At 38.8% G+C, this 72,089-nt stretch overlaps 1 protein-coding gene across 1 annotated transcript; it reads right to left on the bottom strand.

The window, feature by feature from the left end:
• Positions 1–13,196: 13,196 nt before the first annotated feature.
• Positions 13,197–63,358, bottom strand: LOC145988284 (uncharacterized). The gene is made up of 3 exons (XM_083123146.1): positions 63,281–63,358; positions 22,371–22,426; positions 13,197–16,702 (listed from the first exon to the last, which is right to left on the bottom strand). The coding sequence occupies exons 1-3, from the start codon at positions 63,293–63,295 to the stop codon at positions 14,731–14,733; spliced, it is 2,043 nt and encodes a 680-aa protein (XP_082979272.1). The 5' UTR covers positions 63,296–63,358; the 3' UTR covers positions 13,197–14,730.
• Between the last annotated feature and the right edge of the window lie 8,731 nt (positions 63,359–72,089).

The raw sequence follows: 72,089 nt of genomic DNA, 5'->3' as shown, positions 1-72,089 counted from the left end.
TAGGTTCCTTCATATGCAACATTAGATTTTAGCCTACGTGAATGTCTAGGCTTCGTTTCTTTACTTTTATCTGCCATGACTGCACAGAATAATAACAGTCGTGAGTACAATTTATGGTCGCCAATTTTGTCTTCACAACATGTTCAACAAATTGCAAATCCAAGACAAAATAAAATTTAAAAGTATCGAACTACCATTGCGCAAACTTCTCACCACGCATCAGAAGATTGTCCTTTTTTTTCAATCCTGGCTGTAGGCGCCAAATTATTGAAGCAAGCCTTTTACTTGAACTTCAACGAAGGATAATAGTATTCACTTTACGAAATAGCAATTAGGATTTTGATAAATTCAATGAAACTCGGACGTCACTATTTTAAAATGTCCATATATTTTATCACTTATTGATCTACTGTCTTTTGTTTTTCGTTGCTATGCTCAAAATATGTATAGAAATTTATACATCGTAATTTCACATTATCAATAATTAATTTATACATCTTATTAATTCAACAACGTTTTGGAACATAACAAAATAGTAATTGATAACAACATAAATATCATAATGCATTTTAAACACAAAATTAAACAATAAAAATGAAATAAATGAACATCTTGGGGTCAGTCACATCGTGTCTAGAAAATTCCTATAGGCTGCCTGATTCAATAACTATCTGTAGAGCGATAAAATGTTGTGTCATCGATCACTAAATTGTATATTAAATCAACAAATTGAAGAGAACTGTCCACAGGCTTGTTGAAATAGTATTTTGTGTCGTTACAACCACCCAGTTTCTCTCAAATTACATTACGATAATTTATTTCATTTTCCTGCGACATGCAGAGCCATCTTTCGTTAAGAAATTATATCACTTTAGATTTTTTCTCTGATCCTATGTAGTTTAGACCTTTCAAAAAACTAATAAGAACATTGTTCAACGCCTCTCAATTCTTATTTTTGTTTTGTTTTGAGAGCTTACTTTCAATGCCAACTGATCCCTTAGTGCGGGAGGGACCAGCATGTCAGAAACCCCCACATCGAGACCGATAAATCAGTAGCTTGTACAAGGAAGGAGTTGGTGAGGTAATTTCCCCTACACTAACACTTTTTGTTTCCCAAATGGAATATGTCAAATGCAGGAAATAATGTCAAAATATAAAACTGTTAAGAAAAGAGAGCTACGTTTATTCTCCCTCTATGAAATTCCTGGGAATGTACGCTCACTGATATTTCCATGTGTGTGTCTGTTCTTCATTAATGTCAATATAGTGTCCCATAAAATATCAGTAATGGAATTACGCTGTCACAGGTACGCTGATGGCTATAGGCGTAACTTGGCGGGGTCAAGGGGGGTCACTCCCCCCCAAAAGATCAGGTTTCTTAAAATTTACAATTTAGGGGAACTGTGGAGCAAAGTAATAAAGAGTAATATGTGTTATTTCGCCAACGATATTTAGAAAATAATTGTGGCAGCTGTTTTTATGGGATGATAAATTTTTCTAGTTTCTTGCCTAAAAGTTCAATGTTTGATTGATTCTACCTACTCAAAATTAGGTCCCAAGTTATGCTCATGCTGATGGCCATTAGAACAACGAACTTGCCATCTACGTACTCTTTGGCTGGAAACTATGTTATCAAACTGACAATGGATGGTTCTATACTATGTATAGACTATGTAGTAGATCTGTTTCTCTCACGTTGTTCTGTCATTAGTCAGACGAACGGAACCAGCTGTTCCTCCCAGAACCACCATCGAGAGTGCATTGCTCCTACGAAGAAAGGGTGTCCATCTGGGCGAAAGTAGTTTGTTTTTTATACAGACTACTTTTTCGCCGCTGTATTCTCCATGTGCTGCCTCTTTCTCTCGAATGTGGCTGTGACCAGTTTATCTGGGTGTGGTAATGGTGTTCAAAGATCGAAATGTACCACATGTAAACGCCGGGATGAGTGGGACCCATTTTTTTAACATATCGGATCCTACTGAATTCAATTATTGACGATTCAGATGATGAAACCAGGACTCGGGAATCAAATTCCTTACCTAGGATCCGAAATTCGGACAACAGATTCAGAATTTCAGATCAGGACATCGGATCTAGGATTCCAGAATCGACGTTGAGTCCAGTTTTCATGTTCGAAAATCGCATCCAGGATTCCATATTTGGACATCGGATCCAGGGTTCCAGATTCGAACATTAGGACTATAGGTTCCTTATTCGGACATAGGCTCCAGTATTCTTTATTCGGGGTTCCGAGTTCGAATCTCGGCCTGGTCAAGGTTTTCTTTTGTGAGAATTCCTTCATCATTCTATCATATCACTCACTCATCCTCATCGTCGCGGTTAGCAAAAAGTGGAAGAAAAGTGACATAGGAAAGAAATATAGAGTGAGAAAGACAGATATAAAATAGAAAGAGAAGAAGATAGAGAATCTTTTATACGTGACGATAGATCTGGAGTCCACCTAAAATAAATCTCTGGAGAAGTCAATGCTACATATTGCTCAGTTCTAAAACTTTGTGTGTGTGTGTGTGTGTGTGTGTGTGTATGTGCTTGTTTGATAGGCTATATAATATTGTATGAATTTCGCAAATAACTTTTCGTAACTAGCTACTTCGTGACCCAGGTCCGTATCCAGAATTCTTTCGAGGGAGGGGCCAGGTCCGAAAATGGGTTTCATGCCCCTCTCAAAGTGAAAATTATATTAAATTGGAAATAAAAAGTAGGCTTAATTCAGGAAATGCATGTTACTTCTCTCTTCATAAACTTTTGTCTTCTCGTTTAATATCTAAGAAACTAAAAGTTAAAATATACAAACTGTAATTTTGCCTGTAGTATTATATGGGTGTGAAACTTGGTCCCTTACATTGAAAGAGGAACATAAATTGAGAGTATTTGAAAATAAGATCCTTAGGATAATATTTGGACCTAAAAGGGATGAGGAGACAGGTGAGTGGAGAAGGTTACATAATTTAGAACTACATAATTTGTATTCATGTCCAGATATTATTAGAATGATTAAATCAAGAAGACTTAGGTGGGCAGGCCATGTGGCACGAATGGGAGAGGAAAGAGGAGTTTACAGGATTGTTGTTGGGAAACCTGATGGTAAGAGACCTGTAGGAAGGCCAAGACGAAGATGGAGGGACAACGTTGAGATGGACCTAAGGGAAATCGGTAGGGATGGAAAAGAGTATATAGAACTTGCTCCAGATAGGGAAAGATGGAAGGCCTGTGTTGCTGCAGCCATGAACCTTCGGGTTTAAGAAGGCTAGAGAGTTAGTTAGTTAGTTAGTTAGTTATATATATATATAATAAATTCAACTCACCTCATCCCAACAATCAGCCTTACAGCTGTCATTGTGCAGGGGCAAAAGTAAAAAAAGTGAGGGGGATAACTGCCCCTTCCTCCCCCCAAGTCTCCCTAATCACCGCCACTGCTGGCAGCCTTGCATCAATGGTTATAGAACTACAACTACACAATATTGCAGACTGCAAACTTCTGGAGTCTGCCTCTGTACACCACAAACACATTAATTTATGCAAGAACAAAATTGAAATTTTACAAATTTGAAAATTCGATGATATTTTCAGAGCATTTCACAAGTTAACGTTTAAATATTTCATAGTTCGAGGGGGGACCATGGGCCCCGCGGCCCCTCCCCTGTGTACGGGCCTGTCGTGACCTTCTCGAACATAAATACCTTGTCATATTGTTGTACACGATTGAGAACTTTACAAGAACCTAAAATTTCTGAAACGATGCTATTTGTTGAAATAGGAAATCGAATCTTCACCAATTTGTATTTTAACACAATAAAATTTGATTTATTCCCATTCTACAGGAAATGTAATTTTCCGTATAGAGTGCGAGACAAAACGCCTATAGTTCGGAAACATTAAGATACGATGAGGGGTGTCAACCTTGACCTCAATTAACCTGTTTCTTGTCCTCCGGGTATCGGACAGCAAAGACTCGACTGACACCGTTCTCTGAAATGTGTGTAACCTGGTAAGGTAAAAAAAAAAAAAGGGAGGACATTATTACCGAAGACGTGTGATTATTGGAGGACTGCGTAATAGTCTGAAGCCGCCAAATGATGCAGTTTCATGTTCAGGAGATGGAATGAACGTTCTTCAGACGCAGAAGTTTTTCATTTCGTGTCATTCTACAGAATGATGGGGATCAAAACCTGCCACTCCCACAATAAATCAATGGGTGATGTAACTTATTCATCATTCATCCTCAATGATGAGAGCACTCGTCATTGACATGACAAGTCAAACGCTTGGCAGTGCGAAAGGCACAACTAAAACTAAAGAGCTTAACAATTAGAAAAGACAATGGTCCCTCATTGGGTTTTACGAACCTTCGAACCTGAATCATGGCTGGGTTAGGATAATTACCTGTCTATCTGAAGAGTGATGGTAATTTCCAAGAATAAAACAAACTAAGACTTCTCTAGGCTTCTTTGCTCGTTCACCAGGACTCGCCTCACTTTCCCTCAACTCCTTTCTCCAAGCTCCTCTCTCTCCTCAATCCAAAACCAAAGTCAGTCCCTTTTCAGTCTGTCTCACCTCTATATCACCCAGGCCATGGAGACCTTCCTCCAAGCCGAATCGTGATTATTACTACCTCTACTGCAAACAGCTGACTCCATAAACCTGATGGAACTTCCTATATCCTGAATACAACAGGAAGTTTGCATAGCACAACACTGTGCATTATTCACATACCACAGAGGTTGAGACAACTGGAGTAAACAAATGAATGCCCTGGTCAACATGAAGCATCCAGAGAGAGTTTAAACAAAATATCTTATAGATTAATACGTTCTGCCGCCGTGGAAAAAAAATTCCATTTTGAAAATTTAAAATTTAAGTCGCATTGTTGAGTTACAGATCATAGTAAAGATAAATATCCCGTTGCTTCTAGATTGGTTTACTGCAGTCCCCGCCCCCTTCTGCACTGGAATATTTTTGGAATATCACACTGTATATGTGTCTGTGAGTGTGCGTAAGTGACATATCTTTATACTATTTATGATGATTACTACAGGTAATTTTCCCTGTAGTAATATATGGATGTGAAATTTGATCCATTACATTAAAAGAGGAACATTAAATAAGAGTATTTGAAAATAAAATTCGTAGAAAAATATTTGGACCTAAATCGGATGAGGAGACAGGTGAGTGGAGAAGGTTACATAATTTAGAACTGAATAATTTGTATTATTGTCGGGATATTATTAGAATGATTAAATCTAGAAGACTTACGGGCAGGCCATGTGACACGAATAGGAGAGGAAAGAAGAGTTTACAGGATTCTTGTTGGGAAACCTGATGGTAAGAGACCTGTAGGAAGGCCAAGACGAAGATAGAGGGATAACTTGAGGACCTGAAGGAAATCGGCAAGGATGGAAAATATTGGCTTCATCTTGCATATGATAGGGACAGATGAAAGGCTTGTGTTGCTTCACCCATAAACCTTCGGGTGTGATCCTGCTTCGTGCATCATTATTTCCAATCGAGTACCGGGTTCGACGTTCTTTGTGAGTGTCCATCCATCAGTTTCATCATATCATCACTCATCCTCATCGTCGCGATAACCCAAAAGTGGCAGAAAAGCGACGCTAAATAAACAAAATATATATATATATATTTCGCATCATAAAATGATGGCGCATAAAAATTAACTAACACATAATTACCAATTAGAAGATATTACGGGAAGCTTAACCCAACCACCCACCCGCCCAGAACCACTCTTTCGGAACACCCTCGAGAATAGTAAATGCAGAAGTTGTGCATTACAAATGCATACATTCAAACAATTGTGTTTATACTTGCTGAATTCTTTGCATGGCTGATCGAAATTTTGTTCTCATATATGTGCGCAAGCACACACACACGAAGCACCAGGTAAGAAGGGCATGCACCTTCATAACTGCTGACTTGACATGAGACAGGATGTTGGGTCTCCACACAGTTACAATCTCAGCCGTTGTGGAAGTACTGTGACCGACCGTCATCAGCCCAGGTGCCCCATTTCATCAGAGGCTGGGTGAACCTCGGAGTCACTTCATGCAAGGGCATGTTTCGAATAATTTCCACCAGAGGTCACCTACCCCTGGAATCGAACCCGGGTCCCTCGCGCGACAATCGGACGACCGGACCATCGCAATTCGTATTGTTACCACTATTACCACTAATAACAATAATCCGTACACACCTAAGTCCAGTAATTGTTCCATCCTCCCAGAGCAAAAACTGTAATTCACAGACTGTAGAAATACGCACGTCGCTTGTTACGTTTTGTGTTGTAATGAAAGCATTGGTGCAAAAGAGGGTGTCCAAATTTTTTTGTAGGACCAACGTACTACTTAAAGCAACTTGTCGCGGGCCATATTACACTACTAAACATAATGCCTCAAAATTAAAATACAGGTTTTATTCAAACTGAGACGATTTACATAAAAAACTTTGGCAGGCCGGATGTGGCCCGCGGGTTGTATATTGGACGCCCCTGGTGTAGTCCGCTCAACGAGCTAGAAACCAGATCGGGAGAAGAGGAGCTTAGAAGGTTTGACAGTGTTGCCACATTGAGGGAAATTAGGACCGAAGTTTAAGCAAATAGGGAAATTCGATAATAATGTCAAAATTTCAGGGAAATATACAGACATCAGATTCGATATCTGTACAGAGTTCTAATTTAAGTTTGGAGTTGTTTTTTGTTATGCGACCACTTTATGCACAGATAAGGTAATCGGACTGGACCTACAGTTTAAGGTAGGATCCGAACCACTATGTGCCTTCATCGGATATCGAACCCGGGACCACTTGATTACAGTGCGACGACGTTACCACTACGCCACCAGGGAGGCCCAGTGTATATTAATTTTTTTGTCCGTACAAGTGATTTCCACTACTTTGGGTATAAGCCTGTATTTCTAATTAGGTCTATGTATTTCCAATTTATTTATTTCACGTCTCTTTGGTGAAAAGTCACGACGATGATAAATGATGAACTTATGAAATGTACGATGAAACATACACAACTGTGCAATCGCCTTGTGATCAATGGGTCCCAGGTTCATTACCCGGTTAGCCGATTGGCTCCAACCCCACTTTAAATTGCAGGTTCATTCCCGATCAGCCTATCGGAGCATAAAATAAACTTTCATATTATTTCACAATTGCACATTCTGTCATGCCAGAACCAAAGGGACGTGACTCCAATTTGTCAGTCCGCCTTACTGCTAAGGATTAGAAATGGAGATATGTCGATATAACTCCTTCAGAGGAGTTTATTGAAATAAAACTGAATTCTGCATTCTTTGAGTTCGTTTCTCTGGTTCTCACGACGATGCGTACCTGTCCAGGGGTAGAACCTGGGATATCTGTCCGAGTAGCAAGGAGGCTGGCCATAACCATCTATGTTATTAATTTATTTAACATATTTAATTTTTACGGCCATTAGCATGGACGTCCACGGGATATTTTCAGTGAGGGCCAAGCAACGTATTTTCTTTGAGGGAGCCATAAGAGGCACATTTCCCCCCCCTAATAGTATTGTCCCCTAGAAGAACATTGCTTCAGTTTGAAGTTATCATGTTTCTACAACACCCTTGCAATAATTAACATATTAGGGAAGGGATTTTAAGGTGCGGCACCTTTCCAAAAATATAGCAGTTTTCACACCGACCGTTTGAGATATGTATTTTAGGACATGAAATCAAGTAAAACGAACACACTTTGTTGCACCTTTTCGTGAGATTAGCACATTTTATCCCCTTCTTACCCACCTCTTTGATGCTTCTGCCTTTTCCCTTCCTTTCCTTTCATGTTTTGTTAAAAGAAAATTGGACAGAAAAATAAATGATTTTCACTCTTCTTGAGCAGCTATATAAAATCCTATAGTCTCATTTTTTAGAGCAGAACGAAAGCTATAAAATGATATAATATAAATTATACCATGTTTACCTTAAATTATATTATTTGCTATGCTACAGCGTTGAATAATGAATGTTAATGTAACTGGTTAAGACCTGTATAAAGGCATTTTATCAGCACCTTTTTGAAAACATTTTCAGACCCCTTTTTTTCCTTAAAATGCGTTCCCTAAATATTACTCTGAATTATGTGTGAAATATGTAAAATTGTGGTTGACTTTCATTTTCCAGAGGAGGGCCATGGCTCCCCTTGCCCCCCTTCCAAACGTACATGGCCATTACATTACTGCTACTACTAATACTTATTATTATTATTGTTGCTGTACGATTTCTTTACAGAGAGGGAAAAATTAGGCGAAAAAGGGATATTTTTTGTCCCTTACAAAGATAATGTGGCAACACTGAGTCTAGAACCTCGTGAAAGAGATTAACGCGGCCATCAAGAGGTTGCAAGTTGCTGTAGTAAAAGATCCAAATGGTGCCACTCGCTGGTGTGTTACATAAATGACAATTGTCCCTCACGCAGGCTGGCTTCTGGGCAGGAAAACTGGTCCGAGGGTTTAACAGGTGCCTTTCGGAGTCTCACGTCTTCACGACGAATGTAGGAGGTTAGTGAGGTTCCCCGAAGCAGGAGTTACAGGTTTTCATGCAGACTGCTCCGAATACGTCATTTGGTTTGTGATAGCACGCTTCCAAAGTTTTTTTTCTGGTTAGCAATGCGGAAGTGTCCCTAGGACTGCATCTCGAGACTCCAAGTTCCTGGGTTCGAAACCTTACCATTGCATGGGTGCAGGCCCGTAGCTAGAACTGATCTCCAGGGGAGGCTCACGTGTTTTCAGGGAAAACTTTATAAACCAAGTCCATTTTCAAATTTTTCACAGTGTTATATGAAGATAAATTGTGTGTGTCTGGCGGACGAGTGTTCATTAAGTTAGTATAGCACACAGAGAATCTAGAAATAAAGTTCAAATACATAGTTTATTTTCATTGGCGTCGCCAGAAATTTTCCTAGGGGGTCGAATCGAAGATATTCAAAAATATTCTGATACAGACCAGTGGCATATGCAAAAGTTTGTCAAAGAGGGGTTCATTTTTAAAATTATTGCATTATCGGTATTTTAAATTTTGTTGTTATTATTATTATTACTACTACTAGTAGTAGTAGCACTAGGAGTTTTAGTTTAGTTATTAGTTTATTTTAGCATTCAATAAGTTTATTATATGTATCGGGTGGCCAGAATTAAAGTTACCCAACTCAGAGCCCTCTGTAGCCTGTTTGAGGCATCGTAGAACTCTGAAATTTGGTGAATCCACTATGCAGACCGTGGGGAAGAGGATGGCGATAAAAAAAGGTTTAATTTTCCGCCACCAGGTTGAAATGTGGCGCTGTACTTCCATGATGAGTTGTAATAATGACGTAAACTGCACCAATTGGTTATGATTTGCATTTACCTTGCAATCTTGCTTTAAACGAGACATTGTTTTTTCGCAACTTCCAGCCACTAACAAACGTCTTTCTAATTAATAACTCGGCTAAATCACTTAACGTGACTTATGTTTTTCAATATTCATTATTACAGCGCCACATTTCAACCTGGTGGCGTAAAATTGAACTATATTTTTATCGACATCTTCTTTCCCATTGTCTGCATAGTGGATTCACCAGATTTAAGAGTTCTACGATGCCTCAAACAGGCTACAGAGGGTTCTGAGTTGAGTAACTTTTATTCTGGCCACCCGGTACTTGTTACAACCAAGATTACATAATAGTTACTTCTAACATTATTAGCGGTAGGAGCGGCAGCAGCAAACGCAGTAGTATCAGAAGCTTCAAAACGTGTGCAAGTTACAAATTAACCGAGTTTAAGTGTTGCAAATTATGAAAGTTTCGTTCCAAATTTGATATCCCAAGACCATTTTTAAACAATGACGCAAATGAGGTGAAATAAAGTGCTTCGTTTATAAATTGCCATAAATTGAAAAAAAAAAAGTCGATGGAAACTTCCAGGGGGGGTCGACCGACCGGTTCGACCCCCCCCCTGCCGAGGCCCATGTTTATTCTCAATATCTTGCACACACACCCCTTTTACCTGAGGCCGAGAGGAAATATTCTCATTACTTCATGCTACTTTGCTCGTAAGAAAACGTTATGTTGTACGTTCTTTGTATTTTGTGAATTTAACCTTTATCAAGTTTTGAGCAAAATAATATCTGTTGTCTACATTTTCAGTCTTCACTGCAAACAAATTTTATAAATTAGTTTTACCAAACTTCAGAGGGTAGGCTGACGGTAATGTCAGAGCGTTATAGTACGCCCGTACGCCCGGCGTTTCCAGATTTAAAATTTCAAAAATGATAAAATGCTGTGATTATAAAGAAAAACGTGACTAATTTCAAATATGTTTGACCTTCATGGCATTATAATAGCTATTTTTCGCGATCCGCTTGCAACGCTCCACTCTCAACACTTGTTCTAGCATCTCTTTTCAATGCCTTTCCCGGCCGGACGCCGAGCAGGTTCGGCGTACAGGACTACTATATTCCTTGCTGCCTTTATGGAGGGAAAGCTTCCATTTCTACAGCACGCGCGTAAATGGGCTCTCTTACGCCAGCGTACGAGAGGTCTGCCGTGATTGGTTCATGTGACCCTTCCTGCCTTCTGAAGCAGACGACAGCGGCAGAATTCCTACCCGGTTCTTCGCTCTTCGCGCTCATGCAACTCGTGATATATGATGCTACAATACGCAATATTGACTGACGTAACTTTACCAATCTCAAATATACTGCTTCTTAATGGCCACTGCATTGTATGATTTATCGCACGAACAGCGATGTGCATTTGAAATTTAAAGATCAACACAGTTTTTGTGAAGTAAGTTGGTGAAGTCCTCGTGGTAGAAATTCAGCCTGTTGCTGCTCTACCACTTAACCCGCAAAACTATTAAATTTTTTATTGTATTTTTTCGTTATTATCTAACTGCTTAATATTGTGTCAATGGAAATGTTTAGCATTCATTTGAAAACTCTTAACATCGAATGGTCTCTGGACAAAATTATTTTAAAATGTTTATCAGCATTCTCAAGATGTAATAAACAGTGGTCTGAATTACTAATCGGCACTGTTACGTCAGTAGAGTGTACGATATTTGGATCATCCACTCTGCTTTGCACAGTGCGCCAAGACGACAGAGTCCCTGGTTCGAATCCCAGCGTGAGCACGGGTGTTCTTTGTCAGTGTCCCTTCATCAATATCATCACTCATATTCATATTCGCGATTAACCAAAAGTGGTAGAAAAGCGAAGTAAAATAAACCAAATCAATGAGTAGTTGGATCAACCACAACAATGACGTCTGCTATTGTTCAAAGGCGCTTGTGATTCAGGTAGGTTTTCTAATGACTTGCGTCATGCAGAAAGGTATAAAACACCAGAGTTCAAAACATTTGTGGCATAGTGAGGCATCTAATTGTCTAGCTAAAACATGCATGGATGATGTTTTATTGAAAACCCAGCTGACTTCAGGCAAATAAACAATACCTGTGGCGACTAATACCATAAATAAGTTATTAAGCAAGAAAGGGCCGAGCCTTACTTCGGACTTGGCGTTCCCACCCGAAATGTCCATGCTACGCCACTGCATCGTACCAAACTCAAACACCTTCTTGGTCAAGCGCATTATTTCGTCGAGATTTAAACCCAACAACCTAACAAGCCTAATCTAACCACGAAAGCACTATACGCAGTGATGTGCGTTTACGTGTAAACAACGATAGTCTACATTCTACACGTAGACTATTTTATACACGTAGATGACGTAATCTATGTAAACAACATGGCGAAAGGTGATACTTAGCAAAGGGTGCCGTGGAAGTAAAACAAAATTATACTGCGTATCAGTTGCTGATGTGTGAGGAGAACTTTTCATACACTTCCTTCCAAATTCGAACAAATTCTCACCTAGAAAAAAAACTATCATAGGAAATATTCTAGTGTTTCATGGGAAGAAAACTAATTTTGCCTCACAACTGCCATCTGTTGTTTTTTTGCATACTATTTATCTTCTTCCATAGTTGATGATAGAAGAGAAGATACATTTTGTTGTAAATAGGATTCTTTTCAGTTCCTTAGGAACCAGTATAGTTGAAAATGTCACTTTCCTTTCGTGAAAGCCTTGAAAATTAATTTTGATGTACTTTACATTGTCTACGTAGTCTATGTAAACTACAACCCAATGTAATCTACGCGTAGATTACGTGTAGACAACGCATGTAGACGTAAACTTATAGTGTACGGTACATCACTGACTATAAGTCAGAAGATGAAATCCAGCGTTTGACCTAGAAGGTGTTTCAGTTTGATGCGATGAGTAATACATTATACGTGAAGCAGTGAAGACTATGCAAACAACATGGCAACGAAAGTGAGCTTATCCACATACCTTGGGCTTGTAGAAGTAGAATTATCCTCCTTTTCAGTTATCGAAGAAGTGTGATAAGTACCTTGTACTATTCTTTACAATTGTAGACAGTGGCGAATACTAGATGTACATACACAGGGATAATCCTAGCGATTAGCCAAATATAGTAGAAGGGAAGCGACCCTAAATAACAAAAAACAAATCAAATCTTTTCCACATTATTGTTTGAGAATAATAACATTTTCTTTATATTTTTCTATCTTTGTAGGATACTCAGTCTTATTTGGTGCATGTTCGTTGAATTGCCCTGATTCATCAAATACCGTAAGTACTGAATCAATTTTCTACAGTAGATCCTTTGTTGTAGATTAAATATGTTCGTCCGATACTTTTACTTGTATTTTTTTTACTTATTTTCAGTTTGACACATTGGATTGGTTTGTATTATCTATGGAAGTTACTTTGAATACTTTTCAATTAGGCTCTGAAACCATAACATCACAGATATATTACTCCCAGAACTTTTACTAACCGAAACTCAAGATGGCGTTAAGGACGATAGAATTATTTACAAGAATGAAATCAAGTTCCAGTTCCTTAAGCAAAAGCCTTAACTTTTGAAACAAGATTAAACAGGAATTTCACCCTTATCAACTACACATATTTTTGGCATGATCGATGTATTACTGACAAGCTTTAAAACTACTACTTCTTAATATGCTAACCAAATGAAAAGAGATTCTACAGTATATTGTTGTTTTGCTTATATTTTGAGGTTATGAAGAGTTAAGCACACATCATTTAAAATGAATTACTTTTATTAACAACCATAATTTACAACAATGAAAGATGAATATGAAAAATATACAAGCGATGAACATGAATAACTGTATAACAATATATGATAAGAAAATATAACAACAAAAGATAAACCTTTGAGAGACAGACTAGATTCACGAAATATAGTCTTTTTGATTGATTACTATCATTTTGAAGTATGTTACTAGTTAGTAAACTGTAATAAAATTATCAACAATAACCTTTTACCAGATGCTTCTTACATAACGTTTACACTAAAAAGCTTTAAAGTTACAAAATATTTAAATATACAAAGGTAACAATACATCTCTGCATTATAACAAGTTTTCAAGTCTGGTCTGTCTCGTTCTTTACGTTAAAAAATACTGTTTGGGTTTGTAGTAACTTTAGTTTACTGCAAGGTCTTTGTAAGTAGGAGATTTGATTGGTTTAGCAAGTTAGCAATGTCACTTCATTGGCGTGCAAGAGGTAGTTGGCTACCAAGACTAGGAATATGATGAAATAACGATTAGTTTGATTTTAAAGTGTAGTAGTCAATGTTGAAACCTTAAAACCAAGATTAAAGTAGTTGTATTGATATCCGCTTTAGTGTAGAGTAATCGTTTCAACATTATTATAAAGAACTTTCAAATAAGATTTGGTGGTTTAAGGAATGGTAAGGTTTTATTTTCTGTCTGCCATCTCCAACAATGTTTATGAAGTTTTACAAAGGTATCATGTTTTATATTGTCGTGTCCAATGAGTGATTTCACGTTTTGTGAATAAATAGAATTGTGCAAAACAGCATCAAGAGCACAAGAACAGAATATGTGAATATGCAAGCAATACAGCAGTTTCAGATATCTAGTTTGGTTCCAAATGTTTATATCTTATAAACTATTCTACGTAACTGACTTGGCTACTCTGCGCTAGACCGGATGAGGTCAGTCATAGTTCTTGTTATTTGTACAACAATTGTCGTAAATAATATTAAATATAGCACATATAAATTGAAGACTGTATACCCGTATGCTTCTATATGCAACCATCTTTGAAAGTATCGCCATGTTAATGTGCGCGGATTATTGTAATATGTGATTTTTTTGCCGTACAAGTATACAGTTGGTCCCAATGATATATTTTATGTCGTACTGGATAGTGGAGTAATATTGCTCGGAACGTAAAGTTATTAAATTATCCATTTTGTACGGCAAAAAGGCCATGATAATATCTTGCACATCATATAACTTCGCATATGTTAGAAACACTTCGGTTTATTTTTCATTAAATATATGTTGTAAATAATTTCTCGATTTTAATTCTTATGCTCTCTCTGCCGAACACAATGTCAATATCCGGTCTTGTTGCAGAGTGGCCGAATCGGTTACCTAGTACAGTATATATCATTGGTTGGTAAGATGATATTTTGTTAAGTTCTCGAGTTGCAACACCACGCCATACTACGTTACTGCTTGTAGTGACACGGAGCTTTCGAACAATACTTCTCTCTCTCTGAGAGAAAGATTCAGTACAATACAATGATAATTACATAACTACTGACGAAGGTTACGCGTAGGTCAGGGAGAATCCATACTTTCCTCTCGGTGTCGTGAGTTCGATGTTCCCGTTCCCTACAAGGCTCGAGTAGCCGTACCCATTAATTTGGCGAGAGCCTGAGTAACCATGATTGCCGGGGTTGTCCTCGGGCCCTTCGTTTGGCCTGTATTCCGTGCTGTGATTCGGGGGTATCAGTAGCTCGGTTGCACGTGATTTTGAGTTCTCGATTTCTTTGCGATGTGGAGGACTGACGTGGATCTCGGCAATGTTGGATTCTTGTCCCCCATACCCATTCGCATATGCGTTGTCATACCCCCAGTAGTTCTGCCATGAGTCCACTGGTTGACTTATGGTACTGTACGTGTAGTAGTTGTTAGGTACGTATGTGCTTGGCTGGGTTGGAGCGTATGTGTTCTCGTTCCCGTACCCCGTACCGTAGTTGTCTCCGTATATCCCGGGTCCTAACGTGAACCGGTAGTCCGGTGCCGGAGTGTTGGTGTAGGTTGGATTGTAGTTGACGTTTAGTAGTGGTCGCTGCGTTTGGGGTGCATCGTGCTGGCTCCCTGCGTTCCATGTGTTTTGTCTGTAATCGTAATTTTGAGCGTAGTTGTTGTTTGCGATGGGTTGTGTTTGGGGTATGTTACCGTGGGGTTGTTGGTACTGTCCGCGGACGTCTTGAGGTCTCTTGGCGTCCTCGATCCTGAAGAACTGGACGTTCGGGTGTCTAGTCGGGTACTGCTGGTAGCCGTGAGGATTGCTGACTTGCCCTCCTACATGTTCGTTCTTGATTATGGTGATCTTCACGTTCTCAGCTAGGATTTCGTTCGGTTTCCTCTCCGCTGTTGGGTAGTTGTTGGGGAAGTTTGCAAAACCTCTGTAGAATCTGTTGTCCTGAGCTGGAGTGACGATTCGGATCGGTTGGAGCTGGGTTATGTCCACGAAATCATCCACGATCTTTCTGGGTTCCTCGTACTCCTCCTTCTTGTATGTCTTCCCTTGCTGTCTTCCTTCGTTCTCTCTGTGTTTGGTGTCGTGCTTTATCTCTCGCCTGTAATTCTCGCTTTTCCTTCCCCTCGTATTGGACCTTGAGTTCTCGTACTCGCGGCTCGAATCGCTGTCGTCGTCCACCTCCCTGGAACTACCCCTTTGCTTCGAGTGTCCTCGAGATTTGCCAGACGACGGCCTGTAGCTGTCTCCAAAATCCTCTTCGCTCTCGTCAAGGCTAGGACGCCCTCTGTAAGTATTCCTGAACGTGTTCTTGCCTCTTCCGTCATTCTGGTTGCGCGTCCTTCCGTCCTGCTGCCTCACATTCCCCTTCCACGTGTCTACCTCCTCTTCGTAATCATAGTCGTCGTCGTAGTCTTCGAATTTATGGTTCTGAGGTTGTCTCTCGTCGTTGTCTGGCCTTCTCCTTGATTCCTCTTGTTGTCGCCCTCTGTTGCTCTTGAACGTGTTCTCCAGAGGCCTTCCATTACCGCGGTGGTTCCTGAGAGGTACTCTCCGACTCTTGTACGGTCCTCTGGGCAAGTTGCGGTGTCCTGGTTGATCGGTATTCCACCTTCCTCCTCTTCCAAACGACGGTCTCTTTCGCGGTGGTTCCTCTTCCTCCTTGTATCTCGGCTTGTACTCCACATACCCACCGTAGTTAGAGGCGTACGACGACATCCCGTAGCTCTGCTTCCGTCTCCTGCTCACATCATTGAAAACATGTCCTCCATCTCCTCCGCCTTGGTTCTTCAGGTCGTCTTCGTACAGATGGATCACCTCCAGGACCTTTGGGGACTTTGGTTCCTCCTCTGGCTCGAATTCCTTGTGGTTCTTCAGACCCTTGTTGTGCAGAAACGGAGCCAGCAGTGTACCTTTCAGTTTGTGAGGTGCTACGTGGAATTTCCCTCCGTATCCATACTTGGGTGCGTAGTTACCGTAGTGCGTTTTGTGTATGATGTGGACATGGTAGGGAACGATGATGCGCACTCGCTTCCTGCAAGTAGAAGAGCGGAATGATGAAATATGAAGGAAAGATTGTTACAATTTTTACAGGTTATCTACAGAAATGTTCTAAATACTATTTGGTAAAGACTCTGCCTCTGTGTAGCTTTCTTTTTCCAACTTCTGCCTTTTTGTACCTCGCTTAATTTTTTCACCCTTCTTCACTTATTAATTTTCTCTATAGCTTTCACCCAATCCCAGTCACCCCTTATCCTCTATCTATCTCTCTCTCTCTCTCTCTCTCTCTCTCTCTTTCTCTCTCTGTGTGTATATGTGTGGTGTGTGTGTTAGTTGCTTCAGCTTCACCACTCAATACTTCTCCAACACACTCATTAATTCATTTTTTCTCATTTACTCTCTCTCTCTCTCACACATGCATAATGCTTTTCTTTCACTCAATCAGAGTCCCATTCTCTCTCCCTTCCTCCTTCTCTTTCTCACCAACTTCTACCTGCTCCTCCGTCTCACTCATTATTTCACTCAGCCTCACTCACTCATTCCTTCTCATTCATTGTGCTATCTTTCACTCAATCACTCTCTATCTGCCCCCTCTATCTCATTTTTCTCCAACTTCCACTACTTAATTGTCCTCACTCATTAATTCACTCTATCCCACTTATCCTCTCTCTCTCTCTCTCTCTCTCTCTCTCTCTCTCTGTTATCTATAATTCACTCTCTCAATCGCATGATTCTCTATTATGCAATTTATATTCTATCATTCATCAACTCTCTCTTTGTCAACCACTCCATGTTCCCCCTTCGCTCTCTCTCTCCTCTCTCATACATTAATTCGTTCGGTCATTCACTCCATCTAATCCAGTTCCTCTTATAAGTGCTCTATCACCCAGTAGAGATTAGAAAGTCAGTTCCATAGTGAAATCGAGAGCAATTCGTTCTGTGTTTGGAGTTTCCATGCGTTTAACAGTCGGGTAATGCGTTACGTAGCCAAAGATCTCAGGTTCGACCGTTGAATGTTGATTGAGACATGGGATGTGCCATGGTGCCTGTCTCATCATTCACCCTTACAGTCGCGATTAAGAGTGTGGGTGACGGAGCGGCTAAGTTGTCGACTTATGTCAATGTATTCAGGCCAGAGCATTATGCTTTCAAAGTGTAGGAAGAGTTGAATGACTAACCGTGACGGATGGAATACAACTTCTGCGTTTGCAAAAAGTGTTTCCAACTCACTTTTCCCCATAAATGTTCGGTTACAACTTTGATGTCTTGTAGTACAATTGGCGTTCAGTAACACTGAATGTGGAAGTCCGCTACGTTCTGATTACTTGTAGCACTGCACCGTTTGCTGTGAGTAATAAGTTGGTGCCATTTTAGATGCTTGCAAAAATTTGGCAAATGCTTCCTCTAAGCCAAATGTATGCACCGGTAGGTCAATCAGGAAGTATATGAGTCACAGAAATGTTCACCGAACAGAACTGAACCCGTAAACCCTTGGTTACAAGACAACATTATATACTGTACCGATTTCCGTGACAGAGTGGTCAGCGCAGCGCAGCGCACTACGACACCAAGGGACCCGAGTTGGAATCCCGGCTTGGGAATCGGTGTTCTTTGTGAGTGTCCCTTCATCAATTTCATCATATCGCCACCTCATTCTCATCTTCGCCATTAACTAGGCATCTCCGATAGCGCGGTGCTATCGTCGCCGCCTTGTAATCAAGGGGTCCAAGGTTCGATGCCCGGTGGAGACACATAGTGGTTCGGATCCCACTCTAAACTGTAGGTACAGTCCAGATTAGCCTTACTGTGCATAAAGTAGACTTAAAACACCAACTCAAACAAATCAATCGCGATTAACCGAAAGTAGCAGAAAACCAAATCAATGAATCAATACGTATTACGTTAAAATAGAATCTGCCATTAGGGTCATTAGTATTTTATTAGATTATTTTGTATTTACAGAGTGTTTTCTCTTGTATTTAGTTGCAAGTCAAGTAAATGGGTCAGAATGTAAGCACGAAAAGGACACTTCCGTTTTAGAACCGGAGTGTTTTTGCCAAATATAACATCAAGGTTGCTAGGTGCAACTTGTTTTCCGGACACCCTCTGGTGTCATTGTTTCTTGAAGAGCCCAATTATAAGTGGTGCCCAGAGGATGAATCACGCCCTCTTTAAATGAGCCAAATTCTTATAATTTCGAGCACAATCTACCTCAACGAACAAGTTTTTTTTCACCCCCTTCCTTTCGCGAACGTGCCAGTGCGTGGAGTCATATACGAAATTTCGGTCTTCCAAAACCAGTTAGTCCTCTTTTCTGCGTCCGGGCACTTCCATGTTTACCAAATGACCACAGACTCCCAGATTAAGTGCCTGCAGACTCGTGGACTCATAAATGTCGGTTGTGGTTTCCCAGCGTTTCGTCGAGGAAGATGGATTACGCCGAAACGCGCTTCTGTGGAGGTTACGGTGGGTGATCATGGGAAAATGCCTTCCGAGTTTCATCTTCCGCTGGAGCATGCACTCCCAAACGTTCTCCATCACAGCGAGCCGGGTGCAACGGAATTTTTATTCATGGCACCCTTAGCAACCCCGGTTATTATTAAATCAAACTTAGTGCACAGAAACATTGTTAGGACTAGGAAGTCGATGGCAAATCTGGGCTTTGAAGACAATGCTGAACCTTATAGTGGTCCGTTTCATTTTAGTTAGAACCAGAGAACAATGTTTTCATTTTGCATGTTTTTGCATTTTCCTGCATTTTTTTTTCTTTTTAGGTCACACTTCAGTTTTTGCCGTTTTTATTGCATTTTTATCATTTTTTTAAGTTTATTTCTTTCTTCTTTCCAGTTGTTTCATGAATTTTAAATTTATTTGCTAGCATAACTTACATATTTAAATTCCCTAACATGGTAGTTTTAGCAAGTATGGTCAATGCAAAAGCACAGTATTATTTTTAACTTAAATCTTTGGCAATGGATTTTGTGGAATTAATTGTGGTAAATTTAATTTTCTTCTGACTGACTGGCTGAATACTGGGTGTGCAAGGCACATTCTGAAAGGAGATGAATGATTTATACAGAAAAACCTTGCGGAGTAAACAGATTTTATGAAATGATTGAACTAGACTCTTGTAATTTATGAAAAAATGAAACTTTTATTTTAAGGGAGGAATTATTTTAGGCTATTTTATAAGAAAATAGGTCATTTTAAAATAATTTTACGATCATTCCATAGGTATTTCTTTTTTTAGGTCATCAACTTCAAAGCCCTAGCACACTTAGTGCATTAGGACATTTTCACTGCACATTAAACATCGTAGTATTTTTCACTTCACTCTTAGTACATCAGAGTATTTTCACGGCACTCTTATAATGCATGAAAAGCATTTTCACGAAATATTGGTGCTTCAGCGTTTTCTTCGCCGCAAATTTAGTGCGTTTGGAAATTCTTTATAGCACTGCATTAGGACATTTCACGACATATTTAGTGCATCAGAGTATTTTTAGCACGTTCAATGTATCAATATATTCTTCATGATGCACTTAATGCATTAGGACATGTTCACGTTACATTTAGTGCAGTTGTCTTCAACCCGCGGCCATTGACTGTAATTGAGTGGCCCGCTAAAGCCCGTAATGAGTACATGAAAAAAAATGCAAACCAGTGACCTCAAAATACATGACAGTAAGAATTTCCTGTTCTGTACAACCATGCCCTCCATTCGGTATCACTTATGCCAACGAACAGCTCTTTTCCAAAATGAAAAATGTGGAATCAAAGTTGTTAAAGAGTATCTTGCGACGACTGTACTGCAGGAGGCCTTAAAAAGAGCGCTTCGCGGGCTAACCGCAGACGTCGCTCGCACACTGTTGCCAGTACTCTCGTGTCGCCTGCTCCTCAGCCGAACAAACAGGCCGAGGTAGCAAGAGGCAGAGGTCACTCACCCTTCCAGAAGGGTGCAGCGCGCTAGCTGTGGCAACCGCGCTAGCTTATTCGCGGACCTGATTGGTTCTCGCAGACACACCCCCATATTGTCGTCTGCTGCAATCCCACGAAGCGATCTTTTTAAGGCCTCATGGAGTATAGTGTCCTTGTGTACCAGAGCTGAAGTTCGCTTCTGTAGGATCCCTGGTCACGTGGGCATCAAGGGGAAAGAAGCAGCCGATGCTGCGGCCAAGTTTACTTCATGCAGATGGCGACGTTCTCTTCTACCTCCTGCCAGCTAGGGACCTTCAGAATGTTTTTCGTTCTTCAATTCTTAACACGTGGCAGGCCGAGTGAGATGAAAGGGGGAACAAGCTTCGAGCTGCATGGCATCTATGACAGTATTTCATGTTCCAAGTGTCGAAAGTAATGTTAATGGGCAATATATCGATAATGAACAGTATTCTTTTTTATCTTTATTTCTGGATACTTTCCTTTTGTTATTAACTAGGACTGAGCCGATACCGATGTATCGGTATCGGAAAGTATTGGTTTAAATTCATCTACCTATACAAGCCGATACTTTTCCGGGGTCCGCAAAAAAACCGCGCGTCTTTTTCGCAGAGTCCAACTATCCTGGAAATTATGCAAAAATTCAAACTTGATTTTTACTTTGCACAAATTTTGTTCGAAAAACTGTATTTTGTGATTACATAACTTCTATCTTAATATTCTGATGAAATTCTTGAAGATTCTAAAGCAAATTTATTGTAAATTGATGCATATAATTGGAGAAGAATATTTACACGCCAATATTGATAAATATTTTGAACAAATTTTAATTATTGCAATTTCAAAGTATTGGTATCGGTGGGTATCGGTGAAAGTATCGGCATCGGTTCAAAGAGGTATCGGCATCGGTTCAAAGAGTTATCGGTATCGGTTCAAAGAAGTATCGGCATCGGTTCAAAGAGGTATCGGCATCGGTTCAAAGAGATATCGGCATCGGTTCAAAGAAGTATTAGCTCAGCTCTATTATTGATTAAATCTATTGCACGAGCCGGGAGGAAAACAATATTATTTTCAAGATAATTTCACTTGACAAGAAACTAGAGTTGACGAGCTGTATCTTTACTGGTGGCCTTGGCTACTCGGCTCAGGGCGCTCAGTGGCTAAGGCAGCCTGTAACTCCTCCCCTAGCTACTGCGCAGCCACGCTTTGTCGGGGTTCACCTGCAGAGATAGATACACCTCGTCATCTTTAATGAAAATGTGTGCTACAGTTTATCATCTACACGGCTTTACATTTTCCATTTCTTTGATAAGATAGTGGGGATCAGAAATATTCGAAATTGTTAGTGCAGTTAACATTTGTAGCACAACTAATAACAATAATAATACTAGTAGAAACTGTACACATTTCACACATGTTTTTCTAAAACAGGAAGAAATATAGTGCAGAGAATGTAAGGAACACTGTAAAAGAACGATCAAAAATATATTCGAATAACATTTTCATATTTTATTCGATAAGGTAGGTCCCAAACAGAAATAAGTTAAAGTTTTTATTTTCAAAATACTTTTTTGACAATTTGTAAATGAAATCTCTCAACTCACCCATGATCACTCTACTAAATATATTCATTTTGCAAAAATTGAACAGCAGATGTTGAGAAAAGAAGACAAATATAAAGTTGCTAGAATTTTTGATAGATATATCCTAAATAATTTTATGTTGCGCTGATATTTTAACATTAATAAAGTAAAGGACACAATTACCTGTGGACTCCAGCTTCAGTAAGCGTTGCTGTCGCCAGGATCAGAAGCAGTGGCACCTGCAGTGGAAAAAGGAACATATTAACAATGTTGCCAACTTGTTGAGATTGACTAAAATCCATTACATACCAAACTCAGTGTATTTTTTTTTAACAAATGGTGAATTCTCTGCAAAATTATTACATTAATTCTAGATTTTGTTTAGACCGAGAAAAATACTATTGCCTTTAAAATAACTGTACCATACACCAGCTGAAGCATTTGTAGGTTAAAAGTCCACCATTTTCAAACGCTTAACCTATTTCACTAAAATTCGATACGAGATCAATCACTGAACCCATTCAGTTGCTGTATGAATTTTAGCTTAAATCCTCTCACCATGGTGCAATTATGGTGTTCACCAAGTTGGTGACGTGCCCCAATTTCGACCCGTCTTTTCCCCCCATACATACAGGGTGATTCAAAAAGACCTTGACACTTTTAACCACCATAGTTCTTTAACGAATTGCAGTATAGTAACGTACTATACATAAATATAAGAAAGGAATATCCTCAAAGGTTCATTTCGTCTCAGCTTAAATGGCGGCTCGGATAGAAAATGCGTTTTATGCGACAGAGTTCTGCAGCACAAACTTCGTCACCGTGGTGAAAATTAGGTTTTTGGATACTTTCAAAGGCTGCCACAATCCGTCCATCGTCTCTGACAAGGGGATGACGTTACCACCATGCCATCGGAGGACAGTTTAAATAGGGTCCAAGTTTCGTACTGAGATGAAACGATACGCAACTTGGACGGAATTTAAAATGTGCGTGAAAAAAGATTCTGCTCCTGCTGTTACGGAACCCATTAGAATGTATGGGTTCGAGAACATTTAACAACCCTGCTTTAAACTGTAGGTCCCGTCCTGACAACCCTATCTGGGCATAAAACGGACTTAAAAATAAACTTTGCCAAATAAACTTTTAAAAAAAGGGAACTTCAATTTTAACTTGTTCCATTTTTACGAACTTTCGAAGTTCTGAAACTATGCGTTTCTCCACATGAACCGTACACTCTGCAGACGTTTCTCCTATACTTATCCATGTAGGATGGAACAACCAAACACGCAATATTGCAAGCCCAGGGCGAAGGTCAAGGACCCTCCAAACATCGACCGGAGAAATTTTTGCAAAATGAAATAATTTCCCCTCTTGAAGAGCCCGGAGAAAGCAGGGAGAAAGTCATGGACAATCGCACAATGCTTCTGCTGATTGGATGGTATGGTTGATTCAAATTACAATATTATTAAGAGTAAATCTGTGTGTGCTCATGGAAGGCGGGAGCGCTGCACGTAGATTCCCTAATCAGTGGTTCCTGTCCGCGTTCCATCCTTTCGGATTCTTTTGGGGCCGAATATTTCCGTCCTGCCAAACCAGCTGGAGCTTCCAGGCACGAATATAGATGGAGCTGAAAACGTGGGATGAAGGTAGAGGCACGTGACCAAATTGGGAAAAGTTTTTTCGTGTCTTTATTTTTCAGCAGCCAAGGTCGACGCTGTGCTTGGCTTCAGGGCATCTGTTAACCACTGCTATTGCTTTACGAGTCGTAAAGGTGTACTACAACTTGCAGCAGTGGTCGTAGCACTTGCGGTTATGAGAAAATATTGTGGTGTTGCGGTCTCTTTGTCGTTAATTTGCGCCATATATGCTTGCCACCGAAGTTCCCTACTTCGAGTCCCAAAGTGAGCATTGTGAGTGTTGATAATCATTTTCATGTAATCATCCTCATTGTCGCGAATAGCCAAAAATGGAAGAAACGCAACACTAAATAGCAAAGAATTCGAAATACACCGTCTCGATAGTTCGAGTCTCAAAAATCCAAGCCGATTTCCGTGTCGGAGTGGTTAGCACAGCATGTTACGACTCCAGGGGTCCCAGGTTCGAAGTCCGGCCTAGGTGACTGTCAATTAATCAATTTCATCCTCATCCTCACTATTAGTCAAAAAGTGGCAGATAAGCGAAGGAAAGTAAACGAATCAATAATCCGGTTTTCCGTAAAATCCGAGAGAACAAAAATCAAAGTTCCTCCTCCCCCCTCCCCTTAAGTGGCCAATAATTTGGTTTGTGAACGGAAACAGTTCAACATCCTGAAGCAGAAGACACTTAATCATTTCTATAAAGTAATAGTCCAATATTGTTTGATTTGAATTTTCTTATATCGCACCGCTTTTCTTCCATTAGCTAATCGCGACGATAAGGATGATGTTATGATTATATTGATGAAGGGACACACAACAAAGAACATCCAAGTTGTAACGGTCGGATTTACCATTACTGGTTTTGGTAATATGTTAATTAATTGCTGGCCAGCTACGAGGTGTAGGGTTAAGTAAAATGTTTCCTTGAGTGTACTTTTATGTTATTATTACATGTAAGTGTCTGTGCTTATTGGATTGTGCTTTGCTGGATGTTAGATTCCCCTGTTTTTTGCCACCCCGGTTGGGGGAGCTAGCTGCCTTTCAAAAGACCGTTGCAGTGGAATTTTCCAACGCTACGGGGTCCACGGACGTTTACCCCAACTATAAAAAAGGCCAGTGGGTTTTAGCAAAAAAAAACAGTGTTTCTCCATTGATCGACGAAAGAGGAACGTCTCCTCAAGTTTATTCCACTGGCTAGACTGGATATAATAATGTAGCATTTGGTGTAAGCAAACCCCTGTTGCTGCCCCAAGTCCCCTTTTAGAAAAAGCTTTGATTATGTGGATATTTCCGTATTGATTAATTGATGCCCAAAAGAAAGAGTGAAAGCGTAAGGAAACGCATTTGTAAGGAACGGAATATCATTTAAGCTGAGGGTAGGCTCGCAGAGATAGTTATGCTAACTCTGCCGTAAAGGAAGTGACGATGGTTACGTTAAGCCATAGGTGCGCAATTATATTGATTTATAGATTTGTTAATTTGGTCTATGCAAGACACACATGGAAACGCTATATAAAATATGTATATATATATATATAACTAAGTATAATAAACCAGTATATCCTACTAGAATGTTATGATTTCAAGAACTACGGTACTGTCCATTTAACCAGTTGTATATTCACTTGCTGTACAGTCATGGAAAAAAGTTCTTCCCCATAACGCTTTAATAGGAGCAAGTAATGCAGGAGGGTAGGCAACACATATTGCACCCTTCGATGATCGGGTGATTTTGCCTGTCTTAACACCGAGAAATGTGTTCCACGCGAAGGTCAACATGACAGGAAAGCAAAGAGGGTCACGTGACTATTGGTTATGTGGAGTGTTGTGCTTCTCCACGTCCCCAGTTCTTGATCCACATTGCAGAAAAAGTAGAGCTGCATTCAATATATGAAAATAGGTTGTTTTCAACTACACGCTTAATTATGATTTTCCCAATTGTAAATCTATCAGACGTGTCTCCCGATTTAGTCGGGACAGTCTTTTACTTTGAATTCCTGTTTGTCATAGGCGTAACTTGACGGGAGCAAAAAGGGCATTTGTAACCCCCACCAAAAAATCAGGTTTCTTAAAGCTGCTAAAACAGGAATTAAATACTATGATTTGACGCGTCCAAAAAAAGTATTATATTGAAAGATTTTTCCCAAATACGTAGATAGAAATTTAATACTTTGAAAGTGTCTCAGATTTGTTTATTGTCACAACTTAGTGTGGCACAGGTCTACTACAAAAGTGGAATTTCGTAACAGAAATATGAACCCACTCCTTTTATTTCGTAGCCGATTTCATCTTGAAACTGAAATTAAGAATGTTAGTTAATAATGTCATTGGTAAACAATAAAAAAATGTGTTAGACCCAATTCTTTAATACCTTATCATAATCTTTATCGCAAGTTAAAATTTTGTTGTAAGTCCACTGTATGCAAAAAAAAAAAAAAAAAGGTAAAGTTCTCACCTGTGCTTGGCGCTACGCCATGAAGGCGTATAGGGGGTGTGGGGGTAACGCCCCACACTTTCTTGATTCGTTCGTGAGTGGGGGTGATGTGATCAGCATCACGCCGCCCCACACTTTCTTGATTCGTTCGTGAGTGGGGGTGATGTGATCAGCATCACGCCCCTGACCGCCTTTACCCCCAGGGTTTCCCCCAGGTACCCATGTCATTCGACGCTGGGTGGGCGCTGGGCCGCTTCCAACGTTAGAAAAGTTCCCGGGCTTGAACCGGCCGGGAATCGAACCCGGGGCCTATAGCATGGTAGTCAGACGCGTTACCGACTGAGTCACCGGCACAGATAGACTAATCTGAAGTGCAGACAGTTTAAAGTGGGATCCGAACCACTATGTGCGATCACCTGGTATCGTACCCCAGACCCCTTGATTACAAGGCCTTACCACTACGCCATCAGTGAGGCGCACACAATCTTTGTATTTTGACCTTTTTAAACCTATATGTATCATATAAGAGGTTGTTTAACGTTGCTATGCCTCTATGGATTATATTTAGCCAGTATTCGAGCACATAGCGTCAGGTTTCATAGAATATAAGCTTCTCTTCCATGTTTATGGTTTCCTGTCTGCAGTAGAAAAACTGGCAGGTTCCCATAGCTTTTCTTTCAATAGTCTTCCAATGGTTGCATATCATATCACTCAAATTTGATTCATTCGTTTCGAACACAATCCCCGATGGCGCAGTGGGATCGTGGGCGCCTTGTAATTAAGGGATCCCGGGTTCGATACTCGGTGGAGGAACATAGTGGTTCGGATCCGCCTTTAAACTGTAGGTCCATTCACGATTAGCCTAACAGGACATAAAGTGGACTTAAGACACCAAATCAAGCAACTAACACAATCCCGTTATTGTCCAGATTATCGAATCCAGAACCTTCGTCGCGAATAACATAAGCAGGAAGACAACGTGAAATAACCGAACAGAAACAGAACCTAAAACCTACATCGGATAGATTGGATTAAGTCGACGATACAGCACGGGTTCTGAAATGAAAAAGAATACGAAAGTTGAAGGACCTCTATACGCACCCACTTTTCCTCCACTCAATGGGGAAGATATCCTTCTAGCTGAGAAGCCTTTACGTAGGAGTGCCCTGAGGGAACTTCAAGGCCACAACGATAAAGTGCAATGACGGGACCAAAACATACGTCAGATAGCTGTGTTCCTCCTTATTTCGTACGCCATTGATAACTGGAACACGTGACCTCGTCTTTGGTAGACCAGAAGCCTGCTTGCTTGCCACCACCCTTTAGTTCAGTGACCTTCGCCCGTAGTCAGCAAGAGTGAATGACTCACCATATACTTGTCTGTGAGGCTACACAAGAATAGATATTTCGTTAGTGGCTGTAAGTATTGTTTCATCTGCAGTTATATCAGTTACCATTTCAATAGTTTCCTTCCTAATGGTTACTTTAGTGATAAACATGTAAATTAGTTCTCGAGAGTGAACGTTTTATCTATTTGAACGGGGGATTTTTATACAGCCTGCATGTATTATTTTTTCCTGAAACAAGAAGAAATTCGAAGACGCAAAAAGAGTTGTATAAGAGTAGTTAACAAAAGGAAAAAAGAAGAAGAAATCGAAAATGTAAATGCTGAAATAAATTATGGTAGAGATCGAGTGAATAACATTTTGTCATGGGGCCTCCTCGATGGCGTAGTGATAACGTCGTCGCCCTTGTAATCAGTGGATCCCGGGTTTGATACACGGTGGATGTACATAGTGGTTAGTATCCCACTTTAAACTGAAGGTCGAGTCCAGATTAGCATATCTGTGCACCAAACCAAAACTAAGAAATAAATTGTCACAGTGTAAGAAAATTTCATGTTCAACCACATACGAAACACAAGGGAATAATATATTGCAGTTTGGAGTTCGCATCTGTAGCATCTAACCAGCACAATTATGAATCGCAACATATCGTATGAGATCCATTTTTATTATACATGTATGATAATATAAGAGAAGTAGAGGAAAGAGAAAACCAAGCGAAACACGGACGCCTTCTCCAGAATTTCAAATCTCGTTACATAAGGTTCTGGGTTGGAGTCCCGAACAGGCATCACTTTCTTGTTCTTGCCCTTTTATCTGCTTCATTTCATCATAATTCATCGTTATGGTTTACCTGCAGGGGAAGAATAATGACAATAATTGCCAATACAAAGCCAATGACAAACAGAACAACTCGATTACGGAGGTGCCAAGAAGAAACGAGACTTGACAGTTTCTCCGTCTCTCGGTTTGTCGAATTGAAAATTGCTCTCCCGTTCTCGGTCTCGACTAGTTAAATATAGAAACCGAAAATGTATGTGAATGAATATACATGTATTTTATATATTCCGGTTTTGTAGGAGATTTCGTGAGAGATGAAATAAGTACTCTTCCATCGTATTTATTTTTATAATTTTTATTCCCTGTTCGATGATCGCGACGATAAGGACGAGTGACCATTACATGAAATTGATGACGAAATAGTCAAACACCCGCGACAAGGACGGTACTCAAACCCGGGAACTTTGGCGACGATATCGAATGTCAATCACTTAATGAGCTTGACCACCGAGCCTGCTTAATGTTGTTTCTGTCAGGTAATTCGTAATAATATCCCACATTCACTATCATTTCCTTCATAATTTATCTTATTGTTGTGATTAACCTGAATTCAAAGAATTAGTTGAAAGGCAACAATGCAAGATTGAATGTCTCTGATGTTACTTCGTGCCGAATAATATGACGTGGTATTATGATATGAATTTATTAATCATATCATATGCCTATTCATTCCATTGATTGATCCCAATTGAGCACACAAAATATGCTATAATGTCCACTCCATGGAGGAGTGGTTAGCACAGCGCGCTACGATGCCATGGGTCCCTGGTTAGAATCTCGACTTGGGCGTGGGTGTCCTTGGTAAGTGTCCCTTCATCAATTTCATCATAGCATCACTCATCTTCATCGTCGCTATTTGCCAAAAGTGAAAGAATAGCAAATCTAAATAGCAAACATCCAATCAAATCGACCGATTTAATTCTATACGGTACCAAATTCCCACTTTATTACTGCATCTTAAGTCATTTTACAGCATCTCAATTGTTTTCCGATTCGAAAACATTTGGAATGTTGTTTTGTGCAGTTGATTCTGCATTGTTTCGTCGTTTGGATTGTTTAATTAACGTCGCGTTAATTAGTTTTAGACCAATCGTGACGGGGGAAGCAAGAGCACAAAGGAAGCGAAAAATACAAGGAAGAGACCACGGCTTTCTTTAAAGATAGCATCCCGTGAATACAACTCAAGTGACTGCAGAATATTATGAATAAAATTTATTTCGCTTTTTCCTTTTATTTCTGTTTCAGTTATTTTACTTCGCTTTTCTTCTACTACTCGCGTTACTCGTGTCGGTGAGGAAGAATTATAAACTCGTGAAATGGACGATGGTACAAAAAAATATATGCCTCTCCCACGGTTCGAAACTGTCAGTACAAAATATTGTCTTATTTTTAAAATTTACGGGCAAATATGGTTTGTCACGTAGCAATTTTCGCTTATCTATTTCTCAAGGGGTTCCATTGCCTCTCTGATGTCGTAGTGGTAACGTCTTCGCCATGTAATGAAAGCCTTCCGAATTCAATACCAAATAGAGAGGCATTTGGTTCGGATCCCATTTTAATCTGTAGGTCCAGTGCATGAACTGGACTTAAACAATTAACGTGTGGCATGTGGTCTGTGATGAGAACCATCATTTCAGCGAACCTCTTGACAATGACTCTAATATCACTCGAAAGAATAGTATTTCTTTACGAGTAGGTCTTGTCAAGAAACCAGTTCCTGAAATTTTCTTCTGGAGGCATCGTAGCACCCAGCTGTTTGTTGTGGCTGGGGCACGAGTCATGTGACTCATGCTATCAAAGCTCAATCCTTCCCGAGAACTCAGAATCACCAGGCAAACTTAAGCGAATATTTTGTTATTTGGGTTGCATAAACAACAGGCTTTAAGACGTTACGAAATTCTACGTCCCGTGGCCCAGGTATTTTTTTCTAAGACTGTACATGTGTAATCGAACCAGGGATACAAAAATATAAATTATTGTGTGAACCCCTCCCCCCCCCTTTTTGTAATTCCGGCGCAAATATAATCTGCTCGCTTGGCACCCAGGGTGAGGTGAAAGGAGAGATTGAGGGATTAAAGTAGGAAGAAATCCAGAGGGCCGGATAGAAACGAGGGATAGGGGGGCCGAATTTTCACAAAGTTCCCGTCGGGATTCGAACCCGGCACCTTTGCAACATTGTTTAAGTATTTTTCCTACCATCATTGTGACTACTGTACTGAACAATGTAAGTACAATAATTATAACAATACTGTATATCGCATATTTCACAATATGTACCTTTTGTTATATTGTTTCTTATCTTCCAAATTTCCCTAGGGTTTTCCGTCTATCAGAATTTTCTTTTTGTAATTCAATGTAAGCTCGGTTCCGTCCATCTTGAATTATCGAGATTCTACTGTACCTAGATACGAGTATATATTTTAATTTTCTTTTTAAATGGGCATTTTTCAATACCGCCTATTGAGCAGTCAGGTCTAAACTTTGGCATTCTTCCTTATTTAAATTTTATTTTCTCCCAATAAGAAATCTGTACCAAAGAAGGGAATTTATGGCAACAAACCAACCCTCCTTGTGTCCGGCACATACAGTTTGTGCGCATTTGAAAGTGGAACCACGTGACCGGAAGTATTCAGCCTACATTTCCCTTTGATTCTCAACTCGCAATGACGTACAACATCCGTACAAGAATATCTGCGTGAAAGTTGATAATAAATATCCAACGTACGCGACTGGACGCTACAAGATGACGCGCATGTGCATTGAATATGACTTGCTCAATAATTCTTTCCAGTTGCCTCTACTTGCTTCGGTATTCTGTGCATTTAGCGCATAAATACCGAAAGACATAAGTTTTATGCTCGGCACGTGTAGGCATTATCAACCTTTAAAGTACTTTAACCAAACAGCGATTCCTTTCATTTCAAGGTTACAAAGAATATGGATATAAAAATGGTGTTTTTTTTTATGGTTATGGTCCTTCCATAAGATGATTTGCAGTGACAGTCCCCTTTTTTTTTAGTATCTACCGATTTTTTTTAACGTGAGACGGGAATTTTTTGTGACAATGACTTATCGGTACATAATTACTGCAACAATACACCTTCTCTACTATTACTATAAACTATGGCATTGTTGGGTAGAAATTATTTTACATTTCAATGTCAACAATGTACCATATTCCAATTTTCTTAAAATAAGGGAGTTTTTCTGTGTTTACATGGAACTAATGTCCCCACTGAATATGTGTTTTCGTACATGAATTGTTTGTTGACAAGTGACAAGAACGTTCTTTCAGTACAAACTTTGAAGTCTATGTTGATTAATAATCTCAACTTTAATCACACGTGTGAAAATTTTTACAAAAAGTTATTTGAAAAGAATGATGTATTGAAGAAGATCCATTCATCGGAAAAATATCAATGAACGACTTCTAATTATGAAGGACTGCCATTGGCGCCCATGGATTTTTTCACATAGAAACTTTTATTATTATTATTATTGCTATTATTACTGCTGTTATTGTTGCTATTATTTTTTGTTATTATTATTATTATTACTACTACTACTACTACTTGTTTTTGTTTTTTTAATAACATACATTTGTAATGTCAATATTCTGTACATCTATATACAATTTGCATAACTGTATGCTGACAAAAAGCTGTTTTCTATAGTTAATCAGTGTAAAATACACTGTAAGCTTAAATGTAACCCTACTTCCAATAATAATAATTGCTGTAACAGTCACAGAAAGCAACATTTTTTGTTATAAAATATTGTTACAATTTCACCATTCGAATAACATTAAGTATTTTCAGAAATCTTAGAGGGAGCAAGTGCCCACCCACCTGGCCCCTCCCTGCGGGCGCCCTTTCTGCATTGTTGGAGTTCAGTGTATATCACCATATTGTGCAAGTTCTTTACACAGTTTGTATTTATTGAATTGGTTTTTAAACACAAGCATTTATGACCAAATGGTTTTTACATTAAAACGCAGTGGTGGTGATTAGGGCCCTCGCACTATGCTGAACCTTACCTACAAAGGGAAATATACTGTCTTTGCCCCCCCTTTCCGGTTTTGGAACCCAATCGCCGCCACTGTTAAAACGTACATTTTTACTGTCCTGTTTTTCCTTCATGAAAATGTGAGAAATGTCCCATTTGTTTGTTTTTAAAATCTGGTTTTTACCCTTGTAAAGACCCCCAAACAAACATCATGTGGACCTCGAGCGCCAGGTACAGAAGTTCCAACATCTCCTGCCATTGGGGGGGGGGGGGGAAGGGCGAAGTCCGTCTGCTTGGGGAACCAAGAGATCGGCCCTTGGAGAGGATGAACAGAACAGAATGCCAAATGGATTTACGACGTTACAAATGAAAATCTATCGACCAATGAAGATTCAAACAATGTTGCGAGTTATGAAGAATTAACGAAAAGAGTAATTGAAAAAAAATCTAGTTGAACCTTGGCTCCATGTGTAATAATCAGAACATTGACATAATTTATCTCCAGCGACTAATATATTTTTAAACAAACTTCTAATTAGGATAATTCATATACCTAATAGCACTTGAATCCAATTTCATTAATCAACATTTTATCTGTACATCTTTCGTAGTTTCTTAAATATTAAAATCAACATAAAAATGCTATTAAAATTACTATATTCCCATTTTATTAACAAAATACATGTATATTTGTTAGGAATAGATTACTGTAAGGCCAACTGTTGTTGTTACTTTTTACTTCCCTTGTCAGACAGACAGACAGAAAAATCTGGATTCTTAATAATCTATTATAATTGCATGGGTTTTGTTTCAATTCACATCTTCAATATCTGTAACAGTTTCCGATGAATCGACAGTGTACACTCCTGTTTGCATAAAGTGGCACATTTTATAAGGACAGTTGAAATATATGCCACTTTATATGAACAGGAGTGTACATATGCACGTACCAGTTGAGAATATTTTGTAGCGAAACCGTGATACGACCGCTCAGCCTGCTGGGTCAACCACAAAAAATATGGTAAACAAATGACTGACGAGAACATGGTGCGAATGTGCTGATATCAATCGGTGGTTTTCCTTTACGTTCCGCAAGTGTCGTGCCGTTACTTTCTGGAGACCCCTCGCATATAAACAAGAGCAGTTACAACAACGCGTGAGCAATTACATAAACACACTGAGAAGCCATTAACCTCAACTCATCTTAGAAGGCCGAATAACTTGGAGTTTACATTCCAGGAATCGACTCCTTCGTAAGAATCAACTTGGATGTAATTGTTGAGTGTCATGCCAGAGTCATAATAACTACTGGTGTTAGTGAAGTCGCATATTTCCGTTATTTTTATGTTACAGCTTGACATACCGGAGAAAGCATGTATGTGATAATGTTCTTGTTCATTGGCGCATTCATGTCAGCAGACGTAATTTAAATCAATTACTTTAGTTTGTAATGAAAAAAGCTGATGATGTCTGTCGATAGCTTTTTTTGGTGATGAATTTGCTTCTTTCGATTTCGCTTGCTAGAGAACGTATCTACTGATTTAAGTCCAGTTGGAAGCATAATACAGTATGACCCCAAAAAAAGCGGGCCTCAACTTTCGATAGGCTCCATGTCTTAAATTTTTGTCCGAATTAAATGCAACATCAGTTATAACTAGCTTATTGTGTTTAGAACATCAAATTTAAACATGAAAGTCTTTGGCCTTTTCCTCTTCATTCTAGAACATGTGTTCTAGATAACCTCCATTTAGCTCCGTGCATTTCTTGAGGCGCAGCACAAAATTGTCCAAGACGTCCTTACAAACAGACCGAGGAATGGCTCTTATCTGCTCCCTGATGGTTTCCTTGAGTTCAGTGATGGGCCTGGGTCTCCCTACGTACACTCGGTCCTTGAGATAGCTCCAAAAGGAAGAAATCTGGCGGGCTAAGATTTGGGCTATGAGGTGCCCACTCAAAATCAGTCTTGAGACTGATCACACGGCCTCCAAAGTTCTCTTTCAGCCAATCTCGGGACAGGTTTGAGGTGTTAGAGCTTGCTCCATCTTGCTAGAATCAGAACTTTCGTTTACTAGTAGTCTCACGGGATATACCGAGGGACTGACTTCGCTTGCGCCCAGAGCATCTCGAACTTTGCTGAACTGACGCTCTCGACCAGCTCGGCTGTGCGCTTCCTGGGACGTCCTGAGTGGCTTGGACGGTTGTCACTTGCTGCATTGAGGTTCTCCACGGTCCCATACTTCTCAAAGTCCATCCAGTTCTGTATTCTGCTTTTGGAGGGGGCCTCCTCACGTTCGAACTGATGTATGAAAGTCTCCTGGAGTTTCTTGAACGAGCCTGTCTTGTAGTTTCACGCAGTATATTCTTTGCTCGAGCTTCCATTGAGGTCTAGTTGTGCTCACAGCCGTTGCTTCTGCCATGTCCTCCAAAACAAGGGTAATTAGAGAATGGATCTAGGAGATATCACAAAAAGTGCGCGCGGAGCACGTTTTTATTGAGTCGCCCTGTATTATGTGGATGTTGAGAATCGAACCCAAAACCTGCCGACCTCCGTGGTGGAGTGTTTAGCACAGCGCGCTACAACGCGAGGGGTCCCGGATTTGAATCGCGGTCTCGGCATTGGTGTTTGTGATTCTTCCTTCATCAATTTTATCCTGATCTTCGCGATTAGCCAAAAGTGGCAGAAAAGCGAAGTAAAATAAACTAAATCAATGAATCGAACCTGAAATCTCTTAAATTCAAGATTATACCCAGTGGCGAGCCAGAGATAATATATTCGGGGTACGAACGACGCCAAAGAGAGAGGACGGAACCTCAGCTAACCTCCTCCACTTTCAACAAAGGATAAAATCACAAAATCTTCTGTCTTGCACCATGAATTTGGTCTGTGCTAACCATATACTAGCTGTTAGACGCTACCCATTAGTTTACGTAGATCAGACTTGTAATTTAACAGTCTTAACAATCTGACAATGGGAACCACAACTACATAGCAGACACGTGAGTGGCGTTTTAAAATCACAACATTTGGCTACCCATATCTGACAATGATTAACTTATTTATTTAAAAAAGTGTCCTTAATTGGTGTCACTTTCTGCCACTTCTAGCCAATCGCAACGAATAGGAAGAATGATGATTACGTTTGAATTAACGGCAAGGGACGTCCATTTCCAAACTGAACACGAACACTGAACATCTTAGTGGAGAGACCGTGAGGATATTGCCAGAGAGGAACGCTTTTTCTCGAGTGTTTGGCGTAATTTCATCTGTTTAACTTAAAAACTAATTTGGGCTCAGGTTAATCTGGACTGGACCTACAATTTAAAGTGATATCCTATTGGCCCACCCATAATCAGAATGGCCCATCAGCTGGCCTGTATTCCCATAATGCAATAGGCAAATTTCATGGTAAAATATAAAAAGTCTCAATTTAATGATGAATATGATGGGGAACCATTGAAAATTAAATTCAGGATCTCTGGTTTCAGAGTGCGGTCTATTAACCCGTGGAACGTGTAGGTCTGCAGTATAACAGGATTTTTACACATATCTTATTAACAAATTATATGTCTATTAGTTTATAATTGCCTTGATTGTATTTATAATACAGCCTATAATGTACCACCTTTCAATACAACATTTAAATGTGTATAATTTGTTTTCAGTCCATTATTTAAATATTATATTATTGGATGATAAATCCAACGATTCTTTTTGGAAACATGGGCCACTCAAATCCTTAACCGCAATCCAATGGCCAACACACACCAAAAAATATGCCACCGCCAAAGTTCATCTGGTAACGAAATTATAATAGCACTTGGTGATTAAGTTCTGGATTTATATGTTTGGATTAACATTAAGAAATAAACATAGCCACCAAAAGTACTAGTTGCGAGTCCCGGCCTGGTCGTAGTTAAGTTTCACTGCATTAATTTCCTCTCATTTTCATCGTGGCGATTAGTTCAAAAGTAGCAGAAAAAAGCAGAAGAAGAGAGGGAATAAAAAAGGAAACTAAGATAGATGTTATTTTTTTAATTTATAAGCCTGTCTCACCTCTCTTAATATCAAAAAGGTCAGTCTCCATTAGATCCACTCCTCATTCTTTCCTTCTTTCTCTGTCTCCTTCTATTGTTCTTTCATACTCTCTCTCTCTTTCTCTGTTTCTTTCATAGTTTCTCTCTTTCCCTTTTTCTTTCTATATTTATTTCATACTCTCTCTTTTTCTTTTATACTCTCTGTCTCTTCGTTTATCTTTATCTGTCATTGTTTCTCTCTTTCCCTTTTTCTTTTGTAGTTTCTCTTTCCATTTTTCTTTTGTAGTTTCTCTCTTTCCATTTTTCTTTCAGAGTCTCTCTTTTTCTCTATTTCTTTCATACTCTCTCTTTCTCTTTTTATTTCATACTCTCTCTCTCGTTTTCTTTCATACTCTCTCTTTCTCTCTCTCATACAACACTCTCCCTCTCTCTTTGTCCTTTTCTTTCATACCCTCTCCCTCCCTCTTTTTTGTTTCATACTCTCTCTCTCTCCCTCTTTCTCTTTTTCTTTCATACACTCTCTTTCTTTCATACTGTCATACACACACACACACACTCTCTCTCTCTCTCGCTTTGTCCTTTTCTTTCATACCCTCTCCCTCCCTCTCTTTTTTCATACTATCTCTCTCTCTTTCTTTCATACTCGCTATCTCTTTGCCTTTCTTTCATAATCTCTCTCTCTATATATTTGTCTTTTTCTTTCATACTCCCCTCTCTCTATCTTTATCTTTTTCTTTCATACTCTCTCCATCTCTCAAAGATAAACAGAGGAAGAGAGAAAAAGAAGGATAGAGAGGAGACGGCGAAAACTGACAAAGAAAGACATAACTAGAGAACCGGATGAAGGACAGATGATGAACAGTGAATTTAAGCTCATGAGGTGAGTGGCTACACCCCTCACTCGAGCTCCCGCAAATGGTGTTGAGGAAAAAGAAGATTGAAAAACAAGGTGCCAGAAATGGAAGAAAATGATACATGGTTAGTGAAAGTTATCGAACGCTATTCCTACATCCACTGTTGTCGCTTTAGGCGCATCTTGGTTCAATGTCTCTTTTAAGTTCTTGTTTTCTTTTTTTTTTTAATTCTGCACGGTTTTCACTTTCATGTTATCATTTCCCCTCTTCCGTTGTAACTTTTCATATTTGATCAACTTTCTTTGCGTTAGCCAATTGTAATGTCAATTTTTGTCTGAATTCATTGACTGTTTCTTATAAATTTCTTCTTCATCCTGTTATTGTCTTATTCTCTTGTTTCACTGCTCTTGTTTGCAAATTCCGTTCTCGTTATTAGTTTCGGCGTGAGTCTTCTGGAGTCTCTAAGCTATGGAATTTCCAGGAAGAGTACCACATCTCCAAATACTAAACGGGACGTTTAAAGGGCAAGTGAATTCCTTGATGAGGTTGGGATGTGTCAGGGAGAACATGAGGAAAATTGCATCTTGCTGGGTTCCCAATATAGACACCATTGTGCAACCGAGAGATACGGTTAGGTATTGTTGCTACAGGTTTAATGCAATTATTGATGATATTCTCATGCATTATTGTCACGGGCAACCTGTATTTAGATCCCAAATCGCTGTCTTATCTTGGAAAACATGTTTTAGATCCGTGAACAAAATGGTGTTCATTTCAACCTCGTACACACACAACAGTACTCGCTGCACCGACCGCTTTTGGTACTCCACACATCGACATCGGCCCTAACTGACAATGCCTACCGTCTTCGAGTACATGCACAGTGTTATCGCCTCCTCCTGACAGTGTTGCCACTTTTAAATTTACAACCCATGTATTTTCTTACTAAAGTACAAATTTGTGTTTGTAAAATGGTCCGGATTTTCTTTTATTCACTACATAAATCCAAGTTCAGTTTTCATGCTTACTTCTTTTCTCTATTTCAAAACTGATAATTCCTTTACATTAGTTTTTCTCATGGAAATTCCTATCTCTTTTATTATATCTTTTCAAGGTTATTATTTAATTTGATGAACATGATTTGTTTTATTTTTCGGTTATTTCTATTTAGCATTTTCTACTTCCAACTTTTTATATTTATTGTAGAAAATTACAGAACGTTAAATCCATATATGGATGCTATCGTGGTCATGAAGTTCTTGCAAGAAAAATGTCAACGTCCTCGCTTAAAATAATAATAATAATAATAATAATTTACAAACAGTACTTTACAAAATATTTCTGTTGTCAAGAGAACTTATAAGAAAACATTGTTTTGTTGAGTAGCTTGTTTAAGACTAACGCCCCATTCTTGTGTTAGAACAAATATTCTTGACGACAAAATTTCCAAATAATTTTACGTAAAGTGTTGTTATTCTTTTTAAATGGGAGGCAATGTTTGCGACTTTTTGTGATACAGCAACCTTATCAGATTTAAATCACAAAGGAAATTACTTCCAATAACATTTTTTAAAATTTATTACGTGTTCTATAATATTTATCTTACAACATGCAAGTACTTTTCTACAGTTATATATTAATAACAGTGCATTTTCAGTCCTTCCTTACAAACACATTTATAGCACAGAAACGTGCCTCCATAAGTAGAGAAAGTTTGGCAATTCAGGAGAGTTTGGTAATATGAAGCACAAAAGTTACATCTTTCGCGAGGTGCTGCCATCTGGTAGAAATTACTAGAATTTGTAAAATATTTCTTCCCAAAACATTTACGAGTACTATGTACAGTAGCTGGGTGAGGTTCAATGATGACTTTTTGAAAGTAATCTTAATTCTTTATATCATGGTGACATCGTTCTATAAGTAAATGAATTGTAGGCCTACATGCATATGTTCTATTACTATTAAAATGCTACAGAAAAAATATAATTTAGTGAAAGTGTTACAATATCTCCGTGAATTCTAAAATGTTCACTTGTTAACAGTACGAAGCATTTTCTGAGACGAAATAGTCTGTTTTGTGTAGTATTTAATCTGATCAGGTTCTTATAACTGTGGAAGTGTAATTTGAATTAGAAAGGAAAGGGGGGAGGTGTTGACCCTATGCTTTTGTTGTATATTTCTCTACACATTTAAAATCAAAATTGTTAATTAAGAGTTAAGAGTGGATATTGGAGAGGGAGAGGTGCTCTGCCACTTGGGGGGGGGGTAAAAAGTGCCTCCCCATCCAGGTCTGTAGTCGAGGGTATAGGGCAGAAGGACCAAGAAGACTTTAGTGCTAATTGTAAGTAGTGCTGTCTTCAAAGTATGTTTTCCAAGTTCTTCATTTTAAGTGTTACTAACAGTATTAGTAAGATCTAAAGTTATTAACAGCATACAAACCGGCAATTCACAAAAACAATATTATCAAGAAAACAAAATACAATACCATGCTGCAATGTATGGCATAAAGTACTAGTGTATCCTTTGTGTTTATACGAAGTCATTAAAATACGAGTTTTATTTTATTTTTAAGGTATCTCCTTTATTGTAATAGATCTCTTTCATAATAATTATGGATATGTCATCATGAACAGTATTCTACCACCAGTGACATCTTTTTTGTAGAAATTAACTGATTTCATCCATATATTTAATGGAAACATAATCCAAAGTTAATGGAAACATCCATATATTTAATGGAAACATAATAATCCAAAGTTAATGGATTCATATTTAAAGGTAACATAATCCAAAGTTAATGGTAACATAATCCAAAGTTAATGGAAACATCCATATATTTAATAGAAACATAATCCAAAGTTAATGGAAACATCCATATATTTAATGGAAACATAATAATCCAAAGTTAATGGAATCATATTTAAAGGTAACATAATCCAAAGTTAATGGAAACATCCATATATTTAATGGAAACATAATCCAAAGTTAATGGAAACATCTATATTTTTAATGGAAACATAATCCAAAAGTTAATGGAAACATAATCCAAAAGTTAATGGAAACATCCATACATTTAATGGAAACCTAATCCAAAAGTTAATGGAAACATCCATACATTTAATGGAAACCTAATCCAAAAGTTAATGGAAATATCCATATATTTAATGGAAACATATCCAAAGTTAATTGAAACATCCATATATTTATTGGAAACATAATCCAAAATTAATGGAAACATCCATGTATTTAGTGGAAACATAATCCAAAGTTAATGGAAACATGGTCTCTACTTAATGTTTCAGAAACTTAGCGTATACCCTCTGACAATTTTGGGAATACAGTACGAACCACCACCCCCTTATAAATTCGGAGCGTATTCCTGGAATCAATATGTAGTATTCGTGTATTTTATTTATCCTCAACTTGACGCACACAACTAGGCTCTATTCCTGCTTCCGTTACATGGTGACGAAGGCACGTGGAGAGATCGAGAATATGTGAACCCTTACCTTAATTGCCACAGAGGCAGTAAGTAGGATAGTTCTCCTTCTTTGGGTAATAAATAAAAGGAAGCAGGCATCTCCACATTCACCTGCGCCTTTCTCTGATGACTGTGTAATGGTGGAATCATAATTTCTAACGCCTACGGCCTAGGGCTACATTCGGTTGCCAATCAAGCTAAGTGCCTGCGTTCTCTTCACGTTCGGTTCGTGGCTTTCGCGTGGAAAAACCATCTCAAATGCTTTTGGAAAATATCTTTATGGCATCTTTCCGCCATCCGTGAATATGCTTGCATCCAATTTTCCTATTATTCACACACACGCGTCAGCATTTATTATGTGGATGGTTATCGTGCGTCTCCCTTGCTGGGCGCAATTTAACCTGTGCTTTGTACAATAGCCTGTGATGCTCTTGTTTGATACGCTCCTTTGTCGTCTATTGCCGCGGCTAATTCCGCTTTTCTCGCATATAAGTGGGTGAGTTGTCTCGCTTTTTTTGTGGGGATATCCTGTCTCTGTTCCTTTTTAAGATGATGATCTGAACGGTGCAACTTGGGTGATTCGATTGGTTTAGTCGGGTCTGCGAGGTGAAAGCCTACAGCTAAAGTAGACAAGGAACGCCAAGGTAAATTTCACTCTTGACGCCAGCTCGTGCAGTTAAAGGAGAGGGTAAATTTCACTTTCGACACCCAACTCCTGCAGTTGGAGTGGGTGAAATACCACGTTAATTTTATCTTTTGGCACTAACAGGGGAAGTTGGTGTGTGAAGGGTACGTTTCTGACACTAGCTCCTCTAGTTGAGGGTGGGTGGGTGACATGTCAGGATAAAATTCATCCTTGAAACTAACCCCTGCAGTTTGAAGGAGTGGCTGAAATAGCAGGGGTGAATTTAGCTTGTGACTCTGGCTTCTGCAGTTCAGGGAGTTAAATGCCAGAATAAATTTCGCATTTGATACTAGCCTCGTCTAGTTCGCTGTACTTTTTGACACTAGGTGTAGCTAGCGTACCTGTATCCAGAGGCGCAAACACAATTTTTTGCCTGGAGATGGGGGGGGGGGGGGCAAGTGCCAGGATAAACGTACCAATAATAATAATAATACTAGCAACAACAACAATAATTATACTATTATTATTATTAGTACCAGTAGTATCAAAGACGTTATTATCCTCGTATATTACGCAAAAATGAGGAAGAAGTCGGTGCTAAAGCATTTGTGTTGGAACAAGCTATTTGAAGTATTATATCAACGTTTAATTTCACATTAACTAATAATGGAAAACAAGCACACAAACCCTATTTTCAAAAGGCAGAAAATGCATGATAAATGCATCCCGAGTATAATTATTTCCGTACATATAACATGCATAATTTTCATGTACAACATATGTTTCCACCTGATAATAAACCAACAGCAATAATTACATAACTTGTCTCTCAAATGTGCACGCTATATTTCCTCCAAACAACTGTTCGTGCATTTAAGGTAAAATCAATTAAGAGAAGTCTTACTGTGGTAATTCACAATGCATTACAGAAAACAATACAGGGTGTCGCAAAACTCTTTCAACAACGCTTGGGAGCTGGTAGATATCATAAAAACAAGTAACTTTTCCCTATAAAGTTTACCTCGAAAGCGCTTAGTTACTGAGCTATAAGCGCTTAAAATCTATCCTGTATGTATGCAACCCAACACAGCAAACGCTTGCTCTGGCATAACTACCAGGGGCGCGTGGCAGGGTTGCCACTAGCGTTCCTCGTTAAGAGAGACTACTTGAAAACAACAACTTGTTAGTCTTGCCTGAGCAAAATCCAAAACATTAATGATACTTGCGATGTTGTAAGAAACATTGACAGTATTTATAAACTGACCAAGACAAATAATGGGCAGACTGAAATTCAAGATTACTTTCTCATTCTAAAATATCTCCATAATTGATCGATTGATTTGGTTTATTTTAATTTGCTTTTCTGCCACATTTGACTAATCGCGAAGATGAGGATGATATGATGAAATAACAAATGACACCAATGTCTAGGCCAGGATTTAAACCCAATACACCTGGCGCCTTAGCGATCTTTGCTAACAACATCACCACGGAGTGTTTTGTGTATCATGCAATATCAATAATTGCAAGGGACACGTGAGATAGGGGAAATCCACGAACGAACAAATGTAAATAATACGCAAATGTGCAATACGAGTGCCCTTTACAGTTCAGCGCTTGATATAAGTATGCATTTCTTGGCTTTGGTTTTTAATAAACACTAGTTTTAATGTGTGAATTTATTTATGTCTAAACGACGTTTTTCATCATTAAATTGAAAGTCGGCCCCCCGTGGCGGAGTGGTTAGAACATCGCGCTAAGATGCCTTGGATTCGAATCCCGGCTTGGGTATGGATGTTTGTGATGGTCAATTCATTAATTTCATCATATCATCACTCATCCCCATCTTCGCAAATTAGCCAAAAGTGGCACAAAAAGCGAAGTAAAATAATGCAAATCAACCAATCAATGAATCAATCAATCATTAAATTAATAGAGCCTTGCAATTATTTCCTTATAAGACGAACACGATTAGCAATAACGCTAGCACAGATAGGAATAATTTTCAAATAAATTGTAATAACAATACAGTCTGCGTGTTCGAAACGAGGTAGCAAACACATCATGTTTGCATTTGGTCGTTCGTGGATTTCCCCTATCTCACGTGTCCCTTGCAATTGTTGATATTGCACGATACACAAAACACTCCGTGGTGATGTGGTTAGCACAGCTCGCTACGGTGCCAGGTGTCTTGAGTTTAAATCCTGGTCTAGAAATTGGTGTAATTTGTTATTTCATCATATCATACTCATCTCCGCGATTAGCCAAATGTGGCAGAAAAGCGAATTAAAATAAACCAAATCAATCGATCAATTATGGAGATATTTTAGAATGAGAAATTAATCTTGAATTTCAGTCTGCCCATTATTTGTCTTGGTCAGTTTATAAATACTGTCAATGTTTCTTACAACATCGCAAGTATCATTAATGTTTTGGATTTTGCTCAGGCAAGACTAACAAGTTGTTGTTTTCAAGTCGCCTCTCTTAACGAGGAACGCTAGTGGCAACCCTGCCACGCGCCACTGGTAGTTATGCCAGAGCAAGCGTTTGCTGTGTTGGGTTGCATACATACAGGATAGATTTTAAGCGCTTATAGCTGAGAAACTAAGCGCTTTCGAGGTAAACTTTATAGGGAAAAGTTACTTGTTTTTATGATATCTACCAGCTCCCAAGCGTTGTTGAAAGAGTTTTGGGACACCCTGTATATTGCGAACGAAGCGAGCAAGAAAATTTTTATATCCATTTTTTTGCAAACTGAAAACAATATTGATTTAACAGGGCGCGAATAATTTCACGATGCACCATAGCATTCTCTCTTTTACAACTTTTTTTTCATTTAGATTGTTCGGCGTCCAGGGGCGACTCCCACTGCCCCTTAGCTACGACTCTGATCTTTTTATTTGCATAAAATTTGAAATCGACTGGCGCAATTGACCCTCTGTGCACCCCACTGCAGGTGCCCTTGGCCGACAACGATTGCCCCCTAGAACTGATTTCCGTCCACGGTTGCGACACTTGGTGTCAGGCTGGTACAAAGAAATGATGTTCAACCAAGTAGACTGATAGCGGTGTTCAAGTTCAGAAGATTCAACAAATGCCTGTCTGCTGCTTTAAACTTTCATCTGATCAGTGAGCACGCACCACGTGACCATGCACCACACAATACATCCCTGCAGAAAATAGTGCTAACGGTGCAGGCACCAAATACACTACGCAGTAGTACCGTCGTCGCCTTGTAATCAAGGGGTCCCGGTGGACGTACATAGTAGTTCGGATCACACTTTAAACTGTAGGTCCAGTCCCAAATAGCCTTACTGTGCATAAAGTGGACTTAAAACACCAAATCAATCAACCAAATACACCAAATCAACGAAGTAGACTAGTCGGTGTTGCATCGTGCAACCAACTAAGCGCCGCGACAAGTTAAGTTTGCAGCAGGTTTTATGTATTAATCCGCGTAAAAACGGCGCTCAGCATCTCCCGTGCCAGTCTTGCCTCAACCACCGATCTGTTCATATCACAGATAGTGAGATAATCGGCAGTATTGCAGCGGAACTATATTCTGCGCTCACGTTTGAGTCTACGTATGCGAAAAGTTGCTGGAAACGTAACCTATCGCGGCGCATAGACGCGGAAGAGCACATAGATTCAAAGGCTGCAGCGAACTAGACTAGAACTACTTACGCCTGAAGTTGAAGAAAAGGGTAAAATGTCATGGTAACTTTCGCTTTGGAATTAACTCTCACACATGAATGTACACTTAAGAAAATTTCAAAGCAGTTTCAATTTTTGTTCTTGGCTCGTGATGCACAAATAAATCTAGATTATAACTTTTAGATTAGTGCTGAAACACCCAATGGACAGTCACAATATGTCCATTACCACTGAACACAGTTTTGGTGTTTATATTATTATATTCACCAAAGAGGTATCCATATTTAAGTCCAGTATCTGCTCAGTAGGCGGGACTGGACCGACGATATGAAGTGGAATCCGAAAGGCAGAATGTTCCTTGGCGCCTACAAAATCGATGCTTACAGTAATGGAACTACATAGTATGAAATGCAGTATTTGCACCTGCAGCCACGTAGAACTTTCTAATGCACGAGAATATGCTCTCGTTTTCCCCCATCGCATCTTATAAACATGCTACTGCAGAGAAGAAAACGCGTCCAGTTCTGCATCATCATTAAGTGCAGTTGCAAGGGATTTCTGGGTCACCGGAAACTGCTCCAGTGCCTCTCCACAACTCAACTCATCATTATACCTCAATTGTGATCGTTAATGACGTTACCGAGCTTGTAAAACGAGAGTCGAGAACGAGACCCATGCTCTTCGAAACTTGCCGAGAGAGACCTCTGTAAAATCGAGACGAGACCGAATTAGGGGCATCAAATATATCATATACTATGGCGATACAAGCGCGATTGGGTGGAAGTTAGTAAGAAATACTAGAAGTTTTAAAGTAGGAGAGATCAAAATGTGCCGATTATTTCTTTCTATACTTATTTACGCCGCTTTTCTGTCTATTTGGGCTGATCGCGACGATTGAGGAGGACTGACAATGATACGAAATCGATGAGGGGACGCACATAGTAACAAACAGTCAATACATATGCCGGGACTCGAACCTGTAACCATCGTTGGCGCGATCGTGAGCACTCTCAAAATCGACTGTACAAAATCCGTCATCCGATGTTGAAATGTAGAATTTTTAAATGCAAGTGGTGTTTAATGTAGAAGCTTGTAGGAAGCTCTCGATTATTGTAGTCATGGACAGTAACGATCTCATGAACTTTCAAGAGAACCCTTAATCCAGAATTGTGCCTAACTGTACAACTTGAAGTTCTACATTGCTGCATGTTTGTCAGTTAGAAATTGTTACAAAATATTTGGATGCGTTTTACCCAGAGGTAAAAAAGAAAACATTGTTTTCTCTTCATTAAATGCGTGTAACAGCATATTCACATTCCACAGCAGCGGTCACAGAATACTATGCGATAAAGGTAGCAGCATGTTTACATTGGCCTAAGGGGTGGTAATATTCAAATCCGATCTTGGTTACCTGAAGGAGGGTGCTAGGAAATGCACCACATTAGTTTTAGTACTATTATAATTAGTAGTAGTAGTAGTGGTGGTTATTAACAACAATGAATAAAGGAAAGCATTAGGATCAATTAAAATTTCATATTAATCGTCCATTTTTCCTCATTTGGAAAAAAAAATATATATATATCTTATATCTTTGTTTTACTAATATGTCAATTTCTTGAGCATTTACTCGAACTTTGCATATACTTGTATGGACATCACTTGTGAGATCACGACGGTCAGCATTGAAAAGCTGGCATTATTTCCAATTACGAAAAACAGAAGGTTATACGAGTAATGTTTATAGTGGATCAGAGAAATAAAGTTTAGTTGGTACTGCAATAGAATAGAATTAAAATATAATAATCATTTTTAAAAAATAATCAAATGCATTAGGTAGGAAAATTTAGCATAAACTACAATAATCACGTTTGCGTTCATATACCAATTAATTCAAAGAATTTAAACGGATCCTCGACTTTTCAAAATTCCAAATATGATGTTTTTCATGTAAGAAGTCGCACAACATAAACTTTATGCGTAAAATTTCCCAAAAAAAACTTTCAAATGTTGTTTCTTGAACGAAGCGTGGAATGTTAATAATAAAATAGATTAAATATACTTTCAATGTACTAACTGTATTCAATGAAAAAATAAAAACAGTTGTGGTATAATCGCTCATCTAGTGGTTTTAGAATTTCGCCAAGAATCAGCTACACAATAAAATTATAGCTTATAATTGTTAACTTGTAATAATTTAGAGAGGAAATAGCTTCCATTAGATTCATACCTTTCACTTCTTTATAGTCAATAAAATAAAGGCATTAAATATTGGGAAGCTTTTCTTTATGTATACTGGAGTTTTCATAGTATTTCAAAATATGTAACATTTCACCTAAGAATTGATCAGTACGAAATTCGGTAAATATTTGTATTACAAGCGTGACAATTGAAATCGTTATGGGCGAAATAACATCTCTGAAGGGGAAAAATACGTTGCTGTACATATTTATTTGTTAAATTTTATCAATATAGATAAGAACGTTGTTCAACGTCTTGCGATTAATATATTTCGATACAGTACGAAATTATAATATTTTACGTCTGGGATATATTTATATTTGTATTACAAACGTGATGATTGAATTTGTGGGGTGACAACATCTCTGATAGGGATAATAATTTACATTGTTGTAGATATTTTTTTACTCATCTAATATTACAGCATAAGTAATCTTTCGAATTTCTTCCTTCCATCACGGCTAGTCTAATTATTTGTTTTCCTTTCCGTATCCACTGCCATATTTTGATGAAATTTTTTGAAGTCTTAGACAAGCTTTTCCTTATCCCTTGAGTGACTACCAAGCACTGACATTTAACGTGTGCGGTTTGATATTTTCTGCCCTGGTTTGTTACATTCACATCCTACAGCCAACCTTTCCGGCGGAGTGGTTGTCACGGCGCGCTACGACGCCAGGGGTCCCGAGTTCGAATAGTGGCCTGCGAATGGGTGTTCTTTGTGAGTGCCCTGTCGTAAGTTTCAGCATATCATCACTCATCATCACCTTCGCGATTAACCAAAAGTGTCAGAGAAGCGAGGTAAAATAAACAAAATCAATCAGTTTACATCCTGCAGATTTCGAAATGAGGAAGCATGGAAAACTCATTAAAAATAATATAAGTTATATTTTAAGATTCGTAGTTTGCGTTTCTGAGTTTTGAAATAAAAATGGTTTAGTATATTTAAGAATATTTCAGTTACGTCATAGTGTCTGAAGAACAACTCTGAAAACATGCTATTACAAGTACTTTGGGAATCAGAAAATTCCAGCAGTGTGTTACTCTAAGTAAAAGACTGCAAGTAGAAAACGAAAAAAAAATCGAGTAAGACTTTGAATGTTTTCTTTCTTCTCTTACCAAGTGTAAAATTTTCAAAAGCACATTCTGATGTTTTGGTCTTTTTTTTAATATTTGAATGACGCCCTCTGTTCTTGGCGCCCTAGACTTCAGCCCCCCTTCCCTTCTTGCCTACACTTCGCTACGGGGCTGAATCTCGCATGAAACTCATAACCAAGACTAGGATTTATATGTAAATACATACTTCTAGTTTGACAAATTAACACTGAAATTGTAATATCTTTACGAATAGTAATTTTTGTACTGATACAGATTTTGTTGTCATTTTTTTCCATGCTTCTACCTTTAATACCTACATTTACATATTTAAGGAAAACATACTTAATTTTACATATTTCATGAGGTTTATTTCACATATGTTCATATTTCATCATTTCGGAATTGTTCAAAGTAAATAAATTTTGTGGCTTCATGAGCATTTCAACTCTCGGCTTTAGCACGTGTTCTTATAGGAATTGTATAAAGGAGGCTGCCATTTTTGCTGCTTAATCCGATACACATTATTTTCTTTGTTAAAATCGCCAAGCTTTGATGGGTGACAAGCCCATAACAAAATAAAAAGCCCCGCGGCTTCAATCCATATTGAATTAATCATCTTAGAAATGGTTGTGTTCAAAGTTTAAAAAGTGAATAAAAATAATGACTTTATCAAGAAGATTTAAGAATGTTTAGCTAAATTATTCGTCAAAGTATCAGTTAATGAACAGCATGTAAAAAATGTTTTTATTCAAATTATTCTATTGTTAAATACCTTAAGTTTGGAACCAACTGGTTTTCACAGTCTCGCCTATTCGATTAGGTTAAGTTCCTTTTCGGTGACTTGTCATTTTTAAACATGAGTGCAAGGGAAAATCATATTTTTTTTTTGTTTGAAATCACACACATGAAGAAATGAACGCTATGAAGAAGTCTTCTTTCCATCGTTTTGGGTCATTTTACGCACATGTTGGTTCATATTGTGCCAATTTTTAGTCCATTAGCATGTACAGTCGCGAAAAGAAATACTTCCACCATAAGGTTCTGTGGGGGAAATATTTTTTTTACATGACTGTACATATAAAGCCACTTGTTAGTACATATTAATCCCAGTCCTGCTCATAACTAGACCCCGAATTTGTATGTAATTGCATATATATTCATTTCTAGATACAAACCTTGAACAGAAAAATGTCAACGAATTATATAACTGACATAATTTTACATAAGTTTCATTTTACAAATTTTTACATATTTGCGAGGATATTACATATTTTACATATTTGCTAATTTACTTTACAAAAAACAACATATTTTGGTATTTTTTCCTATCTTGATCCTTTTTCCTACATTTTTGATCTCTGAAACATGATGAAGAAAATTTGTAGCTCATGTGATGTCATATTTTATAATCAATGAGATGCATAGTGCTTACTGTGACATAAAATTGACTGCCAAGTCGAAGGACAGGTTGAAGAAGAAAAAAACCTGTTATTCATCGAAAATCGAAAGATGCAGGAGTTTCTCTCCTGAAAATATCTGCCTTCGGAAATTCGCACCTGTGACGTCTTGCCACGTTAAAAGATCCTTTTCAGCTCACAAGAATATTTTATCGGATCGACGGCAGTGTATGACAGCTGAAAGCATGAAAAAGTACCTAGTGGTTCACTCTGTATCAAAACATAAGTACTGCAAGTCCTGTGTGCATTTATTTTTCTTGAACCTGCCCGTACATTTGCATATTCTACAATAATTTGCGATGTGAAAAATAATTGTAATACTTGACAAAATTGTTTTTTTATATACATGTACACGTTGATGTGCTTCTGAGTTTGTAAATTTGCCCACAAATTTTAATTTGAACAACATATGTTCTTAAAATTAATATCGAATATGTTCAAATAAAGTAAATATCAAGCAGAATCCTTGAAATTGCTTGGATACTCGATTATTATTAATATTACATATTCTTTGATAATACATATTTAGGTACATATTTTGTACTTTGATACTACATAAAAATCCGGGTAACTAATGTAATTCGTCTTGTTTATTTTTGCTTTTACATCTCGACGAGCTGAAGCGCCAAAGACACCCGGTTCCCTTTCTCTATAAATAAGCGCCTAATTATTATGGGCGTTTCCTCGCCTGTCGATCCATTGGTGACGCTCAAAAGGAAAGGACGGGAGAAAGCTGAGCGATGACCCAAGGCTGCTTCTTATTAAACGCTCGTCAAGTTTCGGTTACGTCTGTTCATAATTGCTGGTGAGACTCGCTTTCTAAGCACCCCTGATGGCATAACAGGTTGAGTGAGAGTGAGCCAGGACAAGGTCAATGCCACCTCCCTCGTGTGACGCCTTTGATCAATCTAATGCCGCACTTGTGTAGCTGCTACAGGGTTCGAATTTCGTGAGATAGGTACTAGAAATTCAAAACTTGTGTAACCAACATTCCAGCCATACGTCAGTCTTATTTCACAGTACGACTTCAGCCTCTATGACTCCACACGAAGCCTCTACATCAGGGTGCCACACACTATTTTTATAATTTTATTGTGTGTTCCTGCTTTTACAATCTTTATGATTAGTTACAAAGATAGAAATGTGGAACAGATGTGCGCTAAGAAGCATATAAAAACACTTTAATTTTCGTATATTTTTTCCAGAGTCATTGAAAAAAAAGAACAAAAATAATAACACCATTAAGCCTTGTTTCCATGATATGAAAAACTCAATATGCTGGCCAAGGCAGAAATTTATTTTATTATAAAACATAAACTAAACGTAACGTTTCAACCTTCTAGCAAGGTCTTCTTCAGACTCTGCACCAAGACTCTGAAGAAGACCTTGCTAGAAGGTTGAAACGTTACGTTTAGTTCATGTTTTATAATAAAATAAATTTACGCCTTAGTCAGCATATTGAGTTTAACAAAAATAAGTTTGTGAACAAACTGACAAGCACAATTTTGGAGTTTTTATTGTAATTCCTCAGAGTTTCTAGTGAGAAGAATGTGCCTGCATAGCCTGACACAGTTTCTTGACGTCTGGTTGTGCACTTGAAACTTTCAAGCGGAGATTCGGCTCTAAATTTAGTCTATTATAGATTTCGGAGGAGACTTTTTAATTTCAGAATATGTTAAACAAAGATAAGTGTCAGTGACAATATCAGCCTTATTTTCCTGCTGAGTGTCAAAGCTATGAAATCTGCTCTACACATCACATGTTATGTGGGTATTCTCGACATTTCTCTTCCGAGCTGATCACGTACCCCCTTCCAGTCGTTCGTGGGGGTACGCTCTACATAATCAACGGTATAATCGACAATTCAAATATATTATCAGCCGTAACAACATGAACTCTTGCTTAGCATTATGATGACTTAGCCCCATGAAGACCCTGTAACTCGGTTGTTTTTCAAAGAGTAATCGTCACAGAGTTAGGCCTACCTGTAAATGTCACTTTCAAAAAGAACAACTGCAACTGAGTAACCTGTAATTCATTTACTCTTCAAAAAGAGTAACCGTAACAGTTGTGGTGTGACCCTTCCTTGATACACCCAAATGTCAACCTTGCTTCCACGTAGTACACCCTGGACTGCATTTTGCAGACTAGCGAGGCTCTGGCGTCTTGACTCACGACTAGTATAATCCTTCGTGGGGCACGCGTTGTGTCGTTCATACCCATTGACGAATTAGCGGAGGGGACACGGGGGCAAGTGCCCTTCCCAAAAAGAGATGGCTAAGTATTTTAAAAAGTACTGACAACATTACATTAAAAAGAATTTAATATAAGAATAAAATAAAATTTATCACAAATACATTAATCGGGACTATATTTACGTACTAGACACTTAAATAACTTGACATCCAAAATCAAATCTGGGGTTTGTTGTTCACAAGATAATAATGGACACAACGGTAGACATTCTAGGTCAAATATTTCTCATATTTGTAACTGTTTCGCCAGAGGAAAGAGGTATCATGTTCTACAATCATTGTTAATATAAATATCGTATAACTACGGATATTTCACAAAAATCTACTTATACTATCACCTTATAATCAAAGAGTCGTTGGGTTCGTTTATCTGACTACAAAATGAACTTAAAGCGAACCATTGTAATTGTCTCGATGCGTGTATGATATATGACACACACACAAATATTATATGTATTATTTGTGTGCACATTTACAGGGTAAATCAAAATGAATGGTGCAACTTTCCGCAGTTATTATGACGTTACTATTTATGATAGAAAATCAGACAAGGCCTCAATATAAAGAAAAACTCGGGAAGTTTTATTCCTACTTAGCGGGCTTATGCTGCTTTTCCGCTGTTTCCGCTAGGATCGCCAGTGTTGCAAAATGGCTAGTCACCAGTAGAAGGTGTATTGTGTGTTGGAGCTATCAAGAACTGATTGACTCGCACAATGGTGCAAAGACATTTCCACATGCGGTTTGGTAGTAATGCACGTGCTTCACCCTTCCGAAAGATTTGTCAAAGTTACAACTGTGAATTGTTAGTGTCTTCGAAACCATGAACAATGACTTGCTGTCTCGTGCATACCATGTATTTTATTATCGTTTGGATGTTTACCACATTACACGTGGTTCCCATGTTGAATCTTTGTAATGTGAGCAGTGATGTGCCGTAGACTATAAGTTTACGTCTACATGCGTTGTCTACACGTAATCTACGCGTAGATTACAATGGGTTGCAGTTTACATAGACTACGTAGACAATCTAAAGTGCATTAAAATTAATTTTCAAGGATTTCATGAAAAGAAAGTGACATTTTCAACTATATTGGTTCCTAACGAAATGAAAATAATCCTATTTACAACAAAATTTCTCTTCTCTTCTATCATCAACTATGGAAGAAGATAAATAGTATGCAAAAAAACAACAACAGATGGCAGTCGTGAGGCAAGAGTGGTCTTTTCCCAATAAAACACTAGAACATTTCCTATATTAGGTTTCTTCCTAGGTGAGAAATTGTTCGAATTTGGAAGAAAGAGTATGGAAAGTTCTCTTCACACATCAGCAACTGATACGCAGTATAATTTTCTTTTAATTCCACGGCGCCTTTTGCTAAGTTATCACCTTTCGCCATGTTGTTTACATAGATTACGTAATCTACGTGTATAAAATAGTCTACGTGTAGAATGTAGATTATCGTTGTTTACGCGTAGACGCACATCACTGAATGTGAGTCAAGTGAGTAAAACGTCCACAGTTTTTCTTCATGGGCCTCCCCCATGGCGCAGTGGTAGCGTCATTACCTTGTAATCGAGGGGTCCCGGGTTCGATACCCGGTGGAGGCACAAGTGGTTCGGATCCCACTTTAAACTGTAGGACCAGTCCCGATTAGCCTTACTGTGCATAAAGTGGACTTAAAACACCAACTCAAACCAAGTTTTTCTTCATGTTGATGCCTTGTCTGATTTTCTATCATAAATACGAACGTCATAATAACTGTGTAAATTTGCACCATTAATTTTGAATTACCCTGTATAATATTTGTGTGGGTACACACCAGTGGCGTATACTGACTGAGTCCAAGATCTGGGCTATCTCACTATGTCACGTGGTCCTAGGGGTCCTACGCTATGAATAGAAATACATTAACCAACTCCTGAGAAATCAGGTTAGCAACTCATAAGAAATCAGGTTGCCAACTCATAGGAAATCAGGTTGCCAACTCATAGGAAATCAGGTTGCCAACTCATGGGAAATCAGGTTGCCAACTCATAGGAAATCAGGTTGCCAACTTCAGAATCAGCATCATCATCTCACTGATATGAATAATATTATTTACAATTTCTGATCGATTTTTCTCCTGCATTTTATTTTCTATACTTCAGGCTTCTCAGATAGCCTAGAATATACGCTCCTGATACACACATACGCACACACACCGTTTTAATATGTCAAAAAATATGCACATTATATTTCCAATGATACACCACACAACATATTCTTTTTTCCTCCCAGAAACACATTCTAGATCCCCGGATTCATTTACAGTATAGTAATTGTAGTTTCATCAATCTCATCTTATGAATAATAATAATAATAAAATAAACAAAATCAATCAATCAATCAATGCAAGTGTAACCCAGATACTCTTCTTGAAGAGTAACTGAATCTGACTAGCCTATAGCTTTAACTCAGTTATCTTTAAAAATGTATTTCCAATTAATCTTCCTTGTGGTCTTGGAATGCAAATTCAGATCCTTATATTCGTAATGTAGTGCGGTACGTTATGGGTGTCCAATGGAGCTCTAACGTCGTGAAAGAAACGCATCGCGGAAATTTTCCAACGGTGTAAACTGCACATATTTGCATGTCAAAGTACCTTAACACATTTTTTATGTAGTCACAAAACGTGTCGTAAAAAAAGCTATTATGCTCGGAGTGCCTGAAGGGTTCCGAGCGGTCATTTCGCTTCGAGTGAAACAACAAGTTCGGCGGCAGCCTCTAGCGGGACTTCCTTTGATGTACTCCGAGGTGTTTTCAATTAACTAGTCACAATGTGACCGCAACGATAATAGTAGTAAATGCAAGCTACACTCTCTCATCTCTTCGGGAAAAGAAACTACAGTGTTCCTCTTTCTCTCAATCACTCTCTCCGTTTCAGTCTTTCTATTTTCATGATATGAATTTTTCTCTTTCCTTCACTCTCTGTATAAACTTTCTCATTCTGAATGTTCTTCTCTCTGTCTCTCCTTATCGAGCAATCAATCTCATATTTCCTTTTTCTGGTTTCCTCATTTTGCTCTCTTCTCTACCACTCTTGTCCTCTTTCTTGTTCTACCTTTTCTCTCTCTTTATTTCACTTTGTTTCTCCACCTCTTTATGACCATATCTCTTAGCTCTTTTCTCTTTCTATTCAACTTAATCTTGTTTTCTCTCTCTTTTCCCCATTGTTACTCTATCGTATCTCTCTATCTCGTGCAGAGTTTACCTTCTTCTGTCACTTTTTCTCTCTCGCCCTCTCAATCTTTTTGTCTCCCCTTCTCCGTCTCAACTTCGCATTGCTTTCCTCCTTCTTCTCATCGCTTCTCACTTTTCATGCCTCGATTCTCTTTCGCTCTCTGTCTCCTTCCCTCCTTCGTCTGTCATTCCTTTTCAGAAGTTAAGATGAATGAAAACGTGCCTATTCGACTCTCAAGCAGTGATGTGCGTCTACGCGTAAACTACGATAGTCTACATTCTACACGTAGACAATTTTCTACACATAGAGTACGTAATCTATGTAAACAACATGGCGAAAGGTGATAACTTAGCAAAGGGCGCCGTGGAATTAAAAGATAATTATACTGCGTATCAGTTGCTGATGTGTGAGGAGAACTTTTCATATTCTTTCTTCTTCCAAATTCGAACAAATTCTCACATAAGAAGAAACCTAATATAGGAAATATGCTAGTGTTTTATGGGAAAAAGACCACTCTTGGCTCACTACTGCCATGTGTTGTCTTTTTTTGCATGCTATTTATCTTCATCCATAGTTGATGGTGGAAGAGAAGAGAAATTTTGTTGTTAATATGATTCTTTTCAGTTCGTTAGGAATCAATATAGTTGAAAATGTTATTTTCCTTTCATGAAAGCCTTGAAAATTAATTTTAATGCAATTTAGATTGTCTACGTAGTCTATGTAAACTACAACCCAATGTAATCTACGCGTAGATTACGTGTAGACAACGCATGTAGACGTAAACTTATAGTCTACGGCACATCACTGCTCTCAAGTACTTCTTAGAATCAAGAAAAGTAGCGTCCTGCTTTGGTTGTCATGGTGAGAAGTGTAATCCTCTGATTTGAACGTTTCATATTATAAGTCAGAGAGGGACAAACACAATAATTTACCGACATAATTTGGCTCTTTTTGGAGGAGGAATACTACAGTAGGGAAAACTTTCACGGGCTAAATTGACACAATGGCAACGAGAAAACACAATACGCATGTAGCCAAGAATACACGGAGTTATGAGCTTAACTGCTGTCAGCACGAAAATAAGTAAAGGGTCATTGGCGATGCTAAAGGAAGGGCAAGGTGGGGCACGGCTCCTTCAGAAAAGCGAATGGTTCCTCCTTGGCCATCTAGCTTTTAGAATTTTTTCTGGCCGTTCAATATATAAGAACACAATTAGCACTGTGTACAATATTGTGCCTTAACTTTTTGATAACTTTTCTGTAACCCTTCTCCCCCAACTGCCACTCGTTACACGTACCGTGGAAGTATTGGACTAGGCTAGGGTGATTGCGGAAACTTGTGGGAAACAGGTGTGGTCGCAAGTTGCGAAGTGTGCGCCCATGTAGACTTTCAAAGTCTTCACCTTTGGCTACTAGATTCAGAATTTTTGGTGACCAGACAAGGACTAAGTTCGACGCATTTTCCTCAGTGCTTGACGCCTACCTCCGTGACAAAGTGGTTAGCACATTGCGATACGGTGCCAATGGCCTCGGTTTCGAATCCCTGCTTCGTCTAGAGTGTTCTTTGTGTGCCACTATATCAATCCAAAGTGGTTCACTAGATCAGTTGCTAGAGCAAATAGTACAGTATACCAGAGACCCGGGTTCGAATTCTGGTCGAGCCTACATCTTTCGCTTACATTCTACCTATTACGTGCCAAATCATTATACTCTGATCCAACTATTACTGGAGCAGGGGCGTGCATAGCGGTGGAGAAGGAGGGGAAATCGAGTGGGCAGAGCGAAGCAGTACACGCTGCTGGAAGGCTGGTAACTCCAGCCGCTCTCCCTCTCAATGCAATCCCATTCCCTCTCACGTGTTCATTGGTTGAGTCGTCTCGCGTCACTACTTGCGCAGAGACTTGTTTCCGTTCGTCTGCTCCAGAGATATCTGGGAGTGTAGGAAGTATTTTCCCCAATAGTAGGCTTTTCGTCCCCTCAACGTCTCCGACCAAGTTTCGCAACTTACTTTCGATGCATTAGGAGCGTATTATCGACTAATGTCAAGACGCAACTTCGAACGGTGATTCGTTGGTTTTGCTCCTTCTGTTCAAAGTTTTGTATCAATGCTTCGGGCAAGCTATAAATTTTTTCACTTTTTGCGCTGAAAGGATATCGAAACTGGGACATTTGTTTTGTTCCTTTTCCGAAAAGAAAACTGGAATTGTCATTTGCTGTTTTGTTAAAAGTCACATGGTGTACAGCAATTCTCTTAAACCTGTCAGGTTCTTCCTTTCTCTATTTACATACGACACTTGCATGGAAATATATGTTAAACGTGGGACAATTCTCGTGGTGTTTTTATTCTGCTTGTGAAAACTGTGACGTGACATGCAAAACTCTTACAACTACATGCATCAAAAGTGGTGATACAGTACCACTCCAATATGCATTCATCAATTTCATCATAGGCCTCCCCGATGGCGCAGTGGTAGCGTCCTCGCCTTGTAATCAAGGGGTCCCGGGTTCGATACCACTTTTAAACTGTAGGTCCAGTTTCGACTAGCCATACTGTGCATAAAGTGGACTTAAAACACTAATTCAATCAATTTCATCATATCATCAAATTAGCCAAAAGTGGCACAAGAGGGGAAGTAAAATAAAGCAAATCGATAACAATTAACAATCACTTTAGACACAAGAGTTCCGTAGCGTAGCGGGTTATGACTCCCAGAGAGATGCAGGAATATAATAATATTTTATTGAATGAATGAAGCAAACAGCTTCTTAAAGACCAGATAAAAGGTTACGATTTTTCAGAGGAATCATATTTTGCGTGTTTTGTCCCAACATATTACGAAATGAATGCTAAGGAAATGGAAAATATCGGATTTTATGTAATATATTTCGAAGTATTTAAACATATGTAACACAATTTATGTAGGTATCTCGTATATCTTTCCCATCATTGTATTTCTGCAATATTTTCTTTCACTACATATAAAATGGGAAAGTGTAATTAGCTATGATTAGGATTTTTATGACTTAGCATATTTTTTTAAGGGTGATGTGTTCCTATATAGAATTTCATATTGTGATGAAAATAATTGAATTAAGCTGGTTTTTAAGGTCATATTTTGGCATATTTGCCATATCTACGTAAAATGTAAAGGTAAAGTGTTCCCCTGTGCATAGCACGACGCCATGAAGACGTATAGGGGGTGTGGGGGTAACGCCCCACACTTTCTTGATCCGGTCGTGAGTGGGGGTGATGTGATCAGCATCACGCCCCTGACCGCCTTTACACCCCAGGGTTTCCCCCAGGTACCCATGTTATTCGACGCTGGGTAGGCGCCGGGACCGCTTCCATCGTTAGAAAAGATATCTACGTGATAAAGCATATTTTGATGGATTTTCGGTCATATTCAGCATATTTTTGCTATTTCAAGAAATATACAGTCATTTTCCAAGTGTGTTCGTTCTTACTCACATGTTCACTCGATTTTTTTTGATTTTTTTTTGGACTGCAGCAAAATGTTTTCATTTTTAATTGAAAATTTACAGAAAGTATTTATTGTCCATTTCAACTCAACAGGGCCCATAAAGTGAACTAAAAATAGTATGTAGATGAAAATATTTCAGCATAAGTTAGATATTAATGTTAGAAACAGTCTAGTTATAAGGGCATATTTTTCAAATTATATTGCATATTTTGTAAAATTTTAGGTCATAAGAGCATATTTTATTTTGCATATTTTGGTGATTTTTAAGTCATAAAAATCGTAGCCCTAGGAATTACATACAAAATTCGGATCCTAGTAGCCTAATGGCAACGTAGAATTACGAGAACGTTTTCTTGAGTAGGAAACTCATTCTTGGAGAAGACATCACGATTGAACAAGCCCATGTACAATCACCGGGGGGAAAAATGGGAAATACTCCTTTCCCAGCAAGGCGTTATGTGTGTTGCATAACTCTATGGCGATAAGTGGATCTTAATAGCAAATTTTCAATGGCAACTTTTCCTGCCACCGTAGAGTTATGCAACACACATAACGCCTTGTAGGGGAGTGAGTATTGCCGATGACTGTACATTATCCAAAACGTAATAGCGCAGCACACCCTTACATCTCACTACATAACAATTGGAGAAAATATTAAGTCTAAACATGTGGAATATTTCATTTCACACGAAATGAAATATATAGATGAAAGATCAAGCATAATGGACTGGGCGGGACTTTAACCCAGAACCTTCAGAAACCTAGAGAAATCTGCATATTATATGTCCAGTCTTACATCGTTGCATATACTTGCAGCAATTTCTGGATCTACTTGTGTGTTGCATGGGGTTAGGTGACAGAACACCCCTTTTAAGGAAATTTGGGTAACTTTTTGATAGCAGATGGAAGCACCGTTGTCATGACAACTGAGTACCGTGTTGCCAAATCTACACGTAAATGTAATCAAGGTATATGCATTTGACAGATAGTCAACAACAGATGTTGACAAAAAGTCAACAACGTTAAATACTGCGTCCCTGGTTTGGCTGTGTAAGATCTTCCACTTCACGATGTTACATACACTTGTACGCAAGGAAGAATACCGCAAATTTTGGCAACACAGGGGTGGGATTGCATGGTAATCACTTGATTGCATAGCCCACGTTCCCTGTACTTGCTTTAGGTTGAAAATTTGACGTCACCGGAAGGTGGTAGATTCGTAGTGTTCAAACTCCATGCTTTACCAGATCATGCTTCCGGCTTGTCACTTCGGCGTGAAACCTCCGTGTAACATGCCACTTGTCGCTTGTCACTTCAGTCAATTCTTGTGAAGATCAAATCTCCAACTAGGCAGTTTCTGTGTTTCGGTAATAATTAGGGCCTTTTAAGGATGGGGTTGAGGCAAACGCACAGCCATACCTGACCCAGAGTTCGAACTTAGGACCGCCTGGTGTCTTGGTCCGTTACAAAACGCATGTTGGCACGCTTTTGTAGCGTACGGTTTAACGTTATGGCCTTGTAATCGGGGTGTCTTGGATTCGATTAGTGGTGGAGGGACATCGTACAGCGATTCGAATTCCATTTTAAACTACACACAGAACCCAAGACGTGTCAATTGACACATATATATTTTGATTTCAATAACACGTTAACATGCATAAACTGTAAATGATGAACCTTTAATGTGTCAAAATATACATAGGAATGTGCTAAAGGGTATTTTTATGAGTTGAAGTCCCGTGTGTGATGCACTAAAATGCATCAATTTTGAAGATCAGACAAGATAATTTCGAAGATAAAGAACTTTCACTTTTAATGCATCAATTAACACAGCTAAATGTGTAATTTTGTTATTTTCGAAATGATCTTGTCTGATCTTCCAAATTGATGCATTTTAGTGTATCACACGGGACTTCATCTCATAAAAGTACCCTTTAATGCATTCCTATGTGTATTTTGACACACTAAAAGGTACATCATTTGCACGTTAACGTGTTATTGAAATCAAAATATATATGTATCAATTGACACGTCTTGGGTTCTGTGTGTACATATATGTGGAGTCTCTATTAGCCTATTCTGTACATAAGTTCGACTGAAAACTTTACTTGACGGGACCATCCATTTCATGGTGCCGTAAACCTATATAACTTAACTCCTTCGTGCAACTTAACTCCCTCAATGGCTGACACATGGTCCCATCGCCACTGTTTTCTGGCTTTCGAGACAGGAGTCCGCTACTTCTTCATTTTCAAGTAGCGCTCCAATTGTCCTCGCAATGCTGAGTGAACACTGAAATTGTAGGGATTCACACCGTAAATCGAATCCGAAACCACTCGCATCAGTACCGAGAGCGCTAACATTTACACTACCAGGTAGCAGCCCGTACAAGAAAGAATACGATTCACAGGAAAATTCTCCTGAATGCTTCAGGGAGAATTCTAAACACATCTAATTTTCTCAACATTAAAATATCAGCGTCCTTCTTCAAAATCAAGAAATCATTAGTCTCCTGGGGCAGACATACCTTAAATAGCCGAATTATTTATTTACAAATTTTATGTTTGTGGGGCAGTTCTAAAGGCACCGCTATCATAGTTTGACAGAACTTACATTGGCGTGAAATTGTACTCCATTAGCTGGTAATTCTATTGTACGGAAAGCTCACTTCAACGTAGTACATATTTCATATTGACTGGGCTCTGGCGTCTGCACCCACAATTAGCACACACCTGTTTGGAATTTGTCTTCTGTCACTTGTGTTGTGATTATCCCTTGATCAATTTCATGTTATCGCCAAAAGTGACAGAATAACAGCATAAGATAACCACGTGAACTTGGTATTTGCTTCATAAAATTGACATCCAGCGAAGTTGAATTCCACTGAAGTCTCAATTTTTGTTCACCACTTGTCGGTCACACCGTATGTGTTTTTAAGGTCTGAAATTGTACTGATGCTTGCTTATTTGTTGACATTTTGGTTTCACTATTTTAACATTGTATTGACGTGGTCAGTGGCGGCCATTAAGAGTGGCATGGGGTGGCAGTTGCCCCACGACGTTTTGTTACTTTTGCCCTTGTACTATGGCATCTTAATGTTAAGCCTTGTCTACCACAAAATGTAAACTGTTATTGCTCTACCATCTACCAGTTTTGACATGCAATCGCCACTACTGGACATAGTTCGGTTGTTTATCGTCTCTATTCTGCTTATTAAGGCTAATCCGGACAGTGAGGATATTGATAATTAGATGAAATAGAAGATACAAGGGAAAGTAAATGTTAAAAAAATGCATTAAAACCGTAGCTTCAAGCAACATCTAATTCCATGAGATATTAAATATGCACTACAATGAATCTACCTTCGTTAATATTATTTACATATGTTACTCGACTCACTAAAACTATAAAATATTTTATATATATTTGTCAAAACAAAACTAGATCATTTTGAATTCTTAAAATGCCATTAGTCCATCCTGAAGTTAGTAAGGTACTAATTTTAGTGTTTTTCAACTTCCTGTTTGAGTGAGTATTTTCAAATCTTTAGCACCACATTAACAAGAAAAGCAATAATAAGTATTAATAAGAACAAAAGAAAAATGCATGAACTAATGTTGCAATAAAAGGCATTAATGTAAAGAAATGCATTACAAGCATGAGTCAGTTGCTGAGTAAAGTTGCAGTGAGTCTCGATTCAACTTTAAACTTGATTTACTATTGATGTATTCAATATTCAATTTTTATGTATTAAAAATACATCAAAGAAACCACGGTTTTAGTCTATATCCGTTCCTTTTTGTATATAGAACCAACACGAAAATCAATGTTTATGAAACTTAGTATGGTGATTGACAATTTGCCAATTACTGTCTTTTCAGCTACTTATCTTTACTGTTTTTTTTTGTTGTACTGGTGGTCTTAGTAAAGAAATAGAGGCTAGTGACATCTATGTGTGGTAGGGAGAGATCAATGCAAAGATTGATTTAGTCTATTGCACTTTCGCTTTTCTGCCACTTTTGGTTAATCGCAACGATGAATGGTGATATGAGATGGATGAAAGAACAATCACAAACATATATAGATGATACAACACGAGTCTCACAGGTCCTGTCGCCAAAACCTCGTTAGTCTGCAAAATGCAGTTCAGGGTGTACTATGCTTGGTCTAAAGCATACATAGCTGCTCCAAAGAGCATGTAGTTTGCAAGAAAGAAACCATGAAGTTGGTAAAAACCAAGAAGTTAGTGAGAAACCATGGAGCTGGTAAACAAAATACAAAGTTTGTAAAAACCACGACACGAAGTTTGTAAAAAAAAAAACGAAGTTTTTGATATAGTAAACAAAATACGATGTTGCTAAAAAACGAAGAGGGTTCCCAAAACACACGAAGTTAATAAAAAAAAGCACTAAGTTGGTCCAACGCAAGCACTCACCACACTCCACGACATCCTCTAGCAACTTCCTTCCTGCGAACCTTTGCAAACACTGGTCACTCGCGCGATCCGGTATTCTGCACGGATGCTTTCTTGGGCGCCGGGTAATATAGTCTTTACGAGAAGAGGGGACTCGCTGTAGATGGAGGTTCGCGCACAGAGCTCTCACATTGGTGGCCTGGTGGCCTGGGCGGGCGGCTGACCCACTTTCGGCCACGGTGACACCTCCTGCCGTCTCTCTCTCTCTCGCTGTTCTCTTCCACGGTGCATCTCTTTACGAAATCTCGCCGGACCATGCTTGTAAACTGAAATCCTAAACCCAAATTTGTTCATTTATTCCAAGAGGCGTGAACCAAAACCTTACTTATGTGAAGCACAGGCATCTTCTGTAGGCAGATTCAGGTTGTGGCATGGCAGTTGATACAAAGTCCCATCCTCTTCCGGGCATTGAATTGAGTGATGAGTTGATTGATTTTGTTTATTCTCATTCCTGCCACTTTTAGCTCTACTCACCAAGATGAGGATGAGTGATGATATGATGAAATTGATGAACGACCACTCGTAAAGAACACCAATGCCCAAGCCGGGATTTGAACCCGAATCCGGGCCTTGAAGACGCTACTAAAGATACTATTTTATTTAATGATTTGTTGTCTCAAGTTTACTTTATGCACAGATAGGTAACCGGGACTGGGCCTACAGTTTAAAGTGCAATCCATCCAAACCACTCTGCCACTACCCTCTAGCGGGTATCTATAGACTAATCGGGACTGGAATCAGAGCCACTGTGAAATCTGCTTCCACCTCGTAAAAGGCCTCCCCGATGGCGTACTGGTAGCGTCGTCGCCTTGTAATGAAGGGGTCCCGGGTTCGATACCCGGTACAGGTGCATGGCTCGGATCCCACTTTAAACTGTAGGTCCAGTCTCGATTAGCCTTACTGTGCATAAAGTGGACTTAAAACAACAATTCAAACAAAACAAGACAAACTGCTTCCACCTGGTATCGATCCCGCGACCCCTTGATTTACAAGGCGACGACATTACCACTGCGCCATCGGCGAGGCCCCGCTACAAAACATATTAATAATCAGATTGCAATCAGTTATGAGCAGACACTTGGTTTTTTATTGCGTATTTGTTTTGTATATTTTGGGGTATTTGTCATTTTGCACTTATTATTGCATTTTATAATTTTTACTATTTTTACACTTATTATTACATTGTTATATTTTTCAGTGGTTTTGCACTTTTCATGAATTTTTATCATCCTGTATTTCAAAAGTTTTGAACTTTTTTATTCCATTATTAAAATTTTTATATGAGTTTAAATCATTTTTATCCCTTCAACAATTTCATCTAACTATTATTCATCATTGTCGCGGCTAACCAAAAGTAACAGAAAGCGACGCAAAATAAGAAACATACCACAAATTCCAGTCAAAAAGGGTACAACTAAGAAAATTAATACCAAGTTCATATACGCTGCCTATTTTGATACTTTTTATTCTGTAGTGCCTTTCTAAGTGCCTATTTTCACCATAAGTTGCCTATCTTCCTCCCTACACATGTGTGTATGGAATATGTGACGTGTCAGTGTGTTTAGAATGAAAATGTTTAAATAATGCAGAAATGTATTTTATTTGTGTTATTTACAGTCGCTTTCTGACACTTTTGGCTAACCGGTACCATGAGAATAAGTGACGATTAGATGAAATTGACGAAGTGACACAGAAAAACCATGCGCAGTTCGGATTTATTGAACCCGTCTGTTTTTTGCCAAATTTTGGAACGGAAGGAGTAAATAGATATTTCGTACAGCACAACGAAAAATTATATCGCTCTTGATGATGTGATAATGCATTATAATTAAGAAAAAACATAGAAGATCATCATTGAGACAACCAACTGGAAGTACTGTATGTGTTTGTTTATTTCTAAAAATTAATGGCTTTACTTGGGATTAAAGTAAATTTGCGTTGAGATTTCAATAATTGTCACTAGATGGCACAGCAGTTCTTAGTCCGTCTCTTGAGACCTGCTTACCAATAATTTCTTTCCATGTAACTGGATTTATAACCAGACAATTTTTTTAAATTGTTTCAATATTGCAGCAATTAATTTTAGTTAGAGAGAATCTAAAAATAATAAAGCTAACAATAGAATCATAAAATACGCAATAACATTATAATTCAAATTTTCTTTACACACATCGCTTGTATTGTTTAGTTACGAATTCCAAAGTAACATCTTCAATAGCTGAATTCTCTACGTATAAATGTTTAAAATAACACCAGTAAAAATTTAGTATCGACGGTTGTCGATTTAGGGGGCTAGAGCCAGGGGCCTTCTTAGATGATAAATTACTTTAAAAAGGGCGAAATAATAAAATATTTTAAATATGTTAAAAAGTATAGTGAAGCATTTGGCACGATTCATCCTGAAAGTTCAAATTGACATTGTACACTCCTGTTCACATAAAGTAGCACATTTTATAAGGTTGGCCAGTTGAAATATGTGCCACTTTATGTGACCACGAGTGTACCTAGGGAACTTCACGATGTTGTTCACCTCGGGATCGGGTCTGTACACACACAAATCCGGGCCTGATAGCATTTATGTGTGTATAACCATACACTGAACATTGCAACGTGCCATCAAGGCACATGGGATGGCAGGTAGGACTCCTCACATTTATAATATCGGCCACTTTTGGATGTGATGTGATCAGAACCACGCTCCGGCCACCTTAACCCCACACATACAAGGAGCCCATTTATGAAAGGTTGGGTGAATCCCACAGTCCCTCGATGCAATGACATTGCTAGTAAACTCATGCACCCAAGAAACGAACTCTATTCTTCCGCATGGCAGTCAGAAGCCTCATAAACTTTTTTTCTATCCGGTGATTTTCAATTATACCTATTTCGCTAAATATCTACTATTACATGTTCTTTTTCCATACTTTCTTAACACAGACAATACATATACCCGGGAACACTGACGTTGTAGCAATCTACACTGACCACTTTGCCACGGAGGTAGATATATCGACTGGACCGCAGCATGCAAAAACATTAGAAAAAACAAGAAAGAAAATTAGTGAGAGACATGAAAGGGAAAGAAATATAGAAGAGGGAGAAACGGAGGAAAGAAAAGGAGAGAGGGAGAGAATTGGAGATAGAGTATGAGAGGGTGTAGAAAAGAAAGGAGTACTGAGAAAGAAAGATAGTGAAATTAAAGGAGAGAGAAAGAGAGATAAGCAACTGGAAAAGAGAAAAGTAAGAAAACGAAACTGAGTTAATGGTTAAATAGAGAGAAGGAAAGACATTGAGTGAATTTTAATCGAGGGAGAGCTAATCTAATCTAAGATCATGTCATAATCTTCATAAAGTATTTAATTACGACATAATGTCTATTGCTATCCTATTGCTGATCACTTCTTTATAGCTATGTTGGACATTTTATTTCAACTCTCCCCTCACCCCCCCCACACACACACACTTAAATTCTTCCATTTCTTCACCTAACGCAGTGGTTCCCTAACGTTTTCGTTTCACGGCGGCCGTAGTGTTTTTTCAAGATTTTTCCGCAGCCTATCTAACACTTACAAAGCTCAGTTGGTATGATTGGGTTACTTGCCTTAAGTTAAAAAAATATACACATATTTCAAATTCAGAAGCATTTTACATGTAAAAAAAAAACACTAAAGCGATTTGAGACTAACAAATAATTGTCATTTCAGCGAAAATTTTGGAACCCGCGGCGATAACTTTGCGACCCACTGATCTAACGGATTAAATATAGTGCATCTAAACGCACGGCTTTGAAAATAGGCGGCTGGGCAGAATTGCGCTGGTGCCACACATTGGAAAAGCAAAACGAGAACGGGACGAGAGGAGCTGCTTCCCGAGAACGTCAACCGGGTTGCGTAGAGCGTCAGACCAACCTCTCTCTCCGAGGCACTTTTGTTGTCGTCCCTGACCTTTCGAGCAAATACTGCCATTTTGTATCACATGGATTATAAAGACCAACTCTACAATGAGATCTTTCATTCTCTTAAGCCTCCGAACACACGGGGTTGTGCTCCGACGTGGCAACAGCGCGAACTTCTGCCACCCGTCTAATTTCATGGCCCTGCGTTTAGTAGCAAAACTGACTTGTAACCAGGTAAAGTATAGACGAAATACTAAGGAAATAGGGTATATTCGGATTCCCCCTCCCACCAAGCCTCATTGCAAATATTTCAGAATGTAGAATTTTGTTATTATTTTAAGGAAAAATATCCCCCCCTAAAAATATTCGCGCTATTACCCCCCCCCCTTGTGGGCATCCCTGGTTTGTTCCTCTCTTGTGATTACGTAAACCTGATTTCGCTATATGCCACTAAAGGGCGCTACTTTTGCATTTTGAGCTCCTTCCCTCCGTTTTGGGAAATTTTCTGTTTACGCCCGTGCTATGGGTAATATGAAAAGACTGGGAAACCGTGAGCAGTGGGAGATATTGCGCAGTTGTTAAGTTCGTGTAAGGTGTGAACAGAGTGTGCATCACGTCGGGACGGTCCCGGAAGATTATGCAGGTCAAGTAACGTTGGTTAACCAATAAATTTGATCGGCTCAAGCACTAATTTTTATTTTGCAAGTTAAGAATGTGGGTGGATCTCACCAACGAATGCTTTACCCTACATGCTGGCTCTGGAATCTATGCAGCAAGATCAAGCATAACGGTAGATAAGGGGAGAAGACGAAGGTAAGCAGTGTTTATTGCTGTAAACGGCTGATATCTGCAGGCGTGTTTTGACCTCCGTGCACTCATTGGTCGAGCCTTCTCGCGCAGACATGTTTTCGTTCGCTTGCTCCAGCGATTTCCGGGACAGAGTGTAGGATATTGGAGACCTTCAATTAGCCACTGCACATGCGCAAGTCAATCTGTTAATACTCTGTTAGGTGAAATCAAAGGAGAACGGTTAACTTGAAATCTACTCTTGAGGACAATTGGAATCTGGTTCACAAAATATGTGCCAAGCGTACTGTCGAGAACTGCGAGTCAGAAGAACATTTCTCAGTTTGTGATCAAGAATGCGTAAAACAACACTCTTGAGTGAGGTTTACCACCATGAATAATACTAAATCACGGTGCCTCAACATGTCTTAATGGTACGGGATCGAATCATGGGCTGCGTTACTTCCCAACAAGTAGCTTAGCCTTCCGTAGAGCATTCGAAGGATGTACAACTAACATAATCTAAACAAACACTGAAATGAAAGGTGGCACACCCAATATAGTTTTAATACCTTCACGACTGAACCGGCACGGTCATGTTCAATAAAAGGGTTTACCTGTCTCGTGCAGTAGACCTCTTCAGATACGAGTAGCTGGTCCTTAATCTCACACACACAGAAAGTCTATTTAACTGGTTGTCGATAACTTAACTCCAAATGACATCTTCCTGTTCTCAAAATCGTTAAGAGTCTAAAACTCAGTGTTCCTCCTGAACTTAAACGACAGACTCACTCCCAACTTTTCAGTAAGGTCAACCCTTTCTCTCTCTCAATCTCCAAAGCGATCCTCTCTCCAAAAAACCAACACTCTCAACCTCTCTCTCCTGCTCCAAGCATTAGTTCATTTCCCTCAATTAACATCTCCTCCCTTCTCCTATTCTTACCATTCAAAGCATCCAACAATGCACAATACCTCCTACCTTAGTTGAGACATTCTTGACTTTTCTACCAGCTGCAGAGTGACTGAGTTACTCAGGATAGCTAAGGATGATACGAATGCTTGATTAGTTAACATACGTAAGTATACATGAATCCATAAACATTTTCGATGAGAAGCTATTCTCAAGGAACTGTAATGCGATCCATTTAAGTGTAGACAGCCACGTCGGTGTTTGCGCTTTCGGCAAGCGAGGCACTCGCGGCCGTTGGTCGGCATCGTAGTGTCGATGAAGCAAGAGGAAAACAGTTCCCCCAATTATTTTAGAAAGTAATTTATTTATCAGATTATAAAACGTTTTCAAACTAGTCGCCTAACGTAAGCTGGCGAGGGGCTCTAGAAACCTGTTGTTACTGAGATCCTGAAAGTAGACACAAGACTGTGAAGTGACAAGGGTCCTTGTTTTGTATTGTGTGACCTGTTTATTAGTCTGGCGACTGTGAAGTTATAGGGTGCTTGTTACGTATTGTGTTTTTTTTTAGTTTTTTTTTTAGTGTATTCAGGCCTCCCCGATGATGACGCAATGGTAGCGTGGTTGCCTTGTAATCAAGGGGTCCCGGATTCGATACCGGTGGAGGTACATCGTGGTCCGGATTCCACGTTAAACTGTAGGTCCAGTCCCAATTAGCCTTTCTGTGTATAAAGTTGACTTAAAACATCAATTCCATTAGTGTATTCAATCACATACTGTATTACGGCTCAGGAAATGTTATCTACTGCACAGCATGTATTTATTTATGATTCATATGGGTTAACTCAATCGGCACGTGAAGTTAAAAGGGGTTTTGAAAACAAAGATTCCCAAGTGTAAAAGTTCCATGTCGTCAAGCAATCTCAGTATACTTCAGGAGACGGGAAGTGTTCAACACGAGAAACCAAACAGGCAGCGTGGGGTTGTCAAATAAGAAGCACTGGATGACATTGGTCATCGATGAGAACCAGTCTCCTGCTAAATATCTTCGGCGTCTTCACAACGAACCAGCATTTCTTACGACTCCGTACAAAGAGGTGTGAAACTGTTAGAGTTAGTTAAATTACTGTGACACATGCTCTTCATCCGGGTGATCCTGCACGCAAGCGCACATTACCAACATTAATCAACGGGAACTCCAGCGAGTTATGGGTAACTTCATCAAACGGTGTCAAAAATGTGTGGATAACGAAGGCTTTCAGTTTCAGCACCTTCTTTCATAAATTAGTGAGTAAATAAATCACTCTTTAAACTAGTTACGGAAACTTGCGCGACAGTCTACAATGCCAACATACGGTCACGAGCGCACGCTTGCATAGCACAAACATTGACGCCGCCGTCTACAGGCACTGGCAGCACTGTGAATGAGAATCGTTAAGGGAAGATGACTTTAATGCTTTTCCTCACCATCCAAATATTGGTGAACAGCTAAGTCCATTAAACAGTGGACACACCGCTTCCTCAGGAAAAGGATTGGCACTCACTCCTGTGCTTGTTTTTAGAAAATACATTTTGACTCAGTGGGCTTTTTATTATCATATTTAATATTCTATATGAACTTTCTCACTTCTGAGAAATTTTGGGTATTCACCATCTGCCATTCTGCACCCACCAAAATAAACGTTATTCTGTGTCGCTATTGACATCGTACAGATGTATTTCTACATATCCTTTCATGTTAAAAGTAGTTTCTTGTAATTCTGCGCCTCAGTGCAAGATAATGGTGACCCACAGTTTGACCGAAATTGAATTACAGTCGTTTCACGAGCCTACATATGCTTATCTTCCCTCCTGTTTTGGCAGAGTTCGCATGCGATACTGCCATCTATGTTTTCATACCATCAACAAACATTCTTCGCGACATAGTGAGAACCCACAAGGCAAGATGGCCGCCGTGCTGGGGAAGCATGCACGTCCATCGGAGCAGTTAGAAACTGAACCTGTTGGATATATAAGTGATTTTGAAGTAGTGATTCATCGCACAAGTCATCAAGTAATGGAAATGCCACAGGTAGTTATGAAAGTGCATTTGTTGCTTTCGTTTTCATTCATTGTGTCGCGTACTATTATGTTGCACCGGAAAAAAATGTGTTGAATACCATTATCTTCCACCTAAATTCTCTGAGAAATGATCCGGTGTTGCCATTAGAGACTGTTCAGAAGATAAAGTTACTGCTACATCAGATCTCAAATTTACTTTTCAAGGGATATCACCTAGCAAACGGCAAAAGAAAAGGAAATGCAATCAGTGCGTGCGGTACCAAAACAAGAATTTGCGAAACAGTGGGCATGAATGCATATCAACTACAAAGAAAAAGGTGTAAGCAAACTGCTCCTGGTAAAGACTGTATGTGCCCTAGGCATTGTTTCAAAGAACTGCCTTCTAATCAAAGACCTCCAAAATGCATATCTTTGCTCCTTTGTGAGATTCATTTACACTAATTCCTAAAATTGTAAGATAAAGCATTTGTGTTGTATTAAGCACTTTTGGACATAAAACTTAAATTTTTCATTTGTGCGTACTGAATTTCACCTTATCATGCATAATTATTATATTAAAAGTTAGAAAAAAAAATTGGGTGCAATACAATGGTATGCTATATCAATTTTTCCCCACAACTTGTCTCCGAAATTAATTTATTGTAAAAATACTTTGTTACTGTAATACACACATTCGTGTTATGTGATCATTGAAAGTCTACTTTATATCTAAATCATAGTTTCAAGGCCTCTAAAAAATATCTGTGAAATTAACGAACTTCCCAAATATTCAATCACCTTTTTCTCAAAATTATCTTCATGTGGGTTGCCATTTGCTTGCCCCGAGGGCCAGAATTAAATCTTGGAAGTTTTGATTATAAATAAAACTAAAACATCCAATTTTTAATTCCAATATATGTATTAAGCGAACATAATGATGGTTAGATACTTTTGGAATAATGAAACAACGAATAAAACAGAAATTAAAAAAATGAAGCTGAAATTATAGAATACCAAGAACTGATGAAAATGTGCTTACAACAGGCTAAATTGTGATCTGCTACGTATTGAATTCTGTGTGAATCTATCAGTCCCATCTAGTTATTAATTTTATCAGAGTAGCACGTGAATAAAATTTCGAT

This window comes from Lepisma saccharinum, chromosome 5 (genome assembly GCF_977018435.1).
Source record: "Lepisma saccharinum chromosome 5, izLepSacc3.1, whole genome shotgun sequence".
Taxonomy (NCBI): domain Eukaryota; kingdom Metazoa; phylum Arthropoda; class Insecta; order Zygentoma; family Lepismatidae; genus Lepisma; species Lepisma saccharinum.
Note: the sequence above shows the minus strand (reverse complement) of the source record. Positions and strands in the feature narration are given on the sequence as shown.

Excerpts from the sequence above, each read along its gene's own strand:
- LOC145988284 (XM_083123146.1), bottom strand. Across the intron at positions 16,703-22,370 it reads ACTGAAGCTGGAGTCCACAG|GAAGCGAGTGCGCATCATCG; the intron begins GTAATTGTGTCC and ends TTCTACTTGCAG.